The sequence below is a fragment of the Sminthopsis crassicaudata genome, chromosome 6 (assembly GCF_048593235.1).
Source record: "Sminthopsis crassicaudata isolate SCR6 chromosome 6, ASM4859323v1, whole genome shotgun sequence".
Classification (NCBI taxonomy): Eukaryota; Metazoa; Chordata; class Mammalia; order Dasyuromorphia; family Dasyuridae; genus Sminthopsis; species Sminthopsis crassicaudata.
In genome coordinates this window covers 219,244,722-219,316,810 of record NC_133622.1, presented here as the reverse complement: position 1 = coordinate 219,316,810, position 72,089 = coordinate 219,244,722, and the positions used below count along the sequence as shown (strand labels likewise).

The following is a 72,089-nucleotide window of genomic DNA, read 5'->3' as shown; positions in this document are numbered from 1 at the left end:
GATTTATCCTGCAAGTCTGCCCGTAGGATGTGCAGTCAAAATTCAGCTATTCACAAGTGAGTTAAAAAGGGTATTTAAAAGTGTCATGGAGGACTTCTCATATTAAGTACAAATAAAAGAAAGATTCACTCTTAATGATGAGATTCTTTTATTTCAGGGTGATTGTACTTAAGAATAGTGCAGGGACACTTCACTTAGATCCACCATCATTAACCTATCCATCTACTCTTAAAAATAAAGAGGAGGAAAAACATGTCTTTCATGGGGAAGAACATATAACTGTATGAAAAATCCCCTATGAGTCTGTCACTATCAACATCTTGGAGAGACATTATAGATGTACATTGACTTAGGACCTGAATTTAAAAGAAGCAGGTTTTGGATCAAATTACATTAGAAAATTCCTGCAGATTCTATAGTGATATCTCATGCTTTTCAAGAGCCCCTCCTTTTTACATTGATATTTTGGAGCTGTAATTAATGGAATACAATAATCTCAGAAAACCATAATTACGGGGGTAGTAAAGGGCTACCATGATGTAAGATCTGAAGAATAGAAATATATTGTAACAAATGATCCCCCCACATAGAACATTGGATTATAAAACATGCACGACTCAAAAAAGAGATAGTCTGGTCATGGAGCAAGAAAAATGGATAACAGATGGATAGAACAAATGCTGCTTCTGTTATCCCTGAAATCTGAGAAGAATTAGAGGAAAATTTCAGTGACATACTGCTCATCCTCTAAGGAAGATTTATTTGAAGACATAGATAACCATTTTATGGGAAGAAAGACATGGAAGAGTTGAGATCCATCCCTTGGAGGAGAACCTCACATCAGTAAAGTCGGAGATCTAGCAAACTATCAAAACAAAGAGTTTTTAGGAGAAAAGGGCAAAAAGGCAACTCTGACAGAAGGGATAGGAAAGATCAACTACCAGCTCATCTAATTGTAGTTCATCCTTTTCTTCAAAGTGTTGCTCCAGAGTTGGCTTGACTCATGCTTAAATGGGATTTAAGTGAAATAGGGCTGCACAAAGTTACCAGACCCATTATCTCTTCCAGAATTACTGAAGTCCAATGGTAGGACAAAAGATAGGATAATTGGTGGTAGACTTAGGACTTCATGGCCATGACACAACAGTGACCAGTTAGTTCAATTCCATTGAATGAACAGTTATGAAGCATCTACCATATACAAGATATTGAAAGGAAATATGAATGGATGTCAATAACCATTTATATAGATGAAATGCTTTAAGGCTTACAAAACAATTTCCTTACAAAAACCATGTGAGATAATGCAACAGTTATTTCACTTAATGGTTTTTTTTTGTTGTTGTTGATTGATCCCGTTCCCAAGACAGCAAGGAATCTGCTATAAGTTATACATGTACAACCATGTTAGACATATTTCCACATTAGTCATGTTGTGAAAAAAGAACAAAAAGGAAAATTGTGAGGAAGAAAAACATAAAAAGAAAGTGAAAATAGAATGCTTTGATCTGCATTCACACTCCATAATTCTTTCTCTAGATGAGAATAATATTTTCCATCAGAAGTCCATTGGAATTGTCTTGGTTCATTCATTATACAGAGAAGAGCTAAATAGTTGATAGTAGCACATTGTTGTTGGTGTGTACACTGTTCTCCTGTTTCTGTCCACTTCATTGAGCATCAATTCATATAAGCCTCTCCAGGTTTTCTGAAATGTACCTGCTCATCATTTCTTATGTAACAGTAGTATTCCAGTACATTCATATACCACAACTTGTTCAACTATTTCCCAGTTAATGAATATCCCACAATTTCCAATTCTTTGCTACCATAAAAAAGCCATTAAAACATTGTTCTATATGTGAATCCTTTTACCTTTTTTGTGATACTTTGGGATACTGACCTAACAGTGGTACTGCTAGATTGAAGGTTATGCACAGTTTTATAGTCCTTTGTCCATTGTTCCATATTGCTCTGCAGAATGGTTGGATCAGTTCACAACTCCACCAACAATGCATTAATGTTCAAATTTTCTCACATTGCCATCATTTGTTATTTTTTTCTATCATATTAACCAATCTGATAGGTATGAGGTGGTACCTCACAGTTGTCTTAATTTACATTTCTCTAATCAATAGTGCAAAAATTCTTATCTTTAGCTAAGTGTCACAGTGGATAGATCACTGGACCTAAAATTAGGAAGATATGAGTTCAAATTTGACATCAAAAATTTAACTACATGCTTCTAGGCAGGTCACTTAATTTCTGTGTGCCTCAGTTCTTTCATTATAAAATGGCATAATAATAGCAACTATCTTCCAGGAATATTAGGATCAAATAAGATGATATTTATAAAGTGCTTTGTAAACTTTAAAGCAATATACAAGGGCCAGCTATTTATTATTATTATTATTATTATAACTATTATCAGTGTTATCACCATCAGCATCACCATCATTTTCAGTGTTGTTTTAATTTTACTAACTGGAAAAATGAGTTTCGTAGAGGTTCAAAAACTTACCAAAGTTCTAAGGCTTAGTGGTGACTCAAATCAGCCTTTTACTTTCACTTGAAATCCAGGACTTTCCTCACTATTCTATGCTATTTAATCAGGCATGGATTCTGTTTTCTATGGCCTTGCACTCCCATCAGGGAAACAAGGCATGTCCACAAACAACTATGATGCAAAATGCTATGTGCAAGTACATGAGAGATATGGAGAAATGGAAGAGTCTTCTGGAGAGAGGTTTACTTATATTCAGACCCTAAAACTAAATATCATCAAAATCCATTCAGCCTTATTCAGCCTTATCTAGTTATGAAGAACTTAAAGTAGATTGATATGTTTTACAAATATTTGCAACAGAAATGATTTTTATCAACTTTATTAACCAGAACACAAAATTATCTAGAATATCCCATTCAGTTTATGAGAGATTATGAATCTCATTCATGACACTTTGTAATATTCTGTGGCTTGAGAACAATATTATCGGCAAACAAGAAGAGCTGGAGGACCTTGCCATCCATGAAAGATACTCCTTCCATTGGGATTCCATGTAAGATGTCCTTTGGCAACCACAAATTTTCCTGTTTTAGGTTTCACTTGATGTTGTTTTTATTGTGGAGTTTCCCAAGAAAACTTGTATGTTTTAACAAGCAAAGATCCCTAAATAAGATCCATCGTCATTCAGTAGAATGAATCTTAACTAACTAGACAAGGGAAAACAAAACAAAATAAAAACAATTGTCTGAAGAATACCTGTTGTTTAGATGATAAGTTATCGAATGAACATTTCATAGAACTGGTTAATAAATATGTATGTCTTAGAAGTCCCCTTAATATGAACAATAAGCCAGACTTAGTACTGAAAAGAAGAGGATGAGCTGGATTTGTATTTATGAAATTATGTATGCCAAGCTTCTCCTTGAAGCAAATACTTATCATTTGAATAATAATATTCAACCAGTAATGTAACCAAACATGGAGCAGCAAAGTTTCTAAAGAACTAAGGTTTCAGGTCACTCAAAAACCATTGGAGGTGGGAATAAGCAGCATATGTTCCTAGTGAATTACACAGGAGAACAGCATACAAAAAAACCCTTAAGGTGACCATAAGACATCCTCTGTATTGTATGAGCACCTGTACAATATAGAGAGACCTAGAAGGGACTTTTAATATTGTGTGAATCCTTGGTGGAGGATTGCATTAATATACCTCCTCCCCAGACATTATGGATAGTTATCATTTTACTATAATTGCAATGTTACTGTAACTTCAATTCAATCAATCTTTGTTAAGTGCCAAATATGGAGCTTTCTAGAAACCAAGGGAGACATTAAAATGTAGTGATTGTCCTTAAAGATCTAATGATATTTATGTTATGTAGTTGTTCTTTTGCATGATGAAATATAAGGATAGGGTTAATGAAGATCATTTGGATTGAGTTAAAGGTAAATTTTCCATTTTATATGTCAACATTTATATGGAGCTTTGGGCATCTCTTCATAAGCATACCCTTCAAGGATGCAGACTGCAACTCACCCATGCCTGTCCATCCTGAAAAAGTCATCTTTATGTCCTCCAACAAATTTTTCTTTGGGTTCACCCAATATGTTGAATATTTTTTTAATCTTTTTGGCATTTAGGGATACCAGTGGGACACCAGGCTGTCCATTCATCACTCTTGCCATCTGTCCAGCTCATTACTTTTGAAAATCAAATGTCTCTTTAATGATACCAGTTCCATCATTTCTTCCTTCCAATACCTTTCTTGTGCAGTGCTGCAGCCTGCTCATGTCCACCATCTGCCTCTCCACTGTCCTTTGCAGGAGTCTCAAGTTCAGTTCTTTGGAATCTGAAGTTATCTGTGACTCATAGCCATATGACAGCCATCACATCACGAGAACAATAAAATAGTTCAGAAGTCATGTGTTCTTTTAGCTTTTAAGAGGAGACAAAAAATAGTGTAATGACTCACAATTGTATACTTATATCAATAAAAGCATTTGTCAAATGGAAATTACATAGAAGGCAAAAGTTATATTGGCTTTTAAATTCATGCTATTATAGTTCTGTACTGGCATTCACCTCTAAAATGGTTAATAGCTTTCAAAACATAAAAATTTGAACACTATGAATGACTTTTGAAAATCTAGAAAGCATAGCAACAATGAGAGCCTCTTCTTTGAGAAGAGCCCTTCATTTTAATGGGACTTGAATAGTCCCAGCTCCCCCTTTTGACTTGTAATATGGGAAGTAATTGTCCTACGACAACCAAAAGGGAGGTTTCCATTTATATGTGGATCTAAACCAAAAATTAAACCAGTACTATGTAAAATTGAAACCAAATGGTTGGCATCTCCTTTTTTGCAAAGACCATTGGTTCTCCAAAAATGATACATTTAGATGGGGATGTTCTTATTCTATAAGTTCTTGTAACTGAACTAGATCCTGAAGAGACTCAGGTTTCCAAACGTGGCTCTATGGCTGCTACTTTGTGACTCAGTCTTCTCATTTATGAAATGGAGATAATACTAGGCCCTCTGTCTCCCCAAGTTTAATGAATTGTATCTTTGATTGCTTCTTAAAAATCTTTTAATTTTCATATCTAGTCCATTAATTGGTCCCTGAGTCAGTAGGTATGCAAAAATATTCTTATTGAAGTGGGTAGATATGATTGGGAATATTTAGAACTTTTCTGGAAAAGGGTATACAGGGAAAGTCTCTTTGGTCTTCTATCCAGTAATCTCAGATGTTAAACACAACTGGCAAATTTCCAAATATTAAAAGACCACTATCATGTTTTTCCCTCATGCACAAGGTATATGTCCTTTATGTGCTTAACTTTTTTTTTTTTTTTTTTTTTTTTTTTTATCTTGGATCCCTTTGGAAGTCTGTTGAAGCCTTTGGATGTTTCTCAGGATAATATTTTTCAATGCATATGATAAAATACAGAGATTATAAAGTAAGCTAATTATATTAAAATACTATTGTTATTATTTTTTAATTCACTGACACCCATTGGTGAATACCCATGATGCAGCCTTATTTCAAGGTCCCTCAATATCTTGATCACTCTTCTCTGGATACTGTTCAATTTGCCTATTTCTTTTCTCTTTCTTAGATTGGACCTTATGGTTTCACTACTATTGGAAACTTATAGTAAGAACAGACTCTCTACAAAGATGCATCTGCACCAATACTTAATCTCATATTCATAGAAAGTTAACTAGGGATGAAAGAAAATTGTAATTTGAACATTATTAGATAGTTTTTGTGCTAGTGGTAGAACCTGACTACAGTTCTTCCTGATTCTGAGTCTAGCTCATTATTTACCACATTTGTTTTCCTTTCTTTTTATCATTCTGCTTCCTAAAATGTACCACCCAAAACTGAACATAGGTTTTTCCTGTGGTCTAATAAAGAAAGGGTATAATGATATTATTCATTTCCTAATCTTTGATATTTTGCTTTGTTTACTGTAACTTAAGATCAAATTAGCATTTTGGACTGATATGCTAGTAAATGTTTAACACCCAGCTTCAGCACGGGGAGAGAATACTGATTTCAGGCTTTTATGTGTAATCTACCTTATTATTATCATTTTTCTCCATCCCCTTTTAAGTCTAGGCAATAAAACAACAAATCAATTACCTGATTTGTAATGTTTGTCAAAATTTTGAGGTGTAAATTCTCACAAGGAAAATTTAACTATCTGCTTACAGGCTATTCTAGTTGGCTCCAGCATGCTCCAGAATCATGGCAGAATGGAGAGAAAGAAAGCCAGCCTCACAATCAGGAAATTTCTTAACCTTTGACAATTACTGCCCATACAACCCTGAAATAATCAGTTAATTTCTCTAGATAGATGCTTTCAAGATCTATAAAAATGTAGAAAAAGCACTAATTTACACTGGGAGTGGGAATTCTCTCATTTGAAAGTTTCAAATACCAATGAAATCATAGATCCAATCCATATTTAATATATGGACTGAATCCCAGTGTAAATACGTCTTTGGGTGCTCAATGCTAGATATGATCCTTGGTCTTTAACTTTCTAGTGGCCTTTTGTAGTGAAATACATATGAAAAATAGGCTTAGTAAATTATTAATAAATTGAATTAGACCCATCAGCACCAAGTGAGTAACTTTTGACTTCAGAAGAAGCAGCTCAATCCCAAAAAGCTTTTAAACCTTTAAATGTAATTGATTATCTTCAAGTTTTGCCACTTCCCCTCCATCAAAGTAATAATTCAACTTGATTGAACAAATACTTATCAAATACCTGATATTTCACGCTGTAGTAGAGACTGGGAATACAAAGACCACCCAACATTCTACTAAGGGATTTGGTAAAAAAAAAATACATAATTATGAATAATTTGAAGATCAGGATACTACCAATAACTGGGAAAATGAGAAAATAATTGTGTAGGGAGCAGCAACTGGGCTAAGTCTTAAAAGAAGTTAAGGATTCTAAGAGACAAAGAACATGAAAAAGAACCTGTGCAAAGCTGTGAGAGGTGGACTAGAGTTCAAAGAAAGTTAATTTCTGTATCATTGGGATCACAAATGGAAATGTAAAATTAAATATGGAAGAACTTAGGTCAAAATCAGATGGTAGATGGTTTCAAATCCTAAGATGAAATTCTTCTTTTATCCTTAACTGAATAGGTAGCTACTAAAGATTTTGAGCAAGAGTGAATATGAATTGTTTGGAAATAGTAAAAGAAGGAATATGTCCCTTTGAAGATTGTATTGCCATGCACTACTGGGAGTATTTTCCTGAAAAAAAATATATAAGAGATAGAGGAGTTGTAAACTCATGTCTATTCTTTACTCTTCCTTATGGGAAAAATCTTTTCAGACATTTTTCACCTTCATAAGCCTTGTGGGCATTCCAAATATGTTGTATTTTTTCTTTAAAACACTTCTTTTCTGTGAATCATTTTTTTTCCCTAGCTGGAATGGAAATTCAGCAGGAAAATGAAATAGAGTGAGTATGGGCTGTCTGCCTATGATTGGGAACCAACACTATCATTTTCTCACTTTTATACCTTTTCAAATTGACTTAACTTTTCTATTTTCCCAGAAACAACAATTGTATATAGTCTCTCCATCTCATGGATCCAAGGAGAATACTAAAAATGAAGAGAGGTACATTTAATGTGCATGTGATGATTTTACTTGTGTTTTCCCCTTTTAACATTAATTGACAGTATGGCAATGACAAGAAAGCCATTTTTTCAAAAGATCAACATACACATCTGTAAGCTAGGATGACCTAGATTCAATTCTACTCTTTGACAAATACTGGCTATAATAAATAGATAGACAAATAGATAGATAAATAGATAGATAGATAGATAGATAGATGGATAGATAGATAGATATAGATGAAGATATAGATAGAGGTATGAAAAATGAATTAATTTGGTGAAATTTTAACACTTACTAGGTGTGTGATCTTGGGTGAGTCACTTAATCCCATTAACTCACCAAAACAAAGGAAAGTGAATGAACCTCTGGGGTTTCCAGACAGCTTTCTATTATTAATTCCAGAGAAGGTGCTGGTTTTCATTGTTAGAGGCAGTTTCCATACTTGGAGTTCTTTATATAATTGAAATCACACATCTGGAAAAACAAAAAGAAATAATATTTCTTTATTGGCAGTGTGGTACAGCCAAGAGAATTTGACTGGGAAGTGAGAGGCCTGATTTTAGATCCTGGGTCTTCCTTTTCTTTGCTACGTGGTGTAGTGGGTAGAGCACTGGGCTTGAGTTCAAATGTGGCCTCAGGTATTTACTAGCTGTGTGACTCTATTCAAGGCACTTAACAATTATATATCTGTTTGGTCAGCTGTCAAATGAGAGTAATAGAAGCAACAACAACAATAAAGCATCTAACTCCCAGGATAGTTTTGAGGATCAAATGAGATGATATTTGTAAAGCATTCAGCGTAGTGCCTGGTATGCAGTAAGTGCTGAATAAAGGACATATTCTCTTCCCTTGTGTCTCTGGCTAAATTTCCCTGAAGTTCTGTGTCTTCATCTGTATTTCATAGTCTGTCATTTAATTTGTAAGATACAATTTCTACTTGTGCCGATTAGAATCTTTGCTCAATTTGGAGAATGGTGATGAGTGAGTAGAACTGAAAAAAAAATCATGGTCTAGTGATTATGGGCAGGAGCGAATGTTCATTTCCAGGCCCATGCTTGAAGGTGTTTTTAAAAATTGGCGGGGTTTCGGGACCTTGCCCGCCCTAGGTCCAGATATGAATAAATGAATGAATGAATGAATGAAAAGGTATTTAATATTTACTAAATGTCAAGGACTGTCCTAAGTTTTAGGGATAGAAAAAGCAAGATAGTCCCTCTGCTCAAAGAGCTCACATTTAATAAAGGGAAGAAAAAATCAACAGGAAGTATGTTAACTACAGAGCAGAATGAAAAAGTCTTAAAATTATAGAGACAAGATAGATGACAGTTCACCTTGTTTCATTTCATTTTTGTTGATAAAATGACATCAGTTTGTGACATCAAAACATTAAACACTGTCAGGATTTTGGTATCAAGAACTTTCTTTTTCAGATTTTCAGTACTTGAAGTTTCTGAGAAAGCACCAGATTTCATGTCCACCAACATTTGATTGTCTGGTTGAGGGTAAAGGACTAGTGTTTGAAGGAAAAGGGCATGGTTGTTCCTGGTGTTCTTAGAATTACCTACTCTTTGGTGGTAATTGACCGACAATGGACACTTGGGTAATTGCCTCATCTTGATGGGGGTTGACATCATCTTCATACGGTATACCAAGGAAGTATAATTATGAGCCATAGATCCTGATCCATGTACTACCTTCCTTTGAGAGCTGCTTTGCCATCAGTAGGATGTCTAAGAAGCATTTTGTAACCATAGAGTGCTGTATGCACTAGAGCTATTACTATTATTAATATTAATGGAGTAATTACAAGATAAGTTGCTATTATTATCTTTAATGTGACTGTATTATTAATAATGCAATAATAATAATAATGTAGGACTCAAAAGCAGAGCCCCTGAATTCCCTAGAACTAGGAATTGTGCTTCTGCAATATTTCTTAGCAGCCCAAATCAGCAAATAGTGCACAAGGCCTAAAAAATTGAAGGAGGGAAGATAGAATAGATGGCCCTGTCAGGATAGAAAACATAAGCCAGTGATCTCATAGCAAAGAGGAGGCTTTGCTTTCCCTATCTCAGAGCAAAGGACAAAAGCTTTCCTGCTCTCTAGCCTTCTCATCCTTTGTAATAGTCTGACAATACACTTTCCAAATCTTGCAAATGAAAGAATGAATGTTTTCTTTCCTTCCTTCCTTCCTTCCTTCCTTTCTTCCTTCCTTCCTTCCTTCCTTTCTTCCTTCCTTCCTTCCTTCCTTCCTTCCTTCCTTCCTTCCTTCCTTCCTTCCTTCCTTCCTTCCTTCCTTCCTTCCTTCCTTCCTTCCTTCCTTCCTTCCTCCCTCCCTCCCTCCCTTCCTTCTTTCTTTCCTTCCTTCCTCCCTTCCTTTTTTCCTCTTTACTTCTCTCCCTTTCTCTCTTTTCCCTCCTTTCTTCTCTCCTTTTCTCCCTCCCTCCCTCCCTTTTTCTGTTTCTCTTTCACTCTCTGTCTCTCTCCTCTCTGTCTCTCTCTCTCTCTCTGTCTCTCTCTTTTGTTTTCTCTATTGATTTTTTGACTGCTGTTTCTTTCCAGAATTAAATAATAAAAAAAGGGGAATCAGGGGTAAAAATCCTGCATGACTCCTTAGCCTAGAAGTCCTATAATAGTTTATCTTGGAAATGATCTTGGTTCCTCCTCCAGCTTTCCCTCCTCCTAGTTATTAATGCTTTGTCCTTCTTGACAGGACTTGAACATATGGTACATTTCCTTACCTGTCCTCAAGTTGTGTTCCCTAGTAAGATTCTAGACAGAGTCTAGGTGGAATAGTTGATAGCTGATCATCTTGGAATCGGGATCAGGAAGACCTGAGTTCCATTTTTATTTTGGACACTAATTATGTTACCCTTTTAAGTCAATTAAACTCTCAGTCTCAGTTTGCTTATCTGAAAAATGGGGATAATAACAGCATCAATGCTATGGGGTTGTTAAGATGATGAAAATGGGGTAACATATATGTAAATCATATGATAAACCTTAGAATATTGAATAAATATCAAGTCAATCATTTAATTTCCAAGGGCATTGGTTTGATATCTGTAACATGCCAGATGACTGAGCAAAATGTGGAAAATGAGGAGGAAAAAAAGAGAGTTCTTAATCTGGGAGTCTGTAAACAAACAAACAAAAAACTAAATATAACTGCTTTTCTTTACTTTATTTTATACATTTAAAAATTTATTCAGAGAAAGGGTCTTTGGACTTCACCAGATTGTCCAAGGGACCCAGGAGATAGAAATTCTGTTCTACACTGGGAAATGAGTGTAAACTGTGAGCATTTTTTGTTTTTCTCCCCAGATTATTTTTACCTTCCGAATCCAATTCTTCCTTTGCAATAACAACAACAACAAAATTCAGTTCTGCACATATATATTGTACCTAGGATATACTATAACATATTTAATATGTATGGGAATGCCTGCCATCTAGGAGATGGGGTGGAGGGAAGGAGGGGAAAAATTCGGAACAGAAGGGAGTACAAGGCATGTAAAAAAAAAATTACCTATGCATATGTACTGTCAAAAAAAGTTATAATTATAAAATTAATTTTAAAAAAAAGGAAAAAAAAAGAAATTCTGTTCTAAATGTCCTCTCAGATCTCTTACACTTTCAAAGATATGATCTTAGGAAGGCAGGAGCCTTCTTTGCATCTCTTGCACCTAGCTCAGGGATTTTCACATCAACAATCAGTCAAGCAATTAACAAGCACTTATTAAATGCTTCTTACATGTCAGGCTTTGTGCCCAAGTGGGAATAATTAACTGCAAAGATTTGTGATTTTGTTAGCTTGGGGAGGAAATCTCCTGGTGTGGAAACACCATTCATCAAAGCAGCTTGCCATCCATTTATTACTTAGTTCCTAAATCTCATTAGCATTAGAACATAAGTTTCTTCTTTGAGACTAGCGATTTTTTTTTCTTTGCATTTGTATTCCTAGCATAGTCATTGGCACATAGTAGGTGCTTAATATGGATGGATTGATAGATCCTAGGTTGTAATTGGAGCCACAAAGAGTTTAAAGGACTTGACCAGGATCACACAGCTTGCCATAATTAGATGCTGGATTTCCATCTGGATCTTTGTGATTCTAAGTCTAGATTGTTTTTGTTTAGTCATTTTTTATTATTGCCCAACTCTTCTGTCAACCCTATTTGGAGTTTTCTTGGGAGAGATACTGGAGTGGTTTGCCATTTCCTTCTCTATCTCATTTTACAGATGAGAAAACTGAGGCAAACAGGACATGCCCAGGGTCATACAGCTAGTAAGTGTCTGAGACCAAACTTGAACTCAGGTCTACCTGACTTTAGTTCCAGCACTCCTATATCTACTGAGTCATATAGGTGTCCCATATATGGGTATATATATATATATATATATATATATATATATATATATATATATATATATATATGTGTGTGTGTGTGTGTGTGTGTGTGTGTGTGTGTGTATGGGTATACACTGTCTTAGTATATGTACACATAATATAACATATTGTATATACGTATACACATATGTATATAAATATACACAAAAATATATACATATATATGTATATATACACATATACATACATGTATGCAGACTATCCCCAAAGTCTTATTATAGTTTTAAGTTATTAAATAGTGCATGAAGACTTTTGGAACTACACACACACACACATACATGCATAAATATGTGTGTATATACATATCCATATATATACAAATACATACTTAATTTGTGTGTACATATTTATGTGGAGTACATTACCATATTTGTGTGCACATACATGCATACTCCTATAGACACACACACATAATCATTATTATAAGGAAAATGATATCTTAGAGAGAACTGATTTCCTTGACTTTGTACATTAGATTTTTTAAAAATAGTTTTTATTTACCAGATATATGCATGGGTAATTTTACAGCATTGACAATTGCCAAACCCTTTGTTCCAATTTTTCCCCTCCTTCCCCCCACCCAGATGGCAGGTCAACCAATACATGTTAAATATGTTAGAGTATAAATTAAATACAATCTATGTATACATGACCAAACAGTTGTTTTGCTGTACAAAAAGAATCGGACTTTGAAATAGTTGTACATTAGATTTAAAGCACCACAGGGAAGCAGGGCTCCTCAATTAGTCTCTGCCATGATCCCATGCTAGTTTGTCCATAATGCTTCATGGGTTTCAAAGTTGAATTAATCTCCAATCATCCTAATTTTAATATCTGCAATTTAGAAATCAGTCCTGAAATGCATATATTTCCAAATAAGATGTGTTAATGTGTTATTACTATGAGCCTATAGAAAACTGCAAATCACCACTCAAACCACTTTCCTGTGCTATAGGTTACTGTCATACAGTTACACGAATACATCTTCCTTGATGACGAGTTTCCAAAGTCATTGGGATTTGATGAGTTTATAGTGTTCTTGAATTGAGGTATAAAATGAATTCTTCTTTGAGCGAGTATTAATGGTGCTGCACCTAGTTGGGAATGACAAACAAAAGTATGTGGAAAGTCAGAATTTGAATCCCATATGAACAGAGAACCAGAGATTCACTTTGGACATGAGTAGGCTAAGAAGTGTTATTGCACAGAACTTCTTTTTTATAGTAGAACTTGAATTTTTACATGTGAATCACATAATATACCTGAGTCTCAATTTCCTTATTTGTAAAATGAGAAAACTGGACTGGGCAAACTACTTCCAATTCAAAATTCGTGATATTTTGATCTCAAGTTCTTTTTAAAAGAATCCCATCATGATTGGTGATTGGAAAATTGCAAATAGAATTTTTCTTAGAAACAATTGTTTAGTAAAATTAAATCATATGGACAAAGGAAAAATTTGGTTTGGATTCTTGGTCCCAGAGGACACAGCTAGGAGAAATTGGTGATGGTTTTAGGAAGGCAGATTTCACTTAGATGTAAAGATGAATATTCTAATTCATTGTCATTAAATTATTTCAATTGTGTCTGACTTTTTGGAACATCATTTGGGATTTTTTTTTACAAACATATTGGAATAGTTTGCCTTTTCATTCTCTAGCTCATTCTGTGAGCCTTCAGTTGAAAGAGGAGATTCATGTCAGAAACTATGGGAATATTTGAAATAATCAATAATGATTTTTTTTTTTTAAACAGGAAGGAGGCAAGCCTGTATTGGACAAAAAATAAACCTTGGAGAACAGATAACTAGGAAGGGTGGAACCGTGTCATGGTAGGTCTTGAGGTAAAAAATAACTAACCAGGAAAGTTTTGAGTTTTTTTGTTTTTTGTTTTGATGGAATAGGAATAAGAAGGCATAATAATGATTCCTGATGGCAATAGAGACAACATATTGAAGTGAATAGAAAGTCAGTTTCAAGATCAGGAAGAAGTTTAAGTTCACATTGTATGTATGACCTTGGACAAGTCCTTTAAATTCTTAGGACCTAAACAGTTTTCTATGACTATGAGTTGTGAAATAGTTGCTTATTGTGATAGCTCTAATATGAGCTACTTTCAGCAAAGCAATTGAAAGAACTTCTCACGGTGTTATTGTATACACTAGTCTCAAATAAACCAAAGAAGGGAAGGAAGCAAGTGAGACATATGTTTTTGAGGGAATATAGGATTCAGGTATAATAATTAAAAGCAACTACCTGGGAAATCTAACATTATTTCTTGCTATTATATGATTGATTAATATGACAGACAGAAAATTTGAGAGGATAAATCTAATGCTTGTTAGCAATAAGAACAGAAAAAGAGAGAAATAAATATGTCCACTTTTCAAGGTACTTGAAAAACTGAGAAATAATCTTGTGAGACTATCCTAACCCCAAAGTGTATCATTACATTTGGTAATACCTGCTGTCATGAAATGCAATTTTTCCAATACTCCTACAAGCTCCCGGCAGTGACAATGAGATGATATGTATTGTACTTGTACTGTACATGTGCACTCTCTGAGAAGAGATAATGACACACTCCTACTGTTTTGAATTATGAGGAGGAGTCAACCTGGGGGAAAAACACCCCACCACCTAAAAGTAAACTTTTCATCTGATTCTCTGAAATACCATATGACTCGAGGCCTCTTCTTCCTCAAGCCTTTGAAAAGAATAAATAATTTCCCCCTCTCCCCTCAAATTGCAACCTCTGTGATTTCTTTATTGAGAAATTTATTAAAATCATCTAACTTAAAGGATGGAATAGCTATGTGACACATTGGATACAGTGCAGGATCTGAAGTTAGGAAGACTATCTTCCTCAGTTTAAATCTGGTTTCAGACACTAGCCTCAGTTTTCTCATCTGTAAAATGAGCTAGAGAAGGAAATGACAACATCTTTAGAATCTTTGCTAAGAAAACCCCAAATGAAGTCACAAAAAATTTGGCACGACTGAAATTAGCTGAATTTAACTTAACTTAATTGTTTCACAGAATCAGACAATGTAAGATTTTGAAAGAACCCCAGCAATTATATAGTCCAACCTATGTTAAAAACACCTTCTGTGATCTATCAGACAAATGACCATTTAGACATTTTTTGCAAACTTTTCATGAGAAAAATTTTGACAAAAGAGAGAACTGAATCCAAAAGAGATCTATAAGTATACTCAAGGTCACATAAGAAACAGAGCTGGATTAGAGTCCAGGACCACAGACTTCAAATCTGTCATTCTTTCCAAGGTACATGAAGTCTCTTCTAAGGGTCCCTTTCCCTTTTCAAATTTTGAGAAAGCTATGAATTAATTCAATCTATGAAATAGTGATAGAGAATGGCCAAATAACTTTTCCTATATGTTGGAAAGAATTTGTGACAGATATCAGAACTGACTGAAGCTCTTTACTCACAATAACTCCACTAGACACTAAGATTGCTATTGTAAGGATTTGTTATAACTGACAAAAAATGCCAATTTCAGTACCAGGGAGAGAATCATCTGTAGTTTTACTATTTTCTGTCTTACTTGATTTCAAGGCTCAAGATAACTTCCAGCAGGTGGATTGATTGATAATAACATATTTTTGTTATTATTTGTTATTATTTGTTATTATTCTTTGAGTTGTGAGAAGTCTCATTCCAATGTTCCCAACCCAACCTTGGAAAAAAGAAAAAAGAATGATAACAGAATTGTCAGCAACTTCCCTGTTTTTCCCTCTGCTGTTTTTTTTTTTTTTTTTTTTTTGCCTTTGAGTTACTATCTCTTAGCTCTGTCTTACTTAAGCTTTTTCTAAACTGTCAATGATGAAATCATCTGGAATACTTAAGTACACTTATATTAGAAAGCTTTGCTTTCTCCTTTGGGGAGACTCTGAGTATCTTCATGTTAAACATGAAATGTAGTCCTATCATTTTTTTTTCTTAATTTAACTTCCTTTCAATAATGGCTTTTGTACTAAATATTTTATTCTTTATAGTACTGGCAAAGTTATAGCTCATCTAAAATGCCTCGAGTATGGAATTATAGAGATGGGTTTTATTTACTACGACTATTATTATTTAATATTTATTGAGCAGCAACCACAAGCTAGGAATTATACATAACATTGAATTATACACCTTCCTTGCATATGGCCTAATTAACATAATCATGGTATCATTTGTATCCTTATTTGCCTCTTTTTCTACATTTCTGATACTCTTTATTTTATTTTATTTTTTTCTCCAAGTAACATTCTGTGTTCCTCTTTACTTGGTAGACTAAGAAAAAAAAATTCTCCTTTCTGGGAGCTAAGTTGCAATTCAGTGGGTGGAATGAATTAATTTCTTTGAGTAGCTTTCCAGTTACTTTTTTTTTTTCAAGTTTTCTATCATATTAATTGGGGTTTTTCTAAATACAAAAGTATTTCTTCCATATCTGGTCTTCATGGCCAATGGCTTTCTTTGATTATTATAATTGGCTGATTTAAACACTCAAAGACTTCATCTAAGCACTGTCTTTTTCTGAGCTATAGTCATATGTAGTTATTTCATCTTTCACCTCACCGTTCATTTGCCTCATGTCTGCAGAGGTGAAAGATTTCACACAATAGTCTTGTTCTCTCAGGATCTTTGCTTCCTTCTCTTTACCTCATTAAGTAACAGCTTAATCTTATATTTGTCTTTTCTCCTGGGTCTGGAACAGATCCTTATTATTATCATTATCGTTTCTCAGTCCCCTTATCCAATCTCTCAGCCCACGTTGATTCAGAGAATGACTAGGCAGTTGATAATTGTAGCTCTCCAGCATCTGAGTTTCTCTTGACTAACGATCTATAAAGTTCTGTTGATGCAATCAGCCTTTTCTCCAGTTACCTCCAGGTTTCCAAATCTAGTATCTTAAACCTGATGTCTTTGGCAATTCCGTTTCCTTGGTAGGAAGGCATTTTTTTCTGTTTTCAGAAGAAAAGGAGTCACATGGAGAGATAAACTCTGGAACTGTGTTTGAGCAATACCAACATAGACAATAGAAAAGTGATAAACTCAAAGGAAACATTTGATTGCAGTGAAAGTATCTTTTTTAGAGGCAGTAGAGTAGGAGGCAAGCAATGAGTTTTAAAACCTCCCCCCAACTTAATCTGTCTGATGGTTTTGAGGTTTGCTTGATTATAGAGATTTATGTGGACTTATTTTATATCCTGCAACTTTGCTAAAGGTGTGGATTATTTCTAATAGCTTCTTAGTAGAATCTCTGGGGTTCTCTAAGTATACCATCATATCAGCAAAGAGTGATAATTTGGTTTTCTCATTACCTACTCTAATTCCTTTAATCTCTTTCTCAACTCTTATTGCCAAAGCTAGAATTTCTAATACAATATTGAGTAGTAATGGTAATAGTGGGCAACCTTGTTTCACCCCTGATCTTATTGGGAACGGTTCTAGTTTATACCCATTACATATGATGCTTGCTGATGCTTAATTATATAGAGAACAATTCTGAAAGCAGAAAACTGAAATCAATAAGCATTTTTGAATTGCTACTGATGAGACAGCATTAGGATATATAGGGGCTACTGGATTTGTAATTGAAGGACTTGGGTTCAAATTTTGGCTTTGCTATTTACTACTTGGGAGTCTGTGACCTCTCCCCCTTCCCTGCTTTGGGACTGTTTTCTCATTTGAGAAATGAGCAAGTGGTAATACTTCTAGGATCCTTTCTTGTTCTACATCTATCTATGATCTTTTTGTCTCTTCTCTATACAATTCAAACTTAGAAGAAATAGAAATAGGGAGAGACCTCCCCCTGTTATTTTTCAAGGAGTCTTCATAAGTTTATCGATTAGCGTGCCAAGGCACTTTAGAGACTTCCTGATTTAACTGATGAGGAAACTGAAAGAGAAGTAAAATGAATTGCCTAGAGTATATATATCTGAAGTAGAATTTGAACTCAGGTCTTCTAGATTCCAAATTCACTTGACACTCTCTACTGCTTCTCTTATTATCTTATTTTCCTAGTGAGCAAACATGTTTAACATGATATTCACGTATGATGCTTATAACATTAGCAACAGCTCACATTTGTACAGAAGTTTATAGTTCACAATGTCCTTTTCTCTTAACAATTATTGAAGTGAGAAGCGAGAGTATTCTTATCACTTCCCCTTTATAGTTGAGGAAAATGAATCTCAAAGTTTTGAAAAAGGACCAAATGATTTTGGGTCTAAAGCTTGAAGGAGTAATGCCCAATAAAGGTCAGTGTAAAGTCCTCTTTCATAGAATTCTTTGAGAATTAGGTGAGAAGTAGGAATTGACTGCAAGGATGGGATGGTAGGTAGATAGCTTCAGAATGTCATTGACACTTTTAGCATGCAATGCTAACAAAACAAAACAAAACAAACAAACAAACAAAAAAAACCTAGAAAATAAGTTTCCAATATATTGACTAGCTTCCCTATGAAGTATTTGTGAGGATACAAGGAAGAGTTACATAGAAAGATTGATTAAGGATAGGTTGAAATGGATAACACTGGAGGGAATCTATTCATGTTGAGGTCATAGATTCACTAAAATATCATTTGGAAGACAAAGCAGCCTGGACATGATTCTACTTGTTCAATTCCTTTTCTCTCTATTCTGGAAAATTACAATGTTCTCTTTAATGATCTATTACCTAAAGTCTCTCTCCTCTCCAATCTCTCCTCCATGTAGTCCCCAAAGTGATCTTCACAAAGTGCATTTCTGCCCATCTTCTCTTTCTCTCCCTCTCCCTCCCTCTTTCCTTCTTTCTCCCTTTCCCTCTGACTCCCTTCCACCATCTCCATCCTTCCTTCTCTGTCTTTGTCTCCGTGTGTCTGTGTCTCTCTGTTTCTCTCTGTGTCTCTCTCTGTCTGTCTATGTCTCTCTGTGTCTCTCTCCCTCTCGGTCTCTCTGATTCTTTCTGTCTCTCTGTCTCTGTCTCTTTCTCTCTCTCTGCCTCTATCTCTCTGTCTCTCTGTTTCTGTCTCTGTCTCTTTCTCTCTCTCTGCCTCAGTTTCTCTGTCTCTGTCTCTCTGTCTCTCTCTGTGTCTCTCTCTGTCTCTGTCTCTCTCTGTGTCTCTCTCTGTCTCTGTCTCTCTCTGTGTCTCTGTCTCTGTCTGTCTGTCTCTCTCTGTCTCTGTCTCTCTCTCTCTCTCTCTCTGTCTCTCTCTCTCTCTCTCTCTCTCTCTCTCTCTCTCTCTCTCTATATATATATATATATATATATATATATATATATATACATATATATATGTAAATCAGGCTTCTTAACTTGATTTCAATTTCTCAAAATCACTGGGATAAAAAGAATATAATGAGGTAATGTTGTTAATCATGAAGAATAATGTTAGAGAGGTGATCATCATCTTTAGGTATTAAGTCTCATGGTAGAGTCTTCCCAGATTATCAGATAGCTTAACTCTGTGGAGCAGAAAACAGAAAAGGTGTTGGGGGAAGGTACCCTATGCTCTGAGTATGTTACTGGTGGAGGTTAGACTTGCTAGAGGGAGGGATTCAGATGGAGGAAGCTCCCTTTATTCCCTGGCAGTTGCTTTCTTCAATTGGACAGAAGCAGCACATCAACCAATAATGTCTAACAGGATTACTTTTTATTTACTTTGCATATATTTTTATATGCTTGTGTATGTACATTTTATTTTCTGTTATAGAGTATAAGCTTCTGGAGGCCAGAAAAAATATTTTTCTGAATAATTAATTTAATTAAAAGTAATATTTTCTTCCCTTTTTATCTTTATGAACTCAGCACCTAGCCTCTGTTTGGAACATGATTTTATTTAGTAAATACTTGTTATTTGACCTATGGATTCTAAAAGATCATATTTAGCCTGAGAAAAGTAAAACTAGAAGCATGATGTCAATATAGGAGTGATCATAGCTTATTTAACTTCATTCAATGAAGCAATTTTGTAAATGTGTCAGACATTCTGGGAGTGTGTGAACATGTTGTGTGTGTGTGTGTGTGTGTGTGTGTGTGTGTGTGTGTGTGTATGTGTGCACATATGTTAGAGAAAAGACAATGGAGTATAGAAAGCATCCAGTTTCTAATTTATTTTTTCTGATGGGACCAGGCAGGGACAGGGCTGAACTTGGATGGGTGGGAGGCACTGCTTTTAGGTTACCATTACAAAAGTAGAGCCCTCCAACTTCCTTCACCAGCACAATATGTGCCTTTGCAAACAGGACACAATCTGGAACAAGGTTTCTGTATTAAGCTCACTCTTCTGGAGTTCATTTTTAGAATTTTGATCATAACTCCCCATGCTGTCATAGAGTATGCTGAATTTGAAAGCAGTTCTCTTTCAGTCCAGGGGCTATATAGGGGGAGGGTAAAGGAGGGTACTTATTACAGCTGACTATCTCAAGCCCTCAAACATTTGGAGAATGGCATGTGGAAGAAGGGAGGTGCAGAGAGGGGCTCCTGTTTAATTCATTCAGGGATACATTTGGGGCCCTGTTGACCCAGATCTGATGATGAGATTTTCTTTATTGCTCCCAGGCTATGAGTGATGTCATTATTTGATCTGAGAGTGAGATTTCTTGGAGGCCATCTAGGTCAACTACACACCCATTTCCGAAATCCTGCCTTTACTATTCTTGGGAGATGGTCATCCCACTTCCAATGATAGGAATCACACTATCTAAAAAGTATCTTATTCCAGATTTGGAAAACACTCCCCTCAGTGTCCTTTGAACATTTGAGGACATCAATATTGTAAGGGTCCTTTAAATGGGCGGACACAGTGCATCGGGAGATTGAGGCCCGGAAGTAATTTCTGTGGATATTAGGACTGCCCTTGGGCGGGATCCTGGCCATATTGAGATAGTTTCGTAATGGGTGACTCTCTCGCTGATTGGCTGTGTGTGTGACCTCACAGGCCCTATGTAAGCCCACTGCAGGCAGCAACCGCCCTCTTTAACCTCGTGCTGTTCACCCTGGCTCCTAGCCTGGGTGGCCAAGCCAAGATGGGTAGCCGAAAGAGGTAAGGATTTTGGTAGTGAACACATGGGTCTTCTGACCAGGTGTTCACTCGGGAACCAACAAGTCAGGGCATCAGCTAGGGCATTATGTGAGTAGGTATAATAAAGGCTTTTAAGATTACACGTGGTTGTTCTTGAGTGCGCTACCGGTTATTAAGCTATAGATTCAAGAGATTGTGGCCAGAGACCTTAGAAGGCCTCAGAGGAGGCGAGCCGGGTAGAGCTCACACTGCAAAGGACAGTGGTCAAAGGTACTCTGGTGGGTCTAGGACAGACTAGTAATTGTAACTGCCAGGAGAGCACGTTACAAATGGCGCTCAACGTGGACGCATCAGGAATTATCAGGTTTTGAAAATATTTAATATTCAGAATTAAGATTCTGAAAGATCCGGTAGAAACGCCACTTAAGAGGGAAGACAGAGAAGCAATATGGACCCAGGTAAATCTGGGATCAGACTCAAGGACACAGCTGAACATAATGCTTATTATATAAAGAGGTTAAAGAGCCAGATGGAAGATCTTTTAACAAAGATCACCACTGAAGAACAGCAGGAAGCTTGTAATCAAGCTCTGAGAAGGCTATCCCCACACCTATTAGATATAGCTCAGAGAGGAAGCAACCTAGAGCTAGTGCGTATGTATGACAGTATAGAGTACGAAATGCCACAGCAAGAGTTGCTGGAATTGCAGGTTAAACTACAGATGGAGATAGAGAAAGAAGAAAAAGCTAGGTTACTACAGATAGAACAGGAAGAGTTCAAACCAGTGGCTGAAACTAAGGAAGGAAATAAACGAATCACATGGACTTCAGTTGTAGAAATTCTTCTTAGCATTTTGTTGGTTTACCTCCTGCATTGTTGTTTTAAGGAATTTATTGATTACTCTTTCATTGAGAAGAAGTTTAGTTCTTTTTATGTGCAAAGCTCAGGTTTGATTTTGAATCAGCCTTTGGGGAATTTTCCAATTCTTCCCTCTGCCTCACCTTCTTGGGCCAAGGGAGAAGGGGGAGGAGGAAAAGGAAGGGCGATAATACCATCAGCACTGCCCATTAATCCATTCAAAACTCCTGTGTCTTCATCTCAAAGGACAGGAGTAGGCTTTATGCCCCAAGGCAAAAAGGAATTGTGGGGTATTGAGTATAATCAGAAAAGTTTTAAAAATACAGTTCAGTTAATTTCTAAGAAACCTTACAGGGATAAGGCCTTGCAGTTAGAGAGAGTGGAGTTTTATACTTGTAAAACTGCTAGGATCGTCTTTGGAGAGTTGGAACTCCTCTTTTCTTACCTCGTGGATTTTCCACTTCCACAGGTGAGCTTGATTTCCCAACCCCCTACGGGTACTTATAAAACAGTGTTTATGTCTAGAATGGGTTGGAAAATTGTTGTTTTAATCACTAGAATAAATAGACAGTGTGTGATCTTTGACCCAGGAGGAAAAGTAATATCAGATTTATTGATTCACACTCCTGGAGTACAATTCGGTATCAGAAACTCAAACTTTGATTTTTAGGCAAAAGAATTCAGGGATATAGCCGAGTGTTCTAGTAAAGTCATTACTGCACAGACTATCCCCAAGATCTTCTCTTCTAAACAAGAGAAGGGAATTTTGGGATATGTGATTGCTTACAATTTTAAATTTTGATTTTACATTTTTAAACACTTTTGATTTTACATTTTAAAGTTATTTTGGTTTTATATTTTTAATCTATTTTGGTTTTACACTTTTAAATTATTTTGGTTTTACATTTTTAAATTCTTTGCATTTTACCTTAGCAATGCACTTCGGGCATACACAGAAAGTGCAGCTAAGTGACAGACTGACTTTTGTCTGACTTGTTAATCTTTTTGACAACCACTTTGTTTCCACTGTGATGTGGAAAGGCCTGGATGGCATTTGGAAAGGCCCAAGTTGGGCCCCGGGGACATTCCTTCCTAGGTGCAGATCCAGCAGCAGAGTTCATCCCCACCAGAGACTTTTGTAACCTGGGGATCCAAGAGAAGGACCAGACAACAGTCCAGAGAGACCAGCCAGATGTCCGCAGCCCTTCAGACGCTGATGGCAGCGATGCCCCTCCTGACCGTGACCAGAGACACCAGACACAGTTCCAGTGTTGCAGCTGAAATGGACTGTTTTGGGTGATACGCAATATAAAGACTGTAAATGGACAATGGGCCTGCTTGCTTCTCCCGTGGCCACTTGCCATATGGTGGCCTGGGAAGAGGCTTTGTCCTATGCTTTCTATTGAAGGACTATGCTTTTAAATTAGTGGGTGAAAAACCAACACACCCACCTGCCATTGTTATTGAGACAATGTTACTGGACATGACTTTGCTTATGTGCACCTGTGAAACTAGAATTGTTCTAGGATTGTGACAAGTGCAATTGAGAATTGTGATAAGCTAGAATTGTTCTAGGATTGTGAAAAGTGCAATAGAGAATTGTGATAAGCTAGAATTGTTCTAGAATTGTGAAAAAGTGCAATTGAGAATTGTGATAAACTAGAATTGTTCTAGGATTGTGACAAGTGCAATTGAGAATTGTGATAAGCTAGAATTGTTCTAGAATTGTGAAAAGTGCAATAGAGAATTGTGATAAGCTAGAATTGTTCTAGAATTGTGACAAGTGCAATTGAGAATTGTGATAAGCTAGAATTGTTCTAGGAGTGTGAAAAGTGCAACAGAAAATTGTAAGAAACTAGAATTGGTCTAGAACTGTGATAAATGTAACTAGAATTGTGACAACCTACCTACTGATATTTGTTAACTAGAATTGTGATGTTTTACCTTGTTGACTTCCCACCTCAGTGTTGACATCCTACCTCATTGGCATCCAACCTCTTTGGCTTATTATCTCGAGTATGACTTTGATGAATGGGTTGAACACTTGGGCCACTGTTGAGCCTGGTTCTCATTGTCATACTTCTGTTTACTGATCTGCTGCTTTGTACCTCCTTGGGCATAACACTGTCATCTCATGGATCAAGTGAACTATAGCTGGTGCTAAAAGTTTAGCTTGGTGAGATGTGCGGTTCCCGCAAAACAAGAGAAAGGGAATTGTAAGGGTCCTTTAAATGGGCGGACACAGTGCATCGGGAGATTGAGGCCCGGAAGTAATTTCTGTGGATATTAGGACTGCCCTTGGGCGGGATCCTGGCCATATTGAGATAGTTTCGTAATGGGTGACTCTCTCGCTGATTGGCTGTGTGTGTGACCTCACAGGCCCTATGTAAGCCCACTGCAGGCAGCAACCGCCCTCTTTAACCTCGTGCTGTTCACCCTGGCTCCTAGCCTGGGTGGCCAAGCCAAGATGGGTAGCCGAAAGAGGTAAGGATTTTGGTAGTGAACACATGGGTCTTCTGACCAGGTGTTCACTCGGGAACCAACAAGTCAGGGCATCAGCTAGGGCATTATGTGAGTAGGTATAATAAAGGCTTTTAAGATTACACGTGGTTGTTCTTGAGTGCGCTACCGGTTATTAAGCTATAGATTCAAGAGATTGTGGCCAGAGACCTTAGAAGGCCTCAGAGGAGGCGAGCCGGGTAGAGCTCACACTGCAAAGGACAGTGGTCAAAGGTACTCTGGTGGGTCTAGGACAGACTAGTAATTGTAACTGCCAGGAGAGCACGTTACACAATATGTTTCCCTTAAATCTCTTCCCCCTATAAAATCTTCATATGACATGATTTTTGAGGCTCCTCACTCCCTCAGTGCTTTTTGAACATTTGAGGTCATCAATATATTTCCCTTAAATCTCTTCCCCATGTAAAATTTTCATATGACATGGTTTTTGAGGCTCCTCACTATATTGATCATCCTCCTCACACACTTCCATTTTTACATATACGATTGTAAGGGGAAAAAAGGAAATGAATACAATTCCTATAAGAAGATTTTTATAACTGTTTAAGAATAAAGTAAATAGAACTAAGAAAATTAAATCATAATGATCTCACTAGTATCAACAATAAGAACATAAACCCCAGATTCAGGACTTTCAAATTATAATAGCAAACTGGCTTGCCTTTGAAGAAGAGCTGATTATATCCACCTCCCCCTCACCTTTGTAGAGGTCAGGGACTTCAGGTGTGATGGTGCATATAAAGCTAGACGTGCCAGATATGCTGCTTGGTTTTGATGAACTGCCTTTCCCCCCCTCTTTTAAAGAAATCTCTTTTATTCCCATGGCTAGGGAAAGATAGGAGAATAATTTAAAAACAAGGAATATCAGTAAAGATAAGACTTTTTTTTAAAGCATATCACTCAGAATTTCTGGAGTCTATGGTGACCTGACCAGTAAAAATTATAGTGTATATATTATTTGATTTGCTGTAGACCAGAGATGTTAAATGAGGGGAAGACAAAGTAGTTGAGAGCTATTGTAATTAGATTAATATATAATTGGGAAATAGTTAATAAAGTAAATAATATAAAAGAGCACGATAATCTTAATGGGTTGTTTTCTAAGTCAATATCTTGCCACAGGAATCGATCTTTATATACAATTCAGTCGCTATATTCTATTTGAAGTTGACACGTTACATATTGGTCAATGCTGCCTGAAATTATATTATCCTTTCCGATTGCCTTATGATTTAGACTTGGATGGTGTTTGTTGTTGTCTAAAGTCCTTAAATGTTCTTGACATGCATTGCTCATCCAGATCTTCTCTATCAGGTATAGGTACAGTTAAATATTTTTAAATCTCATAGCAGAACTTTAGATTTATCCATAATAGATTTCACCTTGTTAGTTTCAGCTTGTCCTTCCCTGTCAAAACCTTTTGGAAACTTCATTTGGTTATCTGATATGAGTCATTTCCCATAGCTTCATTTCATCCACATATTTCATGATTATGACTTACATATCTTTATTTAAGCCTTTGATTCAAATGTCAAGGATTGGTCCAGGGCCATTTCTCTATGGTGTGTTTCTAGACAAATGCTTTCTAAGTTGACATAAATCTATGAATTAGTCAATTTTTGCTTTGCTTGGTAGGTGGAATAGTGGATAGAGTGCTGGATTTGGAATTAAGAAGACCCCACTTCAAATCTTGCCTCAGAGGCTAACCACATAACTAGTGTGGGAATTGCTTTACTTCTGTTTCTTCATCTGTAAATTGAAGATAATAATAATATCTATTTCCTAGTGTTGTGAGAATCAAATGATATCTTATTTATAGCTGCTTATAGTAGGTATAACACATAGTAGGTATTATATAAATGATAGATTTATTTTTTAATCCAACAAAATGTACCATTATCTGGCCCATATTTCTCTATCCTAATTATGAGGATTTCATTGTCATATGCCCTTTTATTCTATCTACTTCATCAGTCTTGCTATATTCTTCTCATTGGCTTTCCTGCTTCATCTTTTCTAATCTAATCCAATATCTTACCCACAATTCTCAAATTGATTATAGTTCAGTCAGTCAACTAGCATAAAATAGATATTATTGTTATTTATAAATACATTTTAAATTCTAGGAATTTATATTCCATTAGATAGGCAAGATATATGGGAAATGATTAAGATCTAAATCATTTGTTTTCATTTTCTAGATTTCAAGATTAATTTATTTTTATTTTATACTAAATTGAAATATCTTTTACCCTTGCCCAGCAAGCCTTCTTCTGTAATAATTTTAAAAAGAGAAAAAGGCAGCTCAACAAATTAAGTCAAGTCAAATCAATTAACAGTTATGAAACATCTACTATATGTTAGACACAATATTAAGTATTGGGATTATAAGAATATGCAAAAAAGGTCTCTGTTTTTAAGTCAAACTATTATTTTCTGTTTCTATCTCTGTCTTTCTCTGTGTATGTGCAAATATTTATATGTACATATGTATATTTTATGTCTATGTCTATTTATAGCTAGCTATGTAACTATTATTGTCAGAAGAAAGGCACCAAAATTAAGGCTTAAAACTGGGAAAGAAAAGGGAAGGTGAGCCTTTATTTTTTTTATTTTGGAGAAATTTATTTAGTATTATTTATGTAAAAAAATATTTTTATGTTCATCTTTAAACTTTGAGTTCCCTCCCCCATCATACCTCATTTAGAAGGCAAGCAATTCACATAGGTTATACATATGTAATCATCCATAATAATTATGTTGTTAAGAAAAACATAAGACTCCCAAAAAAACCCTTCAAAAATAAAGTAAGAAAATATGTTTTAATATGTATTCAGATACTTCTGGCCTTTCTCTTGGGATAGACAGCATTTTTTATCATAAGTATTTCAGAGATGTCTTAGATCATTTTATTGCTAAGAAAAGTTGTCATTCACAGCTGATCATCTTAAAATATTACTCTTACTTTGTCTACAGTACGTTTCACTTTGCATCAGTTCATGGAAGGCTTTCCAAGTTTTTCTGAGAGCATTCTGTTCATCATTTCTTGTAACACAACTGTATTCCATCATAATCACATATCACAATTTCTTCAGTCATTCCCCAATTAATGGGCATCCTCTCAATTTTCAAATTTCTGCCTGCAGAAAAGAGCTGCTATAAATATTTTCTTCTACAAATTTTTTTTTTCCTTTCCTTTATTTTCTCTTTTGGAATACATTAGTGATGTTGTTAGTTCAAATGCAAAGAGTGTGTTAATGTTCCACTTTCCCCACAAATCCTCCAGCATTTGTAATTTTCCTTTTCTGTTCTATTAGCCAATCTAAAAGGTATGTGGCAATATCTCAACATTGTATTAATTTGCATTTCTCCAATTAAAATTGATCTAGAGAATTTTTTCATAAGACTTTAAATTGTTTTGGTTATTTCATTTGACAACTATTCATATCTTCTGATCATTTATAAATTGGGGAAAATTTTGTTTTTTTTTTTTATTTTTTTTTTATTTTATTTTTTTATTTTATTTTTTTTTATTTTTTTTTTTAATTTTTTTTATTATATATATATATATATATATTATAATATTATCCCTTGTATTCATTTTTCCAAATTACCCCCCCTCCCTTATTCCCTCCCCCCGACGACAGGCAATACCATACATTTTACATGTATTACAATATAGTCTAAGTACAATACATGTGTGTGAATATCATTTTCTTGTTGCACAATAAACATTAGAATCCGAAGGTACATGCAACCTGGGCAGACAGATATTAGTGCTAACAATTTTCATTCCCCTCCCAGTGTTTCTTCTCTGGGTGTATCTACCTCTGTCCATCATTGATCAACTGGAAGTGAGTTGGATCTTCTTTATGTTGAAGATTTCCACTTCCATCAGAATACATCCTCATACAGTATTGTTGTTGAAGTGTACAGTGATCTTCTGGTTCTGCTCATTTCACTCAGCATCAGTTGATTTAAGTCTCTCCAACCCTCTCTGTATTCATCCTGCTGGTCATTTCTTACTGAGCAATAATATTCCATAACTTTCATATACCACAATTTAATTTGGGGAAAATTTTGACTCAATTCTCTATATATTTGGGAAATGAAGCCTTTATCAGAGAAATTGCTTCATTTTTTCATTTATTATTGCTAACTGTATTTCCCTCTATCCTATTCACCCTACATTTATTCTATTCTTTCTCTCCTTTCACCCCATCTCTCCTCAAAAGTGTTTTGCTTTTCACTACCTCCCAATCTCCCTTCCCTCCCATCACTTTCCCTTTCTCTTACTCCCTTATCCTCCTACCTTCCTGTACAGTAAGATCGATTTCTGTACACAATTGAGTATGTATGTCTTTCCCTTTTTGAGCCAATTGTGATGAGAGTAAACTTCTCTCTCCCTTTCTCATGTCACCCTTTCCTCCACTGTTAAAGTTTTTTTTTGGACTCTTTTGTGTGATAAAATCTACCTCATTGTACCCTCCCTTTCTCCTACAACATTCCTCTCTCATCTCTTAATGGTTTTTTAGATATTCCCATATTCATCTCATACCTGTGTCCTCTGTCTATATATACACCTTGTAACTGCCTTAATAATGAGAATGTTCTTAGGAGATGTAATTATCATCTTCTAATGTAGGGATGTAGCCAGTTTAACCTTATCAACCCTTTCCTGTTTACCTTTTTAATGCTTCTCTTGAATTTTGTATTTGAAAGTCTATTCAAGTCTATTCTATTTCTATTCAAGCTGTTCTTCTCATTAAGAACACATGAAAGTCCTCTATTTCACTGAATGATTATTTTCCCCCCTGAAGGATTACACTCAGTTTTGCTGATCAGTTGTAATCATAACTCCTTTGCCCTCCAGAATATCATATTCTAAGCCTCTAGTTTTTTAATGTAAAAATTGTTAAATCATGTGTTACCTGACTGTGGTTCCATGGTACTTGAAGCATTTCTTTTTTTTTTTCCCCTGAGGTACTTAGGGTTAAGTGACTTGCCCAGGGTCACATAGCTAGGAAGTGTTAAGTGTCTGAGGCCAGATTTAAACTCAGGTCTTCCTGACTTCAGGGCTAGTGCTCTATGCACTTTACTATCTAGCTGCCCCACTTGAATCATTTCTTAAAGCAATTTGCAGTATTTTCTCCTTGACCTGGGAGTTCTGGATGTGGTTCTAATATTCCTTGGAGTTTTAATTTGGGACCTCTTTCAGATAGATTCTTTGTATTTCATCCTCTAGTTCTAAAATATTAAGATAATTTTCTTTGATAATTTCCTGAAATATAATGTTTAGGCTCCTTTTTTTTTATCATGACTTTCAGGTAGTCCAACAATTTTTAAATTACCTCTCTTGGATCTAATTTCTATATCAGTTATTTTCCTAATGAAACGTTTCACATTTTCTTCTACTTATTTCATTCTTTTGATGTCATTTTTATTGTTTCTTGATTTCTCACAAAGTTATTAGCTTCCGTTAGCTCAATTCTAATTTTTAAGGAGTTCTTTTCTTCACTGAGCTTTTGGACTTCCTTTTCCACTTGGTTAATTCAACTTTTTAAGCATGTTTTTTTTTTTTTTTATTGTTTTTTTTTTGGGGGGGGTTTGTTTTTTTTTAAGCAAATTTTTGTGCCTGTCTTTCCATTTGGCCAGTTTTACTTTTTAAGGCATTCTTTTCCTTATTGGCTTTTTGTACCTCTTTTCCTCTTTTACCATTTGGTCTATCCAATTTTTAAGGTGTTATTTTATTTGTGTGTGTATATCTTTTACCAAACTGTTGACTTGTTTTTCATGACTTTCTTAAATCACTCTCATTTTTCTTTCCCATTTTTCCTCAAACTCTTTTACTTGATTTTCAAAATCCTTTTGAGTTTTTCCACAATCTGAGACTAATTCATATTTTTTCAGAGAATTTGGAACTTTGATTTTGTTATCTTTTGAGTGTGTTATGATCTTTCTTGTCACCACAATAGCATCTTTTTTAATGTTATTTGTTCATTTTCCCAGCCTATTATTTAACTTTTAACACTTTGTTAAGCATTCTTGAAAAGCATCTTTTTCTGCCCTGGACTTATTACAAGGGTCCCTTCTCCACTGTTGCAGCAGGCTATGGTGTGCCAGTGCTCCTCATCACTCTAGGATTGCCACCCAGGACTTTTACCCAGATCCTACTGTGGTCAAACAACAGAGTCCTGCTTTGGTGCTAGTAAATACACCCCTATATTCTCACTATGGCCAATTGTTAGATTTCTTTAACATCTGTGTGCTAAGAGGTTATAGAAGTAGCTTTTGCTGCTGCTGATTCAGTGGGTTCCAAGGTGTGCTTTGGGTTTGGTAAGGCTGGGTCTGCTTTACTTTGGCCTGTGCTGGACTGCTTCACTCTTACCCATTTGCAATAGATTTTTTTTGCTGACTTTTTGAGTTGTCTTTGCCTAGAATATCATTTTACTCCATCCTTTTGTGAGTTCTACTGCTCCAGAATTTTTTCATCACATTATTTAAAGATGTTCAGAAGAGTTTGGGGGAGAGCTTAGTTGAATTGCTGCCTTTTCTCTGCCTTCTTGGCTCTGCCCCCATCTTTTGTATTTTAGCTGACATTCTAAGAAAGCCAGGGCAACAAGGAGGTGGAAATGAGGGAAAGAATCCCAGACGTGGAAGACAGACAGTGGAAATGCCAAGAATTGGGAGATAGTGCTGGGTAAAGTACAGCAAGAAGCTGTACTTTTTAGAGGGAGAAGAATAAGTTATAAGGAAAAAGAAAATGTAGGAAAAGGTCAGCTTATAAAGGGATTAAAAAGCCAAGTAGACAATTCTGCATTTGATACAGGAAGTAATAGAAAACCACAAGATATTTATTGAATGGTAATAGGGAAAGGTGATATGATTAGACTTTTGGTTTGGGAGGATAAATTTGATAGTTAAGATTGCAGGAGAGGCCCTTCTCCCACCCCCACCCCACATCCAATCTGTTGCCAAATGCTGTGGAATCTAGTTTCTCAATCTCTTTCATTTATGTCCTCTTGTCTCCATTCAGTCAGACTCCACCCTGGAGCAGGCCTTCACTACCTCTCTCCAAGATAACTGCAATAACTCTCTGGTTAGCCTTCCTACCCCGGCATACTTCCCACTTCAGTCTATCTTCTCATCTGTCAGTTATCTTCCTAATGCTTAGACCGAAACATGACACATCTTCTTCACCTGTCATGCCTAATATAAACTCCAGTGGTTCCCTATTGCATCCAGATCAAATGCAAAGTTCTCTGTTATTAAAATATATTTATAATCTGTCCCCTTAATAATCAGTTTTTTAGATATTATTCCCTTTCATACATTCTGTGTTACATGGTTATCTAATACTTCTCCAACATCACTTTCCATTTCCCATCTTTGTGTCTTTTCTGTAAATACCTCTCATGACCATAATCCTTAGTACCCTCACTTGGGCCAGTTAGTTTCCACAACTACTTTCAAGGCTCAAGTCAAACTCCATCTTCTGCAGGAGAATCCTACTGGTTCTCTTCCACCTGCATCCTCATGCCCATCTGTTATTGCCTTCTTCTCCATAATTTTTACTCTAACACACACACACATACACACAATCTACCATTTTATATATATATACACACACACACATATACACACACACATATATATGTATATATACACATACACACACATATATATGTATATATATATACACATACACACACACATATATATATGTGTATATATATATATATATATATATATACATACACACACACATATATATAATGTGTATTGTTTTATGCTAGTTATTTACATGTTGTTTCTCCCATTAGAATATATGTTTTTTGAGGTCTGGGGCCACGTTTTTGCCTTTATTTGTCTCTCCACTGAATAGCATATTGCCTGGTTTATAGGAAGTGTTTAACAAGTACCTGCTTACTGACTAATCACCACAAATGTGTCCTCAGGCTAATGCATTATTTTTGGACATAACAATTATCAACAATTCCACAAATGGGATTTCCACTGGGAGAGGATCTACCATAAAATAAAAGCAAAATCTTTAATTAGACCTTATAGTATTGAACTTAGAAATAACAGGGATCCATAGAAGGCTTCTGAGCTAAAGAATTAAAATTTAAAAACTAAGAATCCAGAACTGATAGACAAGCTATGTTAGAGTAGGGCAGGATGAAAATTAGGAAAGTCAAGTAGGAGGCTTTTGCATGAAATGCTTACTAGTCGGATAACTGCAGGGATGGAAAGAAATGGAAGCATCTGAGAGACCTATTGAATGAAAACTTGACAGGCTTGGATGATAAATTGCATATAGAGGATGAAAGATGCAGATGAGTAAAAGATGGCTCCGGGCTTTTGAGCCTGAGTGTCAGGAAGAATAGTCAGATTTTTTGTTGATGATAAAATTTAATTTGGAATAAGTTAAATTTGAGGCAAAATGATGAAAATATTCAATTCAAAGTGTTACTAATGTGCCAATGTTGGGAAAACAATGTTTCAATGCTTAAATTATTTTGGGGCAAAACAGCAATGGCACCTGGGGCAGCTGAGTGACTCAGTGAATAGAGGCATAGACCTGGAGTCAAGAAGACTCATCTTTGTGAGTTTTAATCTGGCCTCAGATACTTAATAGCTATGTGACCCTGGGCAAGTCACTTAATGCTGTATGACTCAGTTTCCTTATCTGTAAAGAATATGGAGAAGGAAATGGTAAACCCAAGAAGATTACAAATGGAATGATTAAGAATTGGAGAAAACTGAAAATGTCACAGACATTTGCAATAAATAAATTCAAAACACATTAAATAAATACAAAGTAATTTGGGAGAACACCAATAACTGGCAGAATTGGAACAATCTAGAATGGGGAGGACCATATCTTATAGAGTCCTTTCTGCACTAACTAGTATTTCTTTCATATTATAATTAAAGCAAAACAAATCAATTATTATTATTTGAAAAGAAAGTCCCATACTACTTTCTCTGGTGAAAATAAACGCACATATTATATCCTGAAATTATCTTATCATTTTTCATTTGACTGTGGATTGAAATAATAGTATAATCATTACATTATTAAATTATAAATATTCAGTCATTTTCATCAGTTTAATTTATAGTTTAGCCTTTAAGTGAAATACTGAATTTTAAAATACTTGGGCAAATCATTAGTCATTCTCAGTTTTTCCTTTTTCCTAAATAATATGAGTTAAATGTAAATGACATCTATTATTATCACAGGTTTAGAACTGGAAGGAACCTTCATGAAAAATATTGAGAACCAGAGAATTCAAAAGACTTGCTTGAGGTCATAAGTGGCAGGATAGGGATTTGAATCCAAGTTCTCTGACTTTCTATGAACCCTACTCAAAATGAAGATATAAGTAGGGCTACGTTTTAAGTTTAATGCAATCATTATTGATCTTAATCTGGAAACATAATTTAAAGTTTTTAAAATGTATTCTATTTTTAACTTACATTCAGATTTTTTTTCATTCTTCTTCCATTCCTGATAAATGAAATAAGAAATTTCAAGGGACCTGTTTAAATGGTGGGTGGGGAAAAGTCTGGGAAGAGGACAACATATTATAGGGGTACAGAACCTGCAACTTGCACTGGGGGAGTAAAAAATGCCAGCTTCCCAAAGGTCCTACTGCATGTGACTATTATATTTTATTATACCTCTAAAGAAATTGGAAGGAACATTTGGTCACATGCTCATGAAGACTTTTCTAAAGCAAATTGAGAATATTTATCATCACAGGAAGATGTAGATGAGTCTTGATAGTAGGTTCTCATTAACATGAAGGAGGAGACTCTATGGGTGTCTCCTCTGGTGAACCTCTCCTCTTGTTGGTTGGAGTTATCAAGTGGAGCTCTGACATTAGACTGCTCATATATTGTCAGCATATTATAATCATTCATGGATATCTCCTTATCTTCTTGCTATTAGGAATCAGAGGCTGTTAGGAACTGAGTCGGATTCAGGTTGATTACTGCTTCAGACACAAAATTGGGACAGAGTGAGACTCTCAGAGATCATCTAGCAAAAACATCTTAGTGGGAGTTGGTGTACTTCATAATGACATGGAAAGGATAGTTCGCAACTACACAGCATTGATTTAGTTGGATAGTTCCTGCCATATTTGTCATGGTCAGATGCATGTGCCCTTGATCTTCCTTGCCCTTGATCAGAAATCTCCATCAATGGCTGGATCCTTAGTTATTTGGATCAATTAAGTATATAAAATTATTTCAATACTTTTTAAGGAAAAACAGCTTAGCTTACATGGAACAGATTTTACTTCTAGGATGGAGGTGAGGGGTGATTATCAATCAGTCAGTCATTTAGTAAACAATATAGTGTTCCCATGTACCAGACATTGTGTTAAATTATAAGGATACAAAAAGAAACAAAAACGAATGAACAAAAAAATAACCAATCAGTTCTTCAACAAGCATTTATTAAGTAATGGTTATATGCCAGGTTCTGTGTTTTGCATTGACAATACAAAAACAAAGGATTAATAAATCTTTGGTGCTGAGGATTTCAGTTGAAAAACTGAAAGACATAATAATCCCTCTTTTAGCTTTTAGCATAAGCACTGGTCTTGGGAAAGGGACCAAGTAGGTGCCATACGATCATACTGAAATGATGACTTTTTGTCCTTAATGGAGTTGGCCTTCTCAATTCAAAATTGATGTAGCACTTAAAAGAAAACAGAGATCTCATAAGATCCTCAAACTTGCCATTCAGCATGAAATGTGCAAGGTCTGCTTAACCCTAGGAGAAGTTGCTGATGAATAAGTTCCTTATTGGACAATTTTTTTTAAAAAAAGATATTTATGAGGAATTCAGATAAGCTTAGGAAAATCCATATGAACTGAGGAAGACTGGAGTATTTATACCCACAAGAAATATGTACAAAATTTAAATAGTGGAAGTGAAAAAAAAAAAAACAAAAAACATAATACTTTGTTTTAGCCAAGAGGTGTGTTCCTAAAGATGTAGGGAGGAGGAGAAAGACAACCTAAATTGGGTACATCCTTTTTCCCTTTCCAAAGAAGCTGTTTTTTTGTATCTGTCTTCAAACACTGATCATCCTATTTAGTTTTCATTTTTTTTTTAAATCCTGAATGTTGGTGCTTGAATTTACAAAAGTAGACATAATTGGCAGAGGATGAAGAAGTAGATGGAATTTTTTGGGAAAACAATGAAGGGGATTTATGGGTACTTTTCTTTTTTTAAAAAATAATTTCTTTTTCTAAGTTCTTTATTTCACACCTTTAAAAAATCCCAGTAATTACCTGACAAATGTCTCTCCCTATAGAATCCTTCCTTGTAACAAAAAATACAATTAAGCAAAACTAGACAACACAGTGACATGACAGTATATTTGGCATTCTGTATTTATAGTTTCATATTGCTTTCTAGATAAGTACAATTCTAAGCCAGGCAAAGGGATATACACCTGGTTCTTACAGCTGGGTTTTGGAAAGAGAAGTTTTGAATTATATTCTTCTTTCTCCATATGTCTATGAGTACAAATAGCCAAAATCCATAGAACTCTTGGATGAAATAAAGTTAACAAAATGGCCATCTTTTAAAAATACTGGGCCTGGCTTTTCTCTGATTACATCAGAAAGAAGAAATTATTTTTCATCATCTTCAGGCCCAAGATTGTTCATTTCAATTAATAGTAACTCACCAGCTTTTCACTATTGTTTTCATTTAAATTGTTGTAATTGTGTATATATATTTACCCTGTTCTGTGAACTGAAGTTCTTTTTTACTTTACTGTATCAGTTCATTATGGGTCTTCCCTGATTTCTCTAAATTCCTCATATTTATCATTTCTAATACACTGTGATGTTTCTTTGAATAATTAAGCCACAATCTAATGAGCTAAATCCTAATGGATGGATATCCATTCTGGGGAGGAGGGGGTGGTACCTAAGTTTTTGCTTCCATCATAAATGCTTCTATGTCTTTAAGATTCCTCTGAGTATGGTTGGGATTCTATGCATGATATTGGAATGCTATGAAAGGAGAAAAAAATCATTTTTCTTCTTTGGAGAAGAATAGAGAATGTCATAAAGATTGTTCTTTATTAAATGCTTTAAAGACTGCAATTTTTACCTCACCTTGTCTTATCTTATACAATAAGGAAGAAACTGAAACACGATTATTCCCAACTTTATTGATGAGATAATGTAAATATGATTTTCTTAGTGGATTGTAATATCCTGAAAGTTGTTACATCTTTATGGAATAGACTATTTTTAGAAGTTTTATGTTTCCTTTCATTTAAGCAGAGGAGCAAGGAACCATTCTGTATTATTCTTCTAAAGTTCTCATGTCTTTGAAGAGGATCATACTTCAGGTTTGGGTAAGACTAGATTCCCTTCCAGGTCTTTTCCAATTCTGAAATCCCATGATTCCATGATGATTCAGAAGGTGCATCAGGATCAGAGCTTTAAGTACCAATTTTTACTTTTGGTATAGATTACCATCTCAAAATGAGTTAATTTTTAATGACTTTGAAAAATTAATTTATTTTTAATTTATGGAATAAAACAAGCATTTCTTTAACATAATATAATAAAAAGAAAATTCAGTGGCAGAAAAAAAAAACATTAAAACACTATCCCATAATGGACTAATACAATGACTTAGAGCTTCAGACACCATGAGGTCATTGGTAAGGCAGTTGTTATTGAGAATGGTGATAATGATGGTTGTTATGAACAGAGAAGGGCCAAGGTATATCTAGAATTCAGCTTCCTATGTTCACTTGTGATTCTTACAAGCTAGGTATTAAGCTCATTGATTTTATATTGCTTAAAGTAGAAGGGTTAACAGAACTTGTTCTGTTTACTGCTTTAAGACAAAGCTTTAGTCACCCTGTGGTATTTAACGGCTCTACTTAGCTCCTTGGTTATTTGTTCTGTCAATCATTTTATATTTCTATGAAAAAAAAAGAAAACCAATGGTGTTCATCTTCCTGTTCTAGCTACTTGTTTTCAAAATAAACTAGCTTTTAATACTTTAATTTTAAAATCTAAATATCTTTTTATGTTTTAAAATGTTTGCCTTTATAAAAAAATTAAAAGCTATTTCCCCAAACTAGCTGGGTTCCGATATAGAGATTTAAGGCAAGAACAGATCTTGCCAGTCTAAGGTTTTTTGTTTTTTGTTTTTTTTTTTCCCCATAGGCTGCTACTAAACTAGAAGATTTGGGAAATTCGACAGATACGGTATAGCTAGATTTCAGCAAGACATCTGGCAAAGTCTCTCTCAATACCCCTGTGGGCAAGATGGAGAGATGAAGCACAGTTGGTTGGATTTAAAACTGGTTGAATAACCAGAAACAATGAGTGTTGATTAACACATTTATGTCAACCTGGAGAAATAGTTTCAGTGATGTGACCCAGGGCTCTGTCTTTGACTTTATTCTGTTCAGAATTTTTATCAATGATTTGGATGATGGCATAAATAGCATGCTTGTCAAATTTGTGAATGATATACAGATGAGAGGGATAGATAATACATTAGATGTAATAATCCAGAGCCAAGGCAGAACTTGGCAGGCTGAAGCTAAATTTAATGAGATGAAATGTAGAGATCTAAACCTGGGTTAAAAAAAATCCCCATAAACAAAACAATTACATATTATACAACAGAGAAGACATGGCTAGATAATACTTTATATGAAAAAGTCCTGGGAGTCTTGATGGACTCTAAGTTTAACAAGATTCAGCAATGGGATATAGAAACCAAAAAGCCCTTAATCTTGTGACCTTGAGTGAATAGAAATACGAGTAAAGTGGGAAGGAAGGTCTCCAATTTCATGGAGGACCATCTCTAGTCATTTTGATCTGTATCCTGCCACTGTACCCAGATGCCTCTGGAGGCAAAAGTGAGGCAAGTGACCTTGCAGAGCCCTTTCTCATTTAAATCAATTCACTTATGTGTCATGGCATCACCTCCCTAATGTCATGGTATTTTTTTGAGAATGAACAACATTTTGGCTGCAAATCAAAAGAGTCGGGATTACAAAGCAACACCAGACATTTCAAGTAGTAATGTTTTAACAGAACAATTTACTTAGTTTTCAGGTAAAAAGATTCTTATCTTCTCTGTGCATTTGCAGAGAATGCAAATTAGCAGAGATGACATCAAGCTGCATTGATGAAGGCATAGCTCCTAGAATCTAGGTTCTTAACCTTTTTGAGAAAGTGGACATTGGGGAAGAATATTTTGGCTATGGACCAAAACTCAAAAGCAACATCAGGATGTTAAAATAGCAATATTTTGATAAAAGCACTTGTTTAATATTTAGGGTTTTTTTTAGGGGAAAGAAATTCCCTTTTCCTATAATGCAGAAGTCTTTCTATTTGCAATGATTTTAATTGGTACAGAGGACCTTTACTTTTCCCACATATGATCAAAGATTTAGACTTGGAAAAAAATCTAAGAAATGATTGAATTTACTCCTCTCCTCTCCAACCTTAGCCATTTTACTCGTGAGGGAACTGAGACAGAGAAGTGGACTGCCCAAGGTAACACAACTAATAATTCCATGAGGTGGGATTTGAAACTCTCATTCCTACTTCAAATCCAGAACCTTATTTACTATACCAAATTTGTTCAAATTTTAAAAAAAGGAAAGAAATGTTGTAGTTCAAAATCAATTAAAATAATTTATAAACACAAGTTACAAGTGCTTAAAATAAATTTAATTTAAAAATACTTTCATGGAGATCAGCAGTGAGATTTTTAAATATACTATTTTTAAAACTTGTCTCTTGAATACAAGTAGGGGACTTTTTTTTTTCCTTTGACACATATAGCAGGAAATTGTTAATAAATACTTATTGAATTAAATTGTATTTTTAATTTAATTTTGTTATTTTAAAAGCCAGTATTACGTATTCCTTTGCCCTTGCCAGAGTTGTACTTTACATTTAGCAGATGGACCAGCCCATCTGAAAATTGGCCACTTTCTGTATATGGATCTTACTCAGCCTTCCTCTGTCAATTAATCATACTGACCATACTGAGTATAAGCAGTAACTGTAAATGTTGAAAAGCAGACATCAAGATTTCTATAAAATATCCTCTTGTTTGATGTTATCTGAGGGGCATTCAAACCTATTGAGTTTCATTAAAATATGTAAAATGAAAGATGATCTCATTGGTTCATTTTACTTATAAATTTAACATCCTAAATTCATCAATCACTTGCAAAACCAAGAGTTATGTTATAATATCCTGAAGAAAGATTATTACCAATATGCTATCCCCTACAATGTGAGCTTCTTGAGAACAGAGACTTTTTTTTTAAACTTTCATTGTATTTTCAAGACAGCACAATGTCTGACAAATGGCAAATTCAGTCAATGCTTTTTATTGACTTGATTCTCATTTATAAAATGAGAAAACTGAGATAAACTGAGTAAAAAATTATTTAACCCTGTCACAAAGGTCACAGGATCCCAGATTAAGATTAAGAGGGAACTCATAGTTTATTATCCAACCCTTTTAATGAAACCCAGCATGTTTTAATGACTTGGCCAATGTCAACAAGTATCAAAGATAGCATTTAAAATAAGTCTTTGACTTGAGATTCAGAAAAATCATTCAATTTTATGTATTTTTTGTCATCTGTACTTGTGTTATTCTTCTACTACACTGAAATTATGTCTCATCTAAACTTTATATTTCCCCCAGGACCTAGCATAGAGCTTTTCTAATGCAGAAATACTTTCAAGATATGAATTTGTTGCTATGGTCAATCTTTCCACAAAGCCAGCTAGCTTGGTGCTGAGAGGATGGTCTTTGAGAGTTGTTATGGTAGAACAATTAGGTCTCTGCAACTAGTCTGATGGGGCAGCTAGGTGGTACAATGTAGAGAGCACCAAGCCTGGAGTCAGGAAGAACTGAATTCAAATCCATTCTCAGATATCTGCTGAGTAATCCTGGACAAATCGCTTAATCATGTTTGCCTCAGTTTCCTCATTTGTAAAATGAGCTGGAGAAGGAAATGGAAAACCACTCCAAGATCTTTGCCAAGAAAATTGCAAATGGGATCACAAAGTATTGGACATGACTGAAAATAATTAAATAACATTCTGAAAATAGACGTCTTAGATGTCTCCTAATGGTGCTGGGGAAGTCTTTGAACAATATTCTCATCCTGTAGGCCATACTGAAAGGCCTCCCAATTGGGTGAAAACTGCTAGAACTTATGAAAATTGCTGTCTAAGAACTCAGCTTGACTGTCATGCCATCATGAATTATCAGATTTGACATATAATAGGTGTTTAATAAATATTTTTGACTGATAGAATGAATGAATGAATGAATGAAAATCTTTCATATTGTTAAGAGATGATTTCTTGCTGAATTCAATGTGGCCATGTTGATATTTTAATTATCTGGTTTTAACATACATCGGTATTAGAAATTAAATTGTCATAATTGTTAGAACTGGATATAAAACAAGAGTAAGTAGGATTAGAATAAGGTTCTGAGTTCTTCCATGAGTATATGTCACATTTAGTGCACAGACTTCGGCACATCTGTTTTGTGTACTCAGATATTCCCTCCCTGCCCTCCCCCCCTTTCCTTTCTAGAACTTGGCTGCATTCCGGAGAGATAAAGATGCCAGAGAGCTGAGTTCTGGGTAGGTGAAGAAGTGTGACTATAATTCAGTAATTGTTCTGTCTGGCCAAGATCTAGCAAAATTAGACTTTTTTTTGGCTTCCCGGTTGCTTTGTTGTTCACAGAAATTCACTCAAATGGCTCATTCTTTTGCACTTTCTCTGGCACAAACTTTTCCTTATTTCAGAAAGATAGAGTGGGAGACTGTTTCTCTAACCTATCTTTGAGATGTCATCAATAATACTCCAGATCAAAAATTTAGAACTGGCTGTCTAATGATTGACATATAAGGGGGTGGAGAAAATTAGCTTGATACAAGAGAAGGAGACATCTTCCCAAAGAGAATTTCTTTCCCTTTTAGAAGTAGAATTTGGGAGGTGATGGGAGAGGATGAATTGTTTGAATGTGTGTCTCTGTTTTATCTACCTAAATTTCTATCTACGTCTATATCTAGCTGCCTTATTCATGGTATGTAGCATCTATTTATACAATGTAATGTATGCATACATTATACACTCAGAGATGTGAGAGAAAAAGAGAAAAAGAATGAGAGAGGAGCACAGAAGGAGGAGAGAATATCAAAGCAAGGAAAGGACAGAGAAAGATTAAAAAGTAGGGGGAACAAAGTCTATTCATTAAACTGGATGAGGAAAACTTATTTTACATTCCCATTTCAGCAAATGCTACCAATGAGATGATATAGTAGGGAGAGTTCTAGACCTGGAGTCAGGAAGAACTGAATTCAAATCCAACCTCAGATACATACTAGCAGTATGACACTAAGCTAGTCACTTAACCTGGTTTGCCTCAGTTTCCTCATCTGTAAAAGGAGCTGGGGTGGAAATGACAAACTGTTCCAGTATGTATGTCAATAAAACCCCAAATGAGTTCACAAAGGATATGAAACAATTTAAATGACTAAACAACACAAAACAACAGCAGCTCTATGACAATGTCTAAGTGTAAAGAGCTACAACTGAGCAGATGCACTTAATCTAGCACTTATGGCTAATTACCCATTGGACAATTCCCTATTAATATGTTAGGAGGATGACCTTACTTAACTATTCTGTGCTGGCTCCATCGGTGGGTGTGGACAAAGAAGGGGAAATGAGATCAGTGGTGGAGTAGGAGGAGGAGATTCATTCTTTGGTGGTAGAGAGAGGAGAAGGAGGTGGAGAGATTCCTATATCTAATCCCCTGAGAGTAACCTTAAAAATACAAGAATAAAGACTTTTGCTTATCCTGTCTCTGGCTGATTCTAAGATATCCAGGGTTACAACCTCTAAGTCACCAAGTCTCTGAGTTTCAACATTGAACTAAAGCTTGTCTACTAATTTCCAGATGGATTAGAATCTACATCAGGGGAGAGATTTCTTAGATGCATGAAGCTGACAATTGTTGGCATATTTACCTGTGAGTATAAAAGTTGGAAGGTCATATGGAGAGCTAAGAATCAATCAGGATTGAATGAATGAATGAATGAATGAATGAATGAAAAGTACTTATTACACTTACAGAGGGACAAGCACCATGCTTAGTAATACCTTGAGCCCAGGCATGCTAGTAACATATAGTGACAATGAACCTAAATGGTTCTTGAACTTTGATTTTGATTTGCAAATTATGTGAGCAGCTCTCCAAGCCTATGATTTAGAGATAAGCTGCTGATCTACATTGATGGGGGATCTCCCTCCTTTGGAGTCCTCTCGAATATATTAATGTTTGTCTATGTGTTCCTGTATCTATACCTACACATGTGTTTTGTATACATTTAATGCATGTTCCTGTGTCTACATTTCTAGGTGAGTTTTGTATGCATGTAATGTATGTTCTTATATCCATATCTAAACATGTGTTTTATATACATGTAATGTATGTTCTTATATCCATATCTAAACACGTGTTTTATATACATGTAATGTATGTTCTTATATCCATATCTAAACATGTGTTTTATATACATGTAATGTATGTTCTTATATCCATATCTAAACACGTGTTTTATATACATGTAATATATGTTCTTATATCCATATCTAAACACGTGTTTTATATACATGTAATGTGTATTCTTATATCCATATCTAACCAGGTTTTTGTATAACATGTAATGTGTGTTCTTATATCCATATCTAAACATGTGTTTTATATACATGTAATGTATGTTCTTATATCCATATCTAAACACGTGTTTTATATACATGTAATGTGTGTTCTTATATCCATATCTAAACATGTGTTTTATATACATGTAATGTATGTTCTTATATCCAGATCTAAACACGTGTTTTATATACATGTAATATATGTTCTTATATCCATATCTAAACACGTGTTTTATATACATGTAATGTGTATTCTTATATCCATATCTAACCAGGTTTTTGTATAACATGTAATGTGTGTTCTTATATCCATATCTAAACATGTGCTTTATATACATGTAATGTATGTTCTTATATCCATACCTAACCAGGTTTTTTGTATAAAATGTAATGTGTGTTCCTGTGTCTACATTTCTAGGTGAGTTTTGTATACATGTAATGTATGTTCTTATATCCATAGCTAAATATGTGTTTTATGTACATGTAATGTATGTTCTTATATCCATACCTAAACAGGTTTTTTGTATACATGTAATGTATGTTCCTGTGTCTACAGCTATATGTATATGTTTTATATGTATGTAATATATGTTCTTGTGTCTCTACCTATAATATATCTATGTATGTATGTAATGCATGTTTTATACATTCTTACCACATTTTATCTTCCCAACAACTCTAACAGGAGGTCTTCTTGTTATCCTCATTTTATAGATAAAGAAATTGAAGTGAAGAAGGTAACTGAGCGGCCTCCTCATCAGAATTAAAAATTATCTCAGTCCAGATTTGCACTCAGATCATCTAGACTCCAGGCTTCTGTGCTATATCCAGCAGATCCCCTATGCTGCCTCAGACTTTTACAGCTACTCAATCTACATGCATGTACATGTGTTTGGATAAGGGGATACACATATACAAAATCTATCAATCCATATATAATTTATTTAGTGCCAAATATGAATCTCATAATTTTTTTTTTAAATAAAGCAGTTGGTAAATCACTAATATTTGGAATTTCCAGGATTGGAATTTCTTATCGTATCTATCACAAGACTTTTAGGTGACACAGTAGACAGAGTGCTAGAAGTCAGGGAGGTCCAAATGCACATCTTGCCTCAGACATTTCCTAGTAATATGATCCTGGGAAAGTATGCTTAGAGAAAGGTCTTTGGGAGTTGTTAGAGTTAAACAATTTATGTCCTTGCAACCAGACAGATAATAGATGTCTCTGAATAGGGCTAGACTGGTCTGTTGCTTGGTGCACACTTGAATCCTTTTCAATTTGGTGGAAACTATTGGAACTTGTAGTTTGCTGGCAGAGAATTCAGGTGGACTGACGTATCATGATGAATCATCAGATTTGGCGTATAATAGGTGCCTAATAGATATTGGTTTTCCTTGAGTGATTGTAGGAATGAATGAATAAACATCTTTTCCATATTGTCAGGATAATTAATTTCTTGCTTAAATTCAGTGCAAACTGAAATAGGCCATTACCTTCTTTCTGCCTCAGTTTTTCCTATTTGTAAAATGAAGCTGATAACAGCACTGACTTTGTTGTGAGGATCTGATCTTAGGAGGCCTCAAAAACAGTATATAAAAGTCAGTTATGATTTCATCTGCTTATGAGACTATAGGCATACATACAGGAGGCTGAGGTCATGACTTGGGATCATACATAGTTCTCCAGGGGATGCTGAGAGTTTCAATGTCTCATCCAAGATTATACAGAGTGTGCAGAAGTCTTGGAGCATTTTAAAAGCATTAACAGATAGTGATTACCTGTGTGACCTTGATCAAGTCACCTCTGAAGGCCTCAATTTACTTTTCTGTAGAATTAGGAACTTTGGCTTCCGAGTCTCTCAGTTCATGGATCTATACAATTTACATTACATTTTATGATGAATATATTTCTCTCTCTTTCTCATTACGCCCAATATTTCTGTGAAGTCCAAATCTTTCACTCTGTTTCCTTGTGACAGAGGAGGTTCATGGTCACTTGGATGGGAAGTGAAGAGCTGTGAAACAACAATCCCCATTTTCTAATCTGGCACAGTGAAAATAGGTCTGGTTCTGGAGTCAAATAACCCGAATTCAAATACTGACTTTGCTACTTAATGGAGTTAAGAACATTTCAAGATTTAAATCCTTGATCTTGAAGTACAGAAGACCAGGAGCCAAAGTCTCATTTCCATGGTTTGTTGGTAGAGGTTAGAGAGTATCACGAGATGCCAAAAATATATTTTGCCTGCCTCGATCTATTGTGGAAAATGAGCTCCAGGGGAACAATTTCAGCAAAAATGTTTCCATTGCCCATTCTGTGGGTATCTCCTCAATACTTTCCATGTTCAGATATTTTCTTACTCAGGAATCTCAGTCTATGGACTCTGGGTATTCTTTCTTTTGCTTCCTGATATTCTAAAGAGTCAATCAGTCCATTAGTATGAATTTATTAGCTATTTTCTATGTACCAGCTGCTGATCCAAAGAAAGTAAAATAAGGGGTTCCCATTCTAATTGGGAGGTAGCACACAAATAGCTATGCATATAAAATTTTTATCCAGTAGAATATAAATGGAAAGGTAAGAGAAAAGGCACTAGGAAGAGGGGTAGGGTAGGAAAAGGCCTATGCCAAATGTGAGACTGTAAGTCTTAAAGGAAGCCAGAGAAGGAAAGAGATAGTTAAGAGGGAAAGCATTCCAGTATGGCAAACAGCCAGAATAAAGACATGGATTTGGGAAATGGAATCTGCCATATTTAACTATTTCACCTTGAGCAAGTTATTTTCCTTTCTATTCCTCAATTTTCTCCTCTCTAAAGGGTTAAAAGACGACCTCTGAGTCTTTTCTAGCTCTCTAGATCTCTAAGTTGATGAGTCTATGAACCTTTGAATCCAAATTAATCCTAAATCAGATATAAAGGGAAGACAAAACAAGAACTATATCCCAGTGTGTGTTTTGGTTTTAGGACCATTTAAAAAAAATCTAACAATAAAAATAAAGTTTTATGCTTTCAATTAGAAAGATTCATCCATTGCCTTCCAATGAACCAAGGGGAATCTGTTTTGAATAAAAGTTTACTTCAGTACAATAAGAAAATTCGGATGTAGAAGGATAAGTAGCAGAGAACAAATGCTTCTCTATCACATATCCTTCTGCAACAGAATTTTATCTTTGCTACCATGAATGATGGAATGGATTTGATCTGCACCGGAAAAGTAAACACAATTGAGGAACATAGTGAAGGTTGTTGCTGCTGCTGCTGTTGTTTTTAAAAGATAGTTTATCTTCTGTAACCTTGAACCAACAAACCAAGGCCTAAGAATAAATAAGTTCATTGTCAACATTAAAAAAAAAAAATCTTTTCTTTCAAATAGATTTTGTAAAGAAACCCATCCATTAGCACATATCAGATGGAATTTTGTAGGCAAAAGATTTTTTACCCCTAGAAAGCTTTGCTATTTAAAGATCACAATTCAAAATTGAGAAACAGGAAAAAAAAATCCATTTTAAGAAGAGGTCTTTTGTGTTCCTTGCTGGTTTGTTCTTTGTCAGCATTTCTGAAATTCAGCTGCATGCTGGACAGCCTATAAGTCACTTTGTAAAAGGTTAGGCTGCAAATCTGCAGTAGTGCCCTGTGAGGGATAAACTCCAGCCCCTTACTTCAAAGGGCTGAATGTCTGCAGGCCTGGAGAAGGGCTAATAGAAACCAGAGCAAACACTACATTGTTGAGAGGACACGCATTGGACAAGCCCCTCCTTTCTTTCCTCTCTATGTCCCCAATCTACTGCATGTGAAAAGTCACTGGAGACTAAAATATGAAGGAGGAGATGGATGGTAGAAGCCCACCTTCAAGTTAGGATGTATGCCCTGAATTCATCCATTCATTTATCCACTCATTCATTCAACATCATGTATCATACGCCTAGGAATTGTGCCAGATGCTAAATTGTAAGGAAAAAATAAAACTGCATCTAACCTCAAGGAGCTTACATTTTTTTTTTTGGGGGGGGATGACAATATGAAGATAAAGAAATAAATATAAAATATATGGAAAACAATTTCAAGGAGGACTGTAGCCACAAGGAAACTCAGATCCCCAAGTAGGAAGTGGCTCTTAAGCTATTGTTACACTAGTTGATCCAATCAATAAGAGGCCATTTATAAAGTACCTTTTATGTGCCAGGCTTTCTGTTAAGTGCTGGATAATAAGTAGACAAAAACAGCTCTTGTCCCCAATGGGGCTCACGGTCTGATGATGGAGACAACATGTAAACAACTATCTACAAATGAGATTTTATAGGCAACTATATATAGACATAAATACATACATAGAGCCGTAAGTAAATATATGCATTTTAAATTGGAGATAACCTTAAGGGAAATATTCATACATTAGTTGAAGTAGATGCCTTTTCCTTCTGCTAATTCATAGATTTTTGGGCAGAAATACAATACACTTCGGGGTTTCATTCCAACGTAAGTGGACTATATTTTAAAATAGAACAATGGAAGGTTAAAGTTAGAAGGAACCTTGGAAATCTTCAAGTTCAAATTTTGTATTTGTTCACTGTAAAGGACTAGAACTGAGTGGATGTACTTTACCTAGATGAAAGGTAATCTAGCACTTAGGGCTAATTACCAGTTGGACAATTCTCTGTTAGCATGTTTCGGATGCAGAAGGATATGTAGCAGAAGATGACGCTACTCAACTCAATGCTGCTTCCATCTGTGGGTGTGGTGAGAGAAGGGAGGAGAAATCAGCGGGTGGAGTAGGAAAAGGAGGATTCATTCTTTTGTTGGTGAAGAGAGAGGAAGGAGGTATAGAGATTCCTATATCTAATCCCCTGAGAGCGACCCCAAAAGACCAAGAATAAAGACTTTTGCTTATCCTGACTCCGGCTAATTCTAAGATATCCAGGGTCTCAACTGTTTACTAGGCAGCTGAGGCCTATAGAGGGAAAAAAAAATCATCCAGATTATAACCAAAGAATGGAAAATAAAGAGTAGTCTAAGGTTGGGGAAAACCTCAAAAATCATTTAGATTATCTCTTTTATTTTTACGAATGAGGAAACTGAGGCAACTAAGTTACACAGAGATACGATGTTAGGATTACTAAGTGAGAACTCGGGTTGTCTGGATAGTGATGAGGTGAGAATTCAGGTTGGACAATTACAAGGTGAGAACTCAGGTTGACTTGATAGAAGGAGCAGGCTCATTGGCTGAGGTGGTTCTTCCCAGAAGCCCTTGCATTATCCCACGCCCATTCTCTGGGAGAATAAAAGAGAGGACTCCCAGAGATAGAAAGAAGACTCTGAATTGCATCAGGCTTGACGGGGCTCTCTGCAGGAAGGGAAGAATCCTCATGGTTTGAGACCCAATGAAATCTGGCAAATGGATGTGACCCATTATAAATCTTTTGGTCGTCTATCTTTTATTCATGTCGTGGTAGACACCTTTTCAGGATTCACATTTGCAATGCCAGCAGCAAAAGAGACAGCCCGAGTGGTCACTGAATTCCTTATACAAGCTTTTGCAATTATGGGTGTGCCACAAGCAATAAAAACAGACAATGGACCTGCATATACGTCCAAACATTTTACACACTTTTGTGCACAGTATAAGATTTTACATACCACGGGCATACCCTTTAATCCTCAAGGGCAGGCAATAGTAGAGAGAAGAAACAGAGATATTAAGACACTCCTCCAAAAACAAAAGAAAGGGGGAGCCACAGGTAGCCCTAGGGAACTTCTAAATTTAGTTCTCTATACCATTAATTTTCTAATTTTTGACAAAGATGCACTGGCTCCAGCAGACAGGTTTTATAACCCACCAGAAGGGCAGTGTCCAGTGAGAGCATCTCCACTGTCCTTAGATAATCGCCAGGTGATGTGGAGAGATCCAGAAAGTGGTGAATGGAAGGGACCAGATAGGTTAACTGCCTGGGGGAGAGGGTTTGCTTGTATTTCTTCAGCAGGAGAAGGAATCAGATGGGTGCCAACGAGTCATATTCGCCTTGTCCATCAGAGAGAGACAGAAAAAGAGAAAGATCTCAAAATAAAGGAGAAGATCTAAGAAACATCTGACACTGAAAGAGCATGGATAATAAGAAGACTGTTAAAGAACTTTAAAAACCAGCAGGAATCATTGGACTTCCTCACACAAGATGAGACTAATGGACAATGGACTTATGGACATTTATAAATTTTCAATTTATGATTATGTTATATACTTCTAGCATGTGTTACATTACTATGTTACTATGTGCTTATGTATTTTATGTAATTATCTGTAATACTTCCCATATTGATGGATTTATGTTTCAAGGTCATTTATGTCATTATCTGTAATACTTCCCATATTGATGGATTTATGTTTCAAGGTCATGACTGTCCTATGTTCTAAATCAAAAGAAAGGGGGAGATGTTAGGATTACTAAGTGAGAACTCGGGTTGTCTGGATAGTGACGAGGTGAGAATTCAGGTTGGACAATTACAAGGTGAGAACTCAGGTTGACTTGATGGAAGGAGCAGGCTCATTGGCTGAGGTGGTTCTTCCCAGAAGCCCTTGCATTATCCCACGCCCATTCTCTGGGAGAATAAAAGAGAGGACTCCCAGAGATAGAAAGAAGACTCTGAATTGCATCAGGCTTGACGGGGCTCTCTGCAGGAAGGGAAGTCACTTCTTTGGACAAGAGTTAACAGCAACTGCCTGGAGACAACGGTTCGTTACAGGAAGAAGAATCTGTCGGAGAGATTTGAGTAGAAGACACAGCAGATCTCTTCCCAGAGAGTGATCCGGCAGCTTCTAGAGACGACAGCTCGCAACATACTAGACCTGGAGTCAGGAAGACCTCAGTACAAATCTGAGACATTTACAAATAAGGTGAATATTTACCCAGAAATCAGTAAACAATACAAATAAGGGCCTTGTTTATTATTTCATTGATTATCTAGAATTAATAGTGATAGAAAAATATTTATATTTCAGATTAAACTTAAGTGCTTGTGAGTACATATGTATATATGTATGTATACATACCAGCATGTGTGAGTACATAAAAATATTTAATGAAGAGTTGAAATATTTACCAACACATTTGCCTGAATCTTTCTCCCTTCTATTTACCCCCTAAGACAAAGATGGAGAACCATCAGAGGAAAGAATTTCTTAATACTTCCCAAAAGTAGAATAGGATTTTCCTACTGATTGAGGGGCCCTGGGTTCAAAACCATTCTGCGTTTTTGTTAGTTTTTATAAAACCTTTTCTAAATTTGATGTTATATTAGCATGCAGGAAAGATGAGAAATTCTTTAGTGTGAGCAAAATGAGTCAGGCAATGATGTTCCCAGTGTTTTCCCTGAGAGAGGCCATGTACCAAATTTTGTGAGAATCTCCCTTCTAAGTTCATAACTCTCAACTTTCCCCCTCCCCAAACATAAACATTTTCACTTAGGTCCATTATTTCAAGTCCTAATTGATATCCAACTTGTTGTTGCCACTGCCTCCACCACTATCATCATTATCATTAACATCATCATCACCACCATCATCATCATCATCATCATCATCATCACCTCCACCCTCACCCCAACCCAACAATAATCTCATCCTTAACCCTATTTAATCATCAAATAAATACATGGGGAAATAAGTGATAAAAGTGTGACTGTCTTGTTGACATTCACCACCTTTCCTTGAAAAACAAATGTTGGCATGTAGCCTAAAGAGGAAAAACAAGATTCACGAAAGAGCATGGGCGCTGGAATCTGAAGACATGGTTTCAAATTCTCTTTCTACTATTGTGTGACATTGGGCAAGTCATTTAACCTCTATGAGCCTCTGGTTCTTTATCTGTAAAATAAAACGGTTGGACTAAGTTGGATGTTAAGATCCTTTCCAAACAAAAATCTGTAACATGATGATCTCTTTTCCTATTTGAAAAATGATATCTATTGTGAAACTTGTTGGAAGACCTGAATATTCTCTTTTGGAAAATGGATGCTTTAATCAGCTGCATTGCACAGTGAATGATGTCACTCATCTTGATGTGACTTTCTGTTTGTCAGGATTAGACAGTTGTGGGCTGCTGGTGAAGATTGACACCAACCTGTATGGCTTAGTACTTGATTTATGTAATATTCTTTAAAAAATACTTCTCAGAGCACCAAGTTTTTCCTCCTGAATTAACATCTGATGCTCCTAAAGCACCCAAGAGTTCTAGATACGTTCATCCATGGGTAACTTGGACCATTGAATGAATAATATTGAGTTAGCAGCAACCTCAGAGGGCATCTTGCCCAACTCTTATCTGGTCCACAAATTCCTTTCATAACCAAGTGAGAAATAAGAAATCATCCTGAATGCTGGAATACCTCCCAAAATGGAGAATTTACTCCCCTTTTGAAGCAGTTCCTTTGCCTAAATTGTTAGGGAACCACAGAATCAAAGACTCAGAGGCCTTCCAATTCAACAACTAACTTAAGCAGAATGCCCTGTATAATACCTTCAACTTTGGGTTAGCCTTTTGCCTCCTTGGGCACCACATTTTACTTTTCCATAGCTTGAAGTTTGAGGAAATTCTTCCTAAAATCCTACTGAAATCTGCCTCTTTACAACTTCCACACATTCTTCCTATTTTTCCCTTCTGAGTCCAAGCAAGAGTTTTCTAATCTTTGTTCAATGTGATAGTCTTTCAAGTATTTGAAAAAATTTGTCATGCTCCCATCCCCAAATTTTTTTCAGTCCAAATATCCTCTCTATGTAAAAATTTCATGCAGCACTCACATGATATGATCTCTCGGTGCTTCATTTCACAAACCTTAGTCCCTTCTTTGGATACTCCTTGCTTTACCAATTGTCTTCCTGAAATCTAGCATGAAGAATAAAAACAGTATGAGTCCCCAAAAGAATAGAGTAGATCAAGATTTTCACTTTCCAAGACTTGGACCTTTCTTTCTATGCAAGTCAAGATCACATTCAATTTCATTTGTCTGCCTTTTCACTTTGTTGATACAATTGAAGTTTGTAATTCACGATGATCCCTAAACTTTTCTTAAAAAACTGCAATTTGGCCGTGGCTTTCAAATTTCACTGTGAAGTTTTTTTTTTTTTTTCTTAAGGGTGAGACTTTAAATAAAATTTATTAGGGAAAGATGGGAAGCTCATTGCAAGGTTAATGAATACATTTGTGATTTTAGGGTTTTAGGAGAATTTCCTTTGCTAATACAGGTTGACATCTTCTTTGCATCTTATATTTTTAGAGAATTTCTGAGGGGTACTGAGAGCTGTTAAATGACTTGATCAGGGTCTTGTCAAAGATGAAACTTGAATTCAAACCTCTTGGCCTTTAAGGCTAACTCTATCTTTTATACCAATTTACTTTATAATTTTGGTCTGAAATGTCTTCCTTGAAATGTTTACTTATTGGTCTAAGTTCTTTTCATTAGAGATGATCAGAAAAAAGCTAGTAAATTTAACTCAAATTGGTTCCTTTCTCTTGGCCACAATATTCCCATTGTAAATCAACGGGGTATGAATATTTAATCTCTAAGATTTTTTTTTCCTGTTTCTAACATTTTATGTTGTAAGATTCCTCCCAGCTCTGTTTTAAGGTCCCTTTTTATTTTAACATTATGTGACTATTTAATTTTTTTCATTTTATTTTTAATTTATGAAATAAAACAAGCTTTTCCATAAAATAGTAGAATAAAGAAATAGTTGCATAAGAAACTGCAAATTATGTACAACTTGCTGTAGCTTTTAAATATGTAAGATGGTTATCATGTAAATACCTTTATCCCCACCTGAGATGGCTACCATTAGCTGCAATTATTTTATATGTGCATAGTATACATTTATATATGTAGATGTCTGTAAAAATAATTCTATACATGCTTCTATTTATTACCCCTTCGATGCAGATAAGATTTTCCTTCATATGATGTTTGCAGTTAATTTGGGTATTTAAAATAGACAAAATGACTTTGTTCAAAGTTGTTTTTAAAACAGTATTGCTATTACTGTATATTAAAAAATATACATATATATATATTTCTTGATTCTACTCCTTTCGCTCTTCATTATTTTGTGCAACTCTATGTTTTTCTAAAATCAACAAGCTCATTATTTCTTATTGCATAGTAGTATTCCATCATGATTATATGCTATAACTTTTTCAGCCTCTCTCCAATTGATGGACATGCTTGCAATTTTCAATTCTTTATCATTACAAAGAGAGTTGCTGTAAATATTTTAGAACATCTATGTCATTTTCTTTTCCCCCCAATCATATTTTATGTTAAATTTTTGTCGCATCTAATGGGCAGAATGCATTTCTTTGCTTGGGAATGGTTGGATCTGGTTAGAAGATACGGCCTCATGAAGAAAAAAAGATATAATGTTGATTTTTCTTTATGTTTTGCTCATGGTTTCTACAAACAGTCATAGCTATTTTCCACAAAATCAAACTAAGGAGGCAGCAGAATCATGCTGAATAAACAATTGTACTTTAGGGCATTTTCCTAATTTTAATAGGTTTATGTATTTTTCCTTTCCCTTTTTCTTCCGGGGTAGTATACTTATTTTTTGAATTAGTTGCAATCTTTTGTAAAATAAAAGTAAAATTACAAAGCTTTTGTAAAATAAAGTAAAATATATCAATTTATAATGATTGATTTACATTCCCTGGATGAATTTGATTAAGCATCTAGCAATTATGTTCTGAGTTCTAAAACATAGCTCGTTAATTGTGTATCCTTTTAATGTCAAACTGAGAAAGAAATTCTTAATTAAAGTAATTGTTCATTATTGGTTTATTTACACTGTTCATAGATTATTGTGAAGTCTGGTTCAGATTTCTGTAAGTCCCTTAGAAATGAAAAATGGCCCTTTACATACTTGGCCCTGACTACTAATTGAATAGAACATTTAGAAATAACTAATATATATTAGTACTAGAAAAAATCCAATGCCCTCCCATAATCGTCTAAATAAAGGACAAAATTATTCTTTTCTCTTTCAGCAACTTCTGTGATCAGGCCTCAAATTGACTTTCTAGATTCATCTACTAAGAACTTAATTCTTCATCTGAGCTAGACTGAATATATTTAGTGGTTTCCCACATTTGTTTATTTGTTTACAATGTTCTCTTCACCACAAATGCCCTTATCCTGTTGAATTCAGATTCTTTCCTTCTGGGCCATTTCTCAAGTTAAAGTTTAAATTCTTTGCCATGTATTCTTCTAGCCTTACCCCCAACCTTTTAATCTGTCCCCACCTGAAGAGTTTTTCTTCATCCAAACTTCAGTAGTATTTGAATAACATTTAACCAAAAAACCTGGCACTTATCAAAGTATTTAGTCAATGTGAATTCAACTTTTTACTTTTTCATTTGCAGTAAAAGAAGTATTATGACTACACTGTTAAAGATATTGGTGCCACTAATAGGAACAATGTTTGATTCTGGACATATTTTCAGTACTAAAATGGTAATATATTCAGGAAAGGATGACATAGATGATGAGATGATGAGAAGTCATATTATATAAAAATTTGTTAAAGAAATTCAAGATTTTTAACTAGGAGAGAAGGATGCTTATATAGAAAAAAATAACACTTGTCTTCCAGCATTTTAAGAACTATCATCTCAAAGAGGGATTTTTTTGCTTGATTTCAAGAGCCACAATAAGCTGGAGTTGCCAACAGGAAGATTTTATTTGGAGGCAAAGAAAACCTGTTCAACAATCAAAGTTTATCATCAAATAGAAGCAATAGATCAGTTGAATAAATTACAATCAGACAGAAGTAATAAACCTGAAAATGTGAAATATTTGGAGATTTCCTATTTTACAAGATCATCTGAGAAAAAAAAAAGGAACTCAGTTTGGCAGAAATTAGGTCAGTTTGTCATTTTATACCATGTACCACAATAAACTCAAAATGAATATATAAACTGAATATGAAATGTTAGAGCAATTGAGGGAAATGCTAGTTGGAGGGAAGGAGAGGGGAGACAGAAAGATAGGAGATAGAGAGACAGAAAGACAGAGACAGAAACAGAAACAGAGACAGAGAGATTCAGAGAGAGACTCAGAAAAAAGAGAGCATCACACACAGAAAGAGAGAGAGAGAGAGAGAGAGAGAGAGAGAGAGAGAGAGAGAGAGAGAGAGAGAGAGAGAGAGAGAGAAACAGATGAGATACTTTGATACCTATTAGCAGGGTTTTTTCTCTTATCAAACAAGGGATAGAAGCAACAATGAAAGATATAGTAGGTAATTTTTGATACTTGAAATTAAAAGCTTTAGCCTTAACAAAATTAATGTAACTAGCATAAAAAGATAAACAGTAGAGTAGGGAGAAATTCTTTGTAGCAAATATCTCTGATAATATTCTTAAAACAAAATAATTAACAAAAATATCTAAGACCAAAAAGTCATCCTCCTACAGGTTATAGATTAGAACAAATAGTTCTCAAAAGAAATACAAACTATAAAACAAAATATTAAAGCATGTTCCAGATCATTAATTGTCAAGAGAAACAAACATTCAAAAATTTTGCAATTTCATTTCAAACCCATTCAATTGGCAAAGATAATAAAATATAGGAAAGGTAATGTTGGAAGGATAGTGGAAAAATAAGCATATTCCTTAAAGAATCATTGGTGGAAATTATTCTGAAAAACAATTTGAAATTAGTAAAAGAAAGTGATTTTAAAAATGTCCTATTTCTTTGATCCAGGGATCCTGCTGGTAGGCACATATCCCAGGAAGGTCATTGAGGAAAAACAAAGGTTTATTATTTGCCAAAATATTTATAACAACACTGTTTATAGCACCAAATCATGTGGAAATAGATGTCTACTGGTTGGGGAATGATTAAGTTTACTTTATCATATGAACATAATGGAATTTTACTGTACTATGAAGAATGACAAATAAATTAATGCAGAGAAGGCTGGAAAAACTTAAGTGCATTTTTGCTGCAAAATAAAGTGAGCAGAACCATAAAAATATATATAATGACAATAGCAATGTAAATGGATAGGACAACATCAAAATACTATGAACTAAGTATTGAAAAATTGTATTAATCAAGCTAGAATCCAAAGATGAGGTAAGAAAAGACATCTCTTCTCATTTATTTGAAGAGCTGCAAATCTGGATATAGAATATTGTGTGTATGTGCGTGTGTGTGTGTGTGTATGTGTGTGTATAGTCTATGTGACATCATAATTAGTGTAGCAAAATTTATTTTCCCCTCTTTTTCATTGCTTACTATCAAGGATAGTATCTTGAGAGGAGGGCTGAAGAGATATATTGAGAAATATAATCTAATATTAAAACAAAAAAAATGACAAAGCACATTTATACATATATATATATATATATATATATATATATATATATATATATATATATATATATTTGGTTATCCCAAGTGGAATCACTATGTTTTAAAATACAAATAGGATTCCAGAAGAAACAATATGTTCTTCTCAGTAATTATTTTTAACTAAAGTATGAGAAAACCAATTATTGGTGATGCTATAGAGGAGATTTTCAGGTGAATCATTTTCATTTGAGAATATAAGTGTTGTTTGTGATTTGGGCTAGCTTCATTTCTGTCATGTTTTCTAGCTTCACATATTACCCCTCCTTCACTCTACGATGTAGTCAAAATGGCTTTTGGTCTCTTCCTCAGATGGTGTTCCATCTCCCAATTCTACAATTCCATGTTAAAATGTACTTTCTCCTCATTTCCATTTTATAGAATCCTTCTCTTCCTTATAGCTCAATTACCATCTTCTAAGTAAATTTTTAAAAAAATTCTTCCAACTGTTAATGCCTTCCCTTTAAAACTGTCCTTTAAAGCAATATTCTATTATTATTTATGTAATCATATGGATCTTTATTGTTTTTCTCATTAGAATAAAAATGCCCTGTGAGGAAGGATTATTTCATTCTTTGTATCCACAGCTTCTACCACATAGTAGGCAATAAATAAGTGCTTATTAATTGATTTATTGTTTTATTTGACTGATAGAAGTAGGCCTCCTAACTATGAGAATCACAAATCCATTTAAATATATATTTACAGTAGCATAATCCTTCCATTTTTGAGGGAACAGTTGTTTTTTTTTAGGATAATTGCCAGGATACTGATAAATATCTCTTTGATATCATGGATCATCTTTTCAAAATTTGGATTTAGAATATTGTGAACTTTAGAACCTCTTCTTGTTCATTCTCTGTACAACAAATGGCTCTGCTGTCAATGAAGTGAAAATATCAGGTAATTATTAACTTTGAATGGCAAGATTAACATATGAAAGACAGCCAGTGAAGGGAATTGTAAGGTTAGGCCTACTAAGACTGAACAATTTTGGCAGATTACCAGATCTGTTCTTCTATATGGCAGCCACTGGTGTACTTGGAGTCAGGAGCTCTGTATTCTATTCATAGCTGTGTCATTAAGCTACTGATTGACCATGAGCAAGTCATTCTATTGCTTTAAGAATCAGTTTCTTTGTTTCCCCCCCTTCTCTTGTTTTTCACTCTCCTCATTTCCTTCTAGCTCTCTTCCTCCTCCTTTGCCCATCTCCCTTCTTTATTCTGCCTTTTTTTCTCCCTTTTAGCCTTTTTTTTTCTCATTTTCCATTTTTGGTTCTGTCTTTCTTGTTCTCTTTTCTTTTTTTCATCCTTTCTTTCCTATTTTCTTCTTTCCTTTCCTTCCTTTACCTTGCTCTTCTCTCCCATTCTTCATACTTCTCTCTTTCTCCTTTCTTTTCTCCCATCTCTGTTCCTTGAACTTTCTTTTCTTTCTACTTTTGTTTCTCCTCTAGAGTTCCTTCTTCCTACTAGTTGATTAACTCCTCCAAGAATAGGCATCTTCTATTTGATTCTGGGAAAACTCTTTCCTTTCTCCCTTCTGACCTCTTGCCTTTTCCTATATCTTCAAGCTGGGAGCCATGATTGTTGCAAATTGTGTGCTGTATGGTGGGAATCCTGTATTCCTATCACCATACTTTTAGGAGAAGGGTTCTGGGGTTCTGCTGGCCTCCAGCTTAATTTTCCCAAGTTTGAATCTTCTTTCAGTAGGGAGTTTTTTAGATTAAAAGTCAGAATTCTGAAATTCTGATACCTTGGCATGATTTCCATTCTCTATAGTGTTATTGGAGAGCTGGAACAGAGTTGGTGCATTTCTGCGTACCCTTCAGTACTCATTTAGCAAACCCATCCCTCTCTTATTCCCCATCTTGGGACAGTAGGTCCAATTAATTTTTCTTCAAGTGGAACCTTGGAGGGCCTAGCCAGCACTATTACTTCCAAACATGGAGCTGTCTCACCTCCCCTGAGGGAAGCAATGTCTCTGAGAATGGTGTGGTTTTGGGCAAACCCAATTACAATAATGTAGAGGGTGTGGAGCTCTGACACTGAGCAGAATTTCTAAGAGGTTTTTGCCATCTATTCACACTGTCACAGGAGCAAAATCATTTTATCAGATGAGGGCAAGTTACTGGACCATAAGAAGGTGATTGCTTACTACATCAAGCTCTGAACTGTGAAAACTTGAATTAGCAAGCAGGTATATAGCCAAATCTTGGTGCTGGCCAATTGTAAAGTTCAGGAGATCCAAGCCAAATTATAGGATCAGACAGCTAAGGATAAAGCCTTACAGAATATGTCTACCATATTATTTTTACTCAGATCATCTCTGCTAAAGTTTTACTCAATAAAATGTCCGTTACCCAGGGATCAGCCTAAGGTTTTGAAAAGGAACTTTGTCAGGCCAAGCTAAAAGTTCCCATGATATGAAACGTTTCCCTTGACAAACCTCTGCTATTTTGCCTTCATTCTCTCTTGCAGGGATGGAATCTCCTATTGGGTTCACCCTGTTGCTATCAACCCCAAGATGTGGCCAGCTCCAAGCTCTCGCTGTTGGAGTTCTCTGCCTTCTTGGAGCAGCAACAAGATCCAGAAACATATAACAAGCACCTATTTGTACACATTGGCCAGGCCAATCCCAACACCAGTGATTCTCTTCAAAGTAGTGAACATTAACCAGATCTATGAAAAATTCCCTTATGCTAAAGAAAGTTTCAAGGTCCTCTTTGAAAAATGACCTTTAAATGTCTTCTTTCTTGTTGAGTTGTAGGCTAAGCTCAACACCAACATCAAGGATGAAAGCTGTTCTTGCGTTTTTTAGGGGTCTTTAGTCAGTATGAGAATCTTGAAAACATGATTATCACCTGCTCCACCAAAGTTTGCTCCTTCGGCAAATAGATTACGGAGAAATTAGAGACAAAGTATACCTGTTATGAGAATGGCCACTATGCCTACTGAATTCACCAGTCTCCTCTCTGCAAACATATGTTCAACTTCCAGAAGCTATAACACCTGCCAGAGAAATACATTATGAAAAGCGTATTGGAGAACGTCATTATTTTGCAAATGGTGATGAATGATATATCTAGGAAATCTTACTGTGTATTACATACGTGTTTGAAGTGTCTGCAAGTGAGCATGGAACTCAGTATCATATCTATATGCTGGTGAAAGAATAAGAAACTTGGAGATGGAGGACAGAGTCAAGTTGTGTGTGTGTAGGGAAAGGAGGGAGATCTTGTCTATACCTGAAGTTCATAATCAAGAAAAGAATATTTCCCCACCTTCCCAAGAAACACCTAATCCCCTAACTTCAAACAAAACAAAACAAAACAAAACAAACAAACAAAAAAACTCAAGATATTAAGCTAGTTTCAGAGAAAAAGATCAGTTTATTCATATGTGAATATGGAACTAAGTGAATTGTAAAACCTCCCCATACTCCTAACCCCAAGTTCTAGTAACCTATAATTTGGTGTCAGAATAGGAAAGTGTTATTGGAACAATAAGGTACTCTAAAGGAGATAAGCAAAGGTGCCATGTTTCTGTATGTAATTTGGATTGAGTCCTTTGGGGAAGTAAACCGAGATGACATACGTGGCTCCTGGTTTAGACTTTTTAGTGTATTAGATTCCTAAATAATTCTATAAATAGACAAGAATAAAGAAAAGATATATGATCTCCTTAGTGTAGGGAATGCCCAAGTGAAGAAAGTTCCTCTGCTAGAGTGAATCAGTGAAGGGTGGCCCTTATTCCACTGATGTAGACTGCCAACTAGCATGATCTTGGAGGCTATCCTTGGAAGTAATTAGCCAGATGTCATCTAGCTTGTATCTATCAGAGGCAAGCCCTGAACCCCTATTTCTTTTTTTATTTTATAATTATAACTTTTTTTTTGACAGTACAAATGCATGGGTAATTTTTTTTACAACATTATACCTTGCCCTTCTGAACCCTTATTTCTAAATCCAAAGTCCACCCTCTATTCACTCTTGTACCTCTCCCTGCCAATAAAGACTAAAATAAAATCCAAACTGTAGTTTGGCTGTCACTAGCAAATTAACTATTTTGTTTATTTTACTCTTTAAATTTGTGTCATTAGGAATCTTGTTGACTCTTTCTGAATTAATAAAGGCAAACATCATGGAGTCTTCTGGGGGGTATTACTTGAGCCTTCCAATGAATAAATTCTGAGAAGCTTGCAAATTACTTCAGACTATTAACAAGCTTACTTAACTGAATTTTTTAGTCAAATCCTTTAGCCTGTTTGATGATAATTGCAATATGTGTGCATGCATATACTTATATAATTTATGTGTATAACACATGTGTATATATTGGGTACAAAATATGTATATACAGAAACACATACATACATGTATGTACATATATATTTTATGCATATATACATCCATATATATTTTATGCCTATATATGAGTCCCTTTTATTCCTTTGATTACAATATAAGGAATATATTGCCTTTTTAGAGGCTAATATACCAAATAGACCAAAATACCAAAATAGAGAAGAACTCTTTTTGTTTGTTTGTTTCTAGTAGGACTTATAGAGAATGTAATAACAACAACCTGATGGTACAATTTGTTTACTACTTTCAGGTTGACAAAGCATTTCCTGCACAACTTTCCAGGAGTGGACTTGAGAAAACTTCTTTGAATTTGCTTATTGCTTTATTTTAGGAAGGTTGCAAATTCATAAATAATAGCAACAACAATAATAACTAGCATTTACATAGCTCTACGAGGTTAGCAAAACACTTCACAAGTATTTTATTTTTACAATAACCATGAAAGATAGGTGCGATTATTATCCTTATTTCATAGATGAGGAAACTGAGGTTTCTGACTTGTCTAGAGTTACAAGCTAGTAAATACCTGAAGCTAGATTTGAATTCAGATCTTTCTAATTCTTCCTCATTCCTTGTCCTACCTAGCTTATAAATCATATGTAAACTATAGATTTGGAGTTAGAAGGAACCTTAGAAACAAATAAGTCTAATCCCCTCATTTTGTGAAGGAGGGATGTGAGGTGCATATTATTGGGCAAGTGACTTGCTCAGAGTCACACAGCTAGTAAGGGTTTGAATGGGATTTGAATCCAGGTTTGCTGAATTGAGGTCTAATGCCTATCTGGGAGCAGGGGGGTAGCTTTGAGGTAGATGAAAGCCATATTATTTCTTGGGCACACAGCAGCGGGGAAGGAGACACAGTGACAAAGATGAATGTATTTGGCATCCAAGTAAAGGGTAAACAGTAGGAAAGGTCATGGTTAATTGTGGTTTTACTTTTGGAAAGGATCTAATGGGAAAGTGACAGCAAATGATTAATGAGAATATAAGTCCTTAGCACCTTGGGACTGACCATCCAGGTCCTTCCATTATAGGGTGAAAACAGTGTGAGACCAGAGTTATGTCTGTGGTCTGGTTCCCACCATCCCCAAACCAATGTATACTAGTATGAAGGAAAAGATGATGAAAATTAGACAATCATAATTCATCTCATATTTGACGGAGTTATGGGCAACTGAGCTTAGCCCTAGGAATTTTATTTTGCAAAGAATATAACATGGTGTGAAGAGGAAGCATGGAACTGGGCAAATAGTGGGTGGTACTTGTGTCCTTTCTCTTAAACTTTACACAGCATGAATGAGATAATGAAGGACTAAGGCATTTATTAAGTGCTAATCATGCACAGAGCATTATGCTCACCACTACTTATATAAGAAGAAAAACCAGACTGTGCTTGTCCTTAAGTTGTTTGCATTCTAATGGGGAGGGGGGTTTTAACATATAGGCAAGGTTCTGGCTACTCAGAAGGAAAGGTCCTGTGCTTTTTACAGTCTAGTGGCAAAGTAGATAGTAACATTTCTTTAAGTTTATTTCCAATGATAAAATTCATATCAGTTTTTTATGTTGAAGCTGTCAGTTATAGAAGTTTAACAGAGGGCCTCATTGTCCCTTGAAAAAAAAATCATTCAGAGGCAAATCCATGAAGAACACTTCCCCCACATAATGTCAATATTCAAATGCAAAACTCTATAGTATTTCAACTCATGAGAGCTTTTTAGAAATATGGTGCTATAGCTCTTCTGGGAGAATATATAAGCCTTGTGCTATTATCTCACAATTCATGAGCCAGATGGTGAAAAAGGAGGAAAAAATTAGAAAATCTAATTAGTCATGAAACTTTTCAATATCATTATTCTACGATAGCATAAAACATAGAAAATGAAGATGTGGTTGGAACCATATTGAAGTATATACTTCATCAAAGCTTCTTCTCACCATGCATCAGAACTTAGTTACATGGTGACTCTGCCTGTTGAAATTTCAGTAGGAAAGGAAAGTCATCTTCTGTGAAGAATTGAATGTATACTTTTGGCTCTGATTACTTCACCCTGATCAATATGATGAGCAGCCATGATCCTAGAGGGCCATAGATGGCCCCTGGCAGAGAACGGATGGATTCTGAGGGCATAATGAGGTACATTGATGTCCATGGTCAAGGTGAGCATTTATTGGGTTGGACTATGTATATTTTAGGAGTATTTTTTTCCCAAGGGGGTGAGGTTGGGCTTGAAGAGAGAGAAAATAAATGCCTGTTAAATGAAAAAAAATTATAAAAAGAATTGAAAGTGTAGATCACCAAAAGGGCAATCCAGATCATCCAAAAGGCCATATAATGGGGCCCAAGGAAGCTGAAACTCAGTACCACTGAAGGGAAGAAATGTGACAATGGAAAGAACACCACCACTGGATGGTTAACTAGTTAAATCCGGCCTCTGATGAAAATTATATAAGTAGTAAATGAATCCCTAGCTGAATATATTTTTCTAAAGTTGAACAAATCAATTAATCATTTTGGGTCTCAGTTTCCTTAATTGTTAAAAAATGAGGGGGTTTACATTCAGTAGCCCCTGAGTCCCTTTTATTCCTTTGATTATGATCTTACCATTAATAGTAATGGGATATACATTATAGAATTGTGAGGAATAAATGAGACAATATGTTTAAAGCACTTTGTAAACAAAGTGTTATAGAAATGTTGGATATTTCATTATTATGATGAGATGCATCATGAATTGTACCACAGAAAAGATTTCTCTTATTAAAGTGACTTAAGAAACTTCAAAGCAAATTTCAGAGTGCTTGTATAATTTTCGCCAAGATTTGTAATATCTTTTGAATTTTATCTATTTTCAGAAATTCATATTGTTTTAGAGAAATTTTAGCAGTTATATCATATCAACAGGATAAATGAACATTTATTGGGTAGCTTCTATTGGCAGGGACTGTAGTGTTCCCTGACTCCTACTTGTCTTATTCTGTCTTTAAAATTTGAAGAAAAGGGACAAAGATAGGAATAAAACTCAGAGTAGAAGACAAAGGTGACAATTGTTTGATCTATTTTGTTGATTCTTGTAAGGGCCCTTTAAATGGGAGGCGCCACAGTGCATTGGGAGATTGAGGCCCAGAAGTAATTTCTGTGGATATTAGGACTGCCTTGTAGGTAGGATCCTGTCCATTTTGAGATAGCTTTGTAATGGGTGACTCTCTCCCTGATTGGCTGTGTGTGTGACCTCACAGGCCCTATATAAGCCCACTGCAGGCAGCAGGCGGCCTCTTTAATCTGACGCTCTTCACCCTGGCTCCCTAGCCTGGGTGGCCAAGCCGAGATGGGTAGCCGAAAGAGGTAAGGAGTTTGGTAGTGAACACGTGGGTCTTCTGACCAGGTGTTCACTCGGGAACCAACAAGTCAGGGCATTATGTGAGTAGGTATAATAAAGGCTTTTAAGATTACTCGTGGCTGTTCTTGAGTGTGCTACTGGTTATTAAGCTATAGATTCAAGAGATTGTGGCCAGAGACCTTTGAAGGCCTCAGAAGAGGCGAGCCGGGTAGAGTTCACACTGCAAAGGACAGTGGTCAAAGGTACTCTGGTGGGTCTAGGACAGACTAGTAATTGTAACTGCCAGGAGAGCACGTTACAGATTCTGTCTCTGTGCGTCTTAATCTCTCTCTCTCTCTCTCTCTCTCTCTCTCTCTCTCTCTCTCTCTCTCTCTCTCTCTCTCTCTCTTTCTCTCTCTCTTTCTCTCTCTCTCTCTCTCTTTCTCTCTCTCTCTCTCTCTCTCTCTCTCTCTCTCTCTCTCTCTCTCTCTCTCTTTCTCTCTCAGTTAACATTTATTAAATACTATGTGCCAGATACTGAGTTAGACATTTTATATACCATCTATCTCTATGTCTCTCCTTTCTATATCTGAAACTATCTAATTGCTATAATGTTTCATAGAAAGAAAAAAAATTGCCTTGAAACTTAACTTCCCCAAATCCTCAAGGAATGAATCATCACAGAGAATTCAGTTTTCCATGTAGCTGGAGCTTAATCCATGGAAATCTGCATGGAGGTGTAGAGGAGGGGGTGGAGGTCCATCACCTACTTCCTTCAATTACACCTCCTTGGATGCATAGTTTAACCTTCAAGATAACTGTATTAAGATACAGCAGAGTAGGCGGGTATACCAGCCTCCTAATACTACAGAACTGTTCTTCTAGCCTGTTGTTGCTGGTTTCCCTTCTCTCTATTGACATGGATGAGCTAACTGTCTAGTTAGTCTGGATTAATCTGCCTGTGGAGGGTAGTCAGGGTCAAGCCAGCAGGTGGTAGAAAAATGGTGTCATCTTAGTTTATGAAAACAGGCTTTGGGCTGATGCTTGATTTAATAATCTGGAAGACCAAGTCTTGTGGGAAGAGTCTGAAGGGATCTTTGTCAGGGCAGGGTATGGAAGTGGAAAGAGTAGCCACTGGGATATAACTGAAAAGACTTTTGACTTGCAATCTAGAAACATCCAATTTCTACTTCCAGCTGGGTAGTACTTGTGACCTTGAATGATTAACTAAGTTCTGAGTTTATGGGGCTATTAATAATCATTTTTTAAAAAATCTTTTCATAGAATTCCTATGTAGAGCTAAAAGGATACTTAGTCTTCATTGAGTCTAGGCCTTCTTTACCATTTTTTTGGTGTTATGTTTCCTTTTGAATGGGCATCTTTATAGAATGTTTTAAGGGCATAAAACACATACGATTACAAAGGAAAAAGAATCAAAAGATCTTATTAAATATATATATATATATTTTTAAATTCAGAGTCTAGTTTAAGAACCCCTAGATGAAATCACCTTCCATCTGCCTCCCAACTCAAGCCCAGTGCTTTATCCACTGTACTGTCTAGCTACCCTGTATTAGATTTGTGTTTTAACCTCAGTTTCCTCATCTGTAAAATGGGGCAAATAATAGCATCCATCTCTAAGGACTATTCCAAGGATTAAATATAATAAGGAAGAAAATAAGCACTTATTAAGCACCTAGTACATGCCAAGTACTATGCTTAGCACTTTACAATGATCTCATTTGATCCTCACAAGAACCCTGGGAGATAGGTGCTGTTAGTATCTTTCTTAACTGGGATAAACAGTGTCTATCCAGTATTACAGAGAGTAAATGTCTGGGGCCATATTTGAACTCAGCAAGATAAGCCATCCGGACTCCAGGTCCAGGTTTATGCCATCCAGCTGCCTTCCAAGCTGGTTTTTCCTCAAAGGGTATTGAAGCCGTCCTTGACATCTCTTTACTACAAAGCATTAAGGCTCGAATTGTTGGGTAGCTTCTTGGTGGCCCATGTGCAAAGTTCTGTGGCTTAGGAGTTAACATCTCCTTCCTCATGTTTTTGACTACTATGAATGTCCAAGAGAAGGGAAGATGTTTTCAACTGAATCAGTGCTATGTTCCTGTTGCCCTTTGTTGCTCTACTATGGCTATGTGACATTTTGTTAATTGTCAGATAGCAATAATAATGTCTTAAGAGCCTGACTAGCAAAGGGAATAGGGGTGGAATGGGGTGCTAGAGAGTCTCCTTTGTAATGAATTCCACAAAGCTGCAGCTTACATGAAGATGGAGTGTCCTGTAAATGAAACAATTGGAACCGAGACATTTGTAGCTGGGAGTGCTGAATTAACATACTCCATTTTCAGTCACTTACTGGATGCCACACTTAAAGGCAGAAGAGAGCAGAAGAGGTATTTCTGAGACATTTCAGAGGGCTCCTTTTCTTATAGATTAAAATTGCCTCATGCTAGAAACTGGCTTTCCTTTTTGAAAGCAGAGCAAATGATTCTATGGTGATCTAGGTTATGAAAAAAAATGGAAGAAACAGAGCTGTCCTTGTTAATTAATTAATTAGAGAAGTAGGAGCTGAATTGGCAAGGCACCCTGGCATAGTAGAGAGCTTGCGATCCCTTAAATCAGGAGTGCTTGCTTCATATCTCATTTTCTAGTGGTAAACCTGGACAAGTCACATTACATCATAGAGTCTGTTACCTCATTTATAAAATAAGAGATAATAATGAATACCTGTACCACCTTCTTCATAGGAATATTTTGGGGTTCAAATGAAATAATATATAAAAACAATTTGAAATCTTAAAGTTATAGCAAGTTATCAAAATTATTTTTTTAAGTCAGAGTCTACCTGTATGTAATATGATACAACATCCAATAATCTCTGAAGAATTAAAACTGTATATCATACAGATGGCAAAGGAGGGACACAGAGATTGGGAGTAAAATGTGTTATAAATATAGCAGGTAGTCAATGAAAAACTTGAAAGGAAAAAAAAAACAATAAAAAATTAGCTAGGAAAGGTGGAATAGGGAGAGAGGATGAGGTAGTCACTTGGAGAAGGATTAGAAGTTAACAGCCTGATTTCTTTGCTGTTCCTGGTATATAGAGCACTCCATATGTCCAAGGTAACTTCATTTCATCCATTGTCCCATGCCTATGGACAGGTAAATGGTACAGTGGATAGAATAACAGGCTTGGAATCAGGAAGACCTGAATTCAAATTCAGCTTCAGACTCTTATTATCTGGGTGATCTTAGATAAGTCATTTAACCCTTGTTTGCCTCATTTCCTCTTTTGTAAAATGGGGACACAGCAAGCCATTCCAGTATCTTCACCAAAAAAACCTCATGGTTTCTTGAAACTTTCTTGAAAAAGTCCATGGGATCACATAGGGTTAGACATAACTGAATAACAACTAAACTCTACCACCCTCTGCCTGGAATGTGCTCCCTCTTACCTCCAGTTTTTAATTTCCCTAGTTTCATTCAAGTCACAGCTCAAATAATACCTTCTTTAGGAAGCCTTTCTTGTTCCTTTGGTCCTCTCAGATAGTGCCTTCCTTCTGACATTAATTTCCATTTAAGGGGAGGTTTTACATACCCACACACCCATATCCACACACACACACACACACATATATATGTGGATATATACAACATATGTATATGTAAGATATATTATTTATAGAATATGTATATGTAACAAATATATGTGTATATATATATATAAAATATACAGTGTTACATATATTTTTATATAATATACACACATTTATATATATATATATATACAACATATGTATATGTAAGATATATTATTTATAGAATATGTATATGTAACAAATATATGTGTATATATATATATAAAATATACAGTGTTACATATATTTTTATATAATATACACACATTTATATATATATATATACAACATATGTATATGTAAGATATATTATTTATAGAATATGTATATGTAACAAATATATGTGTATATATATATATAAAATATAACAGTGTTACATATATTTTTATATAATATACACACACATTCACATATATATATATATATATATATATATGTATATACATGCATACTGTAAAATTATGGGAAGACTGTATAATTGTCACCTAGTTCGAGTTTGGATACAGATTGGTTATAATTTACCAAAAAAGTATATGCAAGATAAATACTATATATATAAAATATACATACTATATATATATATATACACACACACACACACACACACACACACATATATATATATATATATATATATATATATATATATATATATGAAAATTTTAACTAATTTTTTTTCATATTAGTTTATGAGCTACTCAAGAGCAGGGACTATGTACTTGTGACATATTTTTAAGAATTGCCTGGAACACATTATTTTCTTTTTAAAATTTTTGACAGATGGCAGATAGAAACTATCCTGAGTAGTCACTCTCCATCTCCTGTCCACCTTTACCTCCTACTATCCTTGATTTCCTTCAAGTCTCAGCTTCTGAAAGATTCCTTGCCCAATGTTTAAATTTAGTGCTTTCTCTCTAAAATTACATACTGCCCCTAGTTTATCCTGTGTAAGGATGTGGTTCCCTCAAAACAAGTGAAGGGAATTGTAAGGGCCCTTTAAATAGGCGGCACCACAGTGCAACAGGAGATTTGAGTGGCCAAGAAGTAATCTCTGTGAATATAGGACTGCCCTGTGGGTGGGATCCTGTCCATATTGAAATAGCTTCATAATGGGTGACAGCTCTCGCTGGTTGGCTGTGTGTGTGACCTCACAGGCCCTTTATAAGCCCACTGCAAAGCTCAGTGGTCAAAGGTACTCTGTTGGGCCTAGGGCAGACTAGTATCCTGTTTGTATCTAGTTGTTTTCACCAGGAATTCCTTGAGAAAAGAGATTGTCTCTTGTCTTTCTTTGTATCCTCCATATTTAGCATAGTGCCAAGCAACAAAAGGTACACAGAAATCCTAGTTGACTGAGTGGTTGATTTGGGTCATGGATTTGAGTTGCCGAATTGGACATAGACATGATTTAACTTGAGAGAGGCATGTTCTTCAGTATTCTCCTCTGTAAAAAGAGGAGGGTGAATGAAATAACTTCCATCTTTCTATTTTTAATCTTAGATTGCTGTTACTTATCCTGTCTGATTCTGAATTTCCCCATTAATTATATGATGGAGTTACACTAGATAGTTTCTGAAGTCTCTCCCTGATTTAAGACTAGTATCCTATGGTAATGATTTGCTTTGTTCAAGACATGACATGCTATGTGTAAGGTAATTTCTATCTCTTATATGCTCTGATGTGTTTGAAAATTTCTTTTACTTCTGACAGTATAAGTTACATTTATTCGTCCATTGAACAAACATTTATTGGCTCTTTATGTAGTTGACAGTATTGTAGGCATGGGGATTGGGTATAATAGGAGAAAGATATTTTGCCTTAAGAGATCTTGCATTTTTTCAAGGGTGGGGAGAAGAAAGGAAATTCCAAAGTTTCTTCCTAGTTCTGGGGGTGGAGCCAAGATGCTAGAGTGAAGCCAGGGAGCTGCTTGAGCTCTCCCAGTTTCCCTCAAAAACCACATGAAACAGCCTCTGAGCAGAGTTTGACAGAATGAAACCACTCTGTAGTTCAAGATAGAGTGGAAAAACTTCAAGAAAAGTCAGTCTCACTGGGGTGAAAAGGATATTCATCCCAGCTCAGACAGACTTTAGGAGAACCAGTGAAAGGGTCTTAATTACAGCAAATCAGCAACTGAAAACCTCAGCCCTGGCTCAGTAGAGCCACTGGGACAACCTTCAGTTCCAGCTCAGAAGGCAAATTGGGACACCAGGCTATTTCCACCAGGCTAGCTACCCCATTCAAACATAAGGGGCCTCTGTGCTCAAAGCCAAGGCGCAGATCTCCACAGGAAGCTTGGGACAGCTCTCCCTTTATCTCAGGAGGAGAGCTTAACTATAAAAGTTAAAAAAAAAAAAAAAAAAAAAGAGGAAATGACAAAAAGAAAGGGAAAGAAAATGAGCAAGAAACAGAAATGAACCTTAACCATAGAAAGCAATAGGACAGACCAACCCACAAAGTCAGATGAGCATAAAATGTCCACAGGGGAAATGTCAACCTGTGATATAAACTGGTCTCAAGCCCAAAGAGGCTTCTTGGAACTGCTTATAAAAGACTTTAAAAGGCAAATAAGAGAGGCAAGAGAGAAATTAGAAAAGAAATGAGAGATATAGAAGAGAGTCAACAGCTTGGAAAATGAAGACAATTCCTTAAAAAATACAATTGGCTGGCCAAATGCAAAAGAAAAAAAAAATCCACTGAAGAAAACAATACTTTAAAAAATCGAATTAACCAATCAGAAAAAGACATGTAAAAGCTAACCGAAGACAATCACACATTAAAAAACTAGAATGGGGCAAATGGAAGGACTCTATAAGACATAAAGAATCAGTCAAACAAACTAAAAAGAATGAAAAATGGGAGAAAATAGGAAATGCCTCATTATAAATACAGCTGACATGGAAAATAGATCCAGAAGAGACAATTTTAAAATTATTGGTTTACCCGAGGACCATAACCAACAAGAGGCAATGGATCTTTGCTGAAATAAGAGACTTGTAATCATTTCTATTGAAAAAAAAAGAAAAAAAAAAACTAAACAGAAAATTCATTCTACAAACCAGGACTCAAGAGAAGCATAAAAAGGTAAATAGGGAGGCATTTATCTATATAATTTAAAGATTAAACTGTTTACATCCCTATGGGAAAATGATATCTCATAAAAACTGTATCTGTTACTGGGGCAGACAGAGCGGGGAATCACATGGATAGAAGGTGTGGTTGTGAATGGAATCTGATGATATCAAAAAAAAGGATATAGTATAGGGATAAAAGGCACTTTCTCTTAAAATAAGCAGCAGTGTCTATCTAAAACCAACAGCAAGAATTATTTGTAATGGAGAGAAGATGGATGCAGTCCCCAGGGGTGAAACAAAAATGACCATTATTGGTGGCGCAGTAGATAGACCATCAATACTGAAATCAGGAAGACCTGAGTTCAAATTTGACCTTAAACACAACACTTCTAGCTGTGTGACCCTGGGCAAGACACAACTCCAATTGCCTTAGCAAAAAACAAAACAAAACAAAAAAGAATGCCCATTATCACCACTCTTATTTAATATTGTACTAGAAATGTTGGCTTTAGCCATAAGAAAAAAAAAAAAAAAAGAAATGAAAGGAATTAGAATAGGAATGAGGAATTAGAATAAAATGAGGAAATAAAACTATCACTCTTTACAAATGATATAATAATGTACTTAGAGAATCATAGAAAATCATCCAAAACCCCACTGGAAATAGTTCACACAGTTTTAGCAAATTTGCAGGATATAAAATAAACCTACACAGATTATTAGCATTTCTATACATTGCTGACAAAGCCCATCAGCAAGAGATAGAGAGAGCAATTCCTTTTAAAATGACTATAGACAAAATAAAACACTTTTCACACAAATAAAGTCAGATCTAACCATTTGGAAAAATATCAACTTCTCATGTGTAGAGTGAGTTAATATAATAAAAATGACGTTGTTCAGTGCCATGTCAATCAAAATGTCAAAAATTATTTAATAGAACTAGAAAAAGCAATAAAAAAATCATCTGGAAGAACAAAAAATCAAAAATATCAAGGAAATTGATGGAAAAATACTAAGGATGGTGGCTTAGCAGTACCC

The 72,089-nt window shown here is 35.4% G+C and overlaps 1 pseudogene; it reads left to right on the top strand.

Moving 5' to 3' along the window:
* The first annotated feature begins 37,168 nt into the window (after positions 1-37,168).
* LOC141547337 (transcriptional enhancer factor TEF-3 pseudogene) lies at positions 37,169-59,822 on the top strand (annotated as a pseudogene).
* The last annotated feature ends 12,267 nt before the right edge of the window (positions 59,823-72,089 follow it).